Raw genomic sequence first — 72,089 nt, forward strand, 5'->3', positions numbered from 1 at the left:
ATATCATTCAATTTCAAATTGCAGACATCACTAGATAGACACGCAGTCCCAACATGAGAAATTTCTAGAGTATTACCATTAGCCACAGTGACTACTTCAATACTTGAGTATTCAGTCGGGTTGCCAAGATTGTTGAAGTCTGAGGTCATATGATTGGAGGAACCACTGTCAGCATACCAATTTGCATTAGTCATGTTTTCTTGTCTTGTCAGAAAGAGGTTACTTCCATAGGCCATGGCTAGGGCTGTTGGATGAGGCTGTATGTTCTTGGTCTGATTGTTGGGGAAGGGTTGTCCCTTGTTTTGGGGAGAATTGAGGACAAATTCTTGATTATACCTATTGAAGTAGTAAAATGCTATGTGCCCAATCTTCCCACAGACCTGACATATAGGTTTGTTGTTGTTCCTTCCCCTGCCTTGACCTCTACCATGGCCCCACCACCTTGTTGTCCTCCCCCAATAGACTGGTTGTTGTTGTTGGGCTTGTTATTTTGGTTGACATGTCTTGTATTTGTCATATTCACTGATGCATTATTGACTTGATTGAAACCTACCGTTGTCTTCTGGTTTGACTGATGTTCCAGCCTTTTTTCATACAGAAGAAGCTCCGATTGCATATCTAATCACGATATGTCTGCTTTCCCTTGGATTGTGGCCACGATGGCATTGTACTCTTCATCAAGTCCTAGCAGTACCTGCGAAATAAGAGCTCTCGGTGGCACTGGACTACCAGCATGCTCGAGATTATCAGCATTCATTTTCATAGTTTGAAGGTAATCTTCCATTTTCAAATTACCTTTTTTGGTTGTTTGAAATACATATCTCAGATAATCTTCTTCAGCCCTAGACTAAACACCAAACAGTTGTTGGATGCTGGTCCACAAATCCCTTGCACATTCCACCCCATCACTTGAATGGTGACCTCTGGTGTCATGGAGTTATATAGCTAGCCAAGGAGAAGTTGATCTACAACCATCCACGCTTCGTATTGAGGATTTACCTCATGTGTTGTCGACGAGCTGAAAGCTCCACTGCCAGGACTTCCTTCTGAGCTGAATGGAGCAGCTCCTGCTCTAGTCGTTCCAGTCGGCATACTCTCACCAACTGCAGATTACAAAAACATTGGGGGACATACCTTTTGTCCAGTCAGGTGTCCTTCAATTCGGTAACTCTGAAGGATTGGAAGCGTCAGGTTTTTCCATAGGAGGAAGTTGTTGCGATCGAGTTTGATAGAGGTTATCTGATTGAGAATTTGGTTTAAGGGTGGGCTGCTGAAGTTGGCTGTGCCGAGGGTGTTTCCCAGATTTCCTTGATTGACTTTGGTCATTATGAAGCTCTGATATCGAGTTAAGAATGGAAACCGAAGAGACTGTAGCCGGTTAGTGAGGAAGACGATGAGACAGCAGAAGATGAGAGGTTTTTGGCCAAAGATTGCCTTTCTGATTTTCTGATATATTCATTATACAGAGGTGTATACTTTATAAAATTGGAATCCCTAATTTTGGGATTTCAATGAAAAATGAATAAAATAATAGTTATACATGTGTTGTGATCTGATTTGTCCTTCTATAACTACAATATTCTTTCTGTTAATTGGTAAGGCTATAATTATAAGGACTTTTCTTGCTGACTGAGTTGTTGAGTGGCCTTCCCTTTGGTGATGTGGTTGGCTGTGTTGGCATCCTTAACACTAACATCTGCTTCAGATATGTACAATACTAACGGTGTTAGCATAAGTGTGGTTTTCGAGGTTGCAGAGTTCTAATCAGTGAGCTCTACTTTGTTATTTTTCTTTTGGTGAAACTGAACAAGCTCAACTAGATCAATCCAATACTTGAGACTAATCGAATGGGCAGATTCCAAAAAAAGTTTAGACCTAAGCCTTATCTTGGATAAACTCCCACAAAAATTTGAATTGGCATATGAATCCATCATGTTTACTTAATATGTAGTATTATTAAGTGAGGATAAATGTTTAAAAAGTTTACAAACATTAGTTTGGGTGGTTGGGAGAGAGAACTGGCATTACCACTTGGTGCGGTGAAAGAGTTACAATTATGGTAAGGGGCTGATTCAACAAAGAAGGAAAAAAGAAACAAAGAAAGAAAGAAAAAGAAAAGTTCAAAATGAGTGGGTATGGAAGATTGTATAAATTATTATTTATAATAATTTAGGAGAAAGTGAAGGGAGACTTGTCCACGTTAACACAGTCACGTGAGGGACCTTTAATATTAATATTGTTGTTTTCAAAACTTATTAGAGAAATATTGTTGTTTTGGGAGTTCGAGGCTAGAGGTCGAACGTTGAGAACTCGACTAATGTGGAGGTCGAATGTTGAGAACTCGACGAACAAAGAAAAACTTGGAAATAATACATAAGCCGAAACTTCAACCCTCGACAAAGGAAATCTCGCGAATCTCACTTAAGTTGTCAAAGGTTGAAGTTTCGACACACATACACCCTCGAGATTGCAGGTTTATTACTTTTCTTTTTCCCTCATAGAGGAAATAAAGTAATGAGATGGTATACTATATGTATCTGTGTACTCGAGCTGCTTCTAACAACCTATACATTTTGTTATCATTTTGAATTAGATGAAGGCTTGTGGGATTGACGTGAGGGGGTGGGGATGGCTATATTTCTGGGAGTGAACTCCAGGTGAATATGAAGCGCATGGATACAAGTTATGCCTTGGAATGAAAGACATTTCGAATTAGCTTTGTCTACGAACAAAATTTTGTATATTAGGTTGTCGAAGGTTACACACATGTCGAAACTTCAAAGCGATTAAGGAGATAAGTGGGCTGAAGCAGATTAAGGAGAGAGAGAGAGATTCAAAACGAGATAGTAGGAGAGAGCGAGATGTTGAACGAGATTTTAAGAGAGAGCGAGATTCAAAGCGAGAATGTTGAAGAAAGCGAGATTTAGTTTATATTGACTAATCTGACTAACATTGAACTTGGTAAAATGAATGGTTGAATAATTGAAAAATGAGATTATTCAGGAATACACATTGAATGCTAAGATTACGCATTGAGTTTCTGGTAGTAGATCCATAATTAAAAAAGTGTTTGTGATTGTTCCAGAAGAAATGAAAGCTAGTAATCATTAATGGAAAAATAACAACAATAACAGAGAGAGCGAGATATTTAGAGAGAGCGAGAGTGAGAGAGCGAGATCTTAGGAGAGAGCGAGAGCGAGATCTTAGAAGAGAGCGAAAGTGAGAGAGCGAGATTAGGAGAGAGCGATATTGAGAGAGAGCGAGAGTGAGAGAGCGAGATATTAGGAGAGAGCGAGATTAGGAGAGAGCGATACTGAGAGAGCGAGACCTTAGGAGAGAGCGAGAGTGAGAGAGCGAGATCTTAGGAGAGAGCGAGATTGAAAGAGCGAGATCTTAGAAGAGAGCGAGAGTCTTCACTTTATTTGAACTTTCCATAGAAATATATATAAAAAAAGAGAAAAAAGAGCTAATAATCATACTATAATTGAATAATCATTAGACTATAATTGAATATATTAGATTATTATACTATAATTGAATAATCATTAGACAATAAATTGAATATACTAGATTATTATACTATAATTGAATAATCATTAGACAACAAATTGAATATATTAGACTATTATACTACAATTGAATAATCATTAGACAACAAATTGAATATATTAGATTATTATAATGTAAAACTTTATTGATTACAAAAACAAAAAAAATTGAATATACAATAGATTATTATAAAAAAAAATTGAATATACAATAAATTATAATAAAAAAATTGAATATACAATAAAATGAATATATAATAAAAAAAATTATTTATTATTCAATCCCTAACTATCTGGAGCCCGTCTTAGTAACGAAGGACACTTTCTTCGATTATGCCCTAACTGGTTACAAAATCCACATCGTTGTCGAGTGGTTGGTTTTGTCCAATCCATCTCGTTGTGATAACATGAACTTTTCGGTCTACCAGGTCTTTTCAACAACGATGAATCAGAATGTAAGACAGGCATATTAGGGTGCATGATCCATTAATCTTCATGTGGTACAGATTGAAATTGAGGAGAGTAACATTTAGCATACGTTGACAATTTGTAGTAGTCCTCAATAAAATCTTCGTAGTTCATGTTAAAATATAAGCAAATGACCATAAAATGCGAGCATGGAATGCCAAATGCTTGCCACTTGTTACATGAACAGTACTGCTTAGTATGATGGCTTGTTCGAGATCACTAAGTCATTTTGTTCACTTGATGTTCCTGCCACTGTTAGCTAACCTCCATGATGCGGGGCGGTATTCGTGGGGTGGAGCATGCTTGGTATGGTTATATAGACAACTATGCAAATCAACAAGACTTGAGGTTCGAGAGATAGTTGGGCCTCTCATAATTTTGCAACTATGGGCTTGGGAGCGATTTCCAACAATGGCTCCACAGCTACATCATGTTAATGACGGTCAGTTAGTTGGACGAGCCTACGATTCTCAGTATGTTATTTTAATTCAATTTAATTTTTATATCACTAATCTAGTTAATTTAAATTCTAAATTATCAATTTAAAAATTTAGGTAGAAAGAATTTTTGTGTGACTAGGACAGCCACACATGTAGTTAACCAATATAGATACATGTTTGATCTGCTTCAACCTGCACAGGTACATTACACTAAACCTAATTGATTATTTTATTCACATTTTTATTGTATTTGTCTTTAATATTCTCTAATATAATATTTTGAGTTTCAGGTTATTTGAGAGTTGTACAAAATTATTGTGCATACTTTGCCTAATTTTTGTACGAATGGTCAAAACATATGGCGGACGATGAGTCCTCTCATATGTTTTCACATTGGTGAGTGGCATCTTCCTGACAGGGTGATGAGACAATTCAGTTTTTAACAAGATGTCCCATCGCCTTGTAATACTGAACCCATACTGCATGATATTGACCTAAGGATTGAAGATTGGTCCGAAAATGTTATACATTTGGTAGTTTGATGACACTATCGTGCAAGGTTTATTGCAGTGGGGGTTTCTCTTGAACAGTTTGACACAGATGTCACTTCCAGAATATATTCATTGGTATAATAATATCACAAGGTGCTACATCACTCGTCCGGGAGCAGCTGTGGCTCATCTGGTAAATGAATGAATATTATCTATTTTTTTTAATTTAAATTTATTTTAAATGTTGTCTAATTGTTTTATAATTCATAGAGATCGAACAACAGTAGACTCCGTGAGGTTGTGAATGATCCGAACCAGGTTCTTGCTATATGTAGTGACAACTAAAGCTATATGGAGGAAATTCATTATATGTACGATATACCTATTGTTCCTCCACCAGCTCCTAGACGTAGAGGACCTGTTCGGGAAGAGGATGAGTTTGATGAGGTTGCACATAATGTGGAAGAGTTGTCCTCTATGACGCAGATGTAGAGTCAAACTGATTATGTTATTCCGATGATGATGATGCCAGTATTTGATTCAGGACATTATGACTCAGAGGCTGGTCCTTCGTCTTCATGCGTGCATGGACATGGTCAGGGTCGTGGAGAGCATACTGAATATTTATATTATGAAGCGCCTGCAGAGGTACCAGAGCAACATCAAGAAGAACCCGAGCAACCTCAAGTTCGAAGTCGATGACGACAATGACAACCAGCTCGAAATCGACGACGTCCGCCTTGTGGGACACATTGATTTTTGTAATTATTTTTATATAAATGAGATATTTAATTTATATTTTTTTATTTTTATGAGTTATTATTATTTTTTAATTTATTCTTTTTAGAGTTTAAATAAAATAATTAAATATTTTTAGAAATTGTTTTTATAAAATTGAAAATTAAAAAAAATGATTAGAAAGAAGGTGAAATGTGTAATAATTAAAAAGAAAAAAAAAAAAGGAAAATTTGTACGGTATTCTCGCTCTCTATCAAAATCTCGCTATTTCACTCTCACTCTCGCTCTCGCTCAAAATCTCACTCTCGCTCTCTCTCATAATCTCGCTCTCGAATTTGATTGGGCAGTTCAGTGGCAAAAAGGAGATTCATTAGCTCGTTATTTAGTCAGACTTGCTGAGATGACAGAATCTGTAAAAATTATTCAACAAGCTTTGGAAGGAATTCCAGGGGGACCTTATGAAAATTTAGAAATACGATCTTTTGATAGAGGAAGGTCTCCGGAATGATAATTAAACAGACTCAATAATAATGTTAGGAAGGGCAAGGTCGATGGTTCAAAGTTCGACGTACAAATGAAAGGAAGGTCGATAGGTCGAATTTTGAACCCTCGACATATTTAAAAAAAAAAAAAAACAACAACAATATTTTTACAAATAGTTTAAAACAACAATATTTTCCTAAATAGTTTCTAAAAGGACAATACCTTTTAATTTTCCCTCACGTGAGTGGGCTTGGCGGACTTGACAAACTGCGTAGTGAAAAGGAAATATCTGTGAGATGAGGACATGAAAGGTATCCGAGTTTAACGAACTTCCAATCCGACGGCTCACTTTTTTGACAATTTTGCCCTTAAACAAATTCAATATTCAGTCAGTCGTGTCAATTTCTTTTCTTTTCTTTTTTTAATCTTTTTATTTCCTTTTCCATTTTTCTAACATACATGGGTGCATCTTGAATAAGAGATTAATTAATATAATAGGGTTATAATAATTCGTGTCTGTGTTCTAGGGGTATTCATGGGTTGGGTTGGGTTGGGTTGAGTTGGATTTGATTGAAAGACTTTTCAGACCCAACCCAATTGTTCGGGTGTAAATTTTTTCAACCTAAATAACCCTTATTAAAAACTGAACCAAACCCAACTCAACCATGAAATATTTGGGTTGAGTAGTTCGGGTTAATTGGGTCATTTATTTAAAATTTTGTTCTAAAAAGAAGCAAAATGGAAATAAATAAAAATCTAATTTAATTATTTTTATATATTAAATTGAGATTAACAACTCAGTTTCAATATATATAGTGAAAAAATTCTTTCTAAAGTGCAAAAAACTACTCTTAAGAGTTGTTGAAGAATAAATTATTCAAAAAAATATTGGAATTAAATAAAATTAAAATCAATATATGTATAAATAATTGTGTTATAAGTAATAAAAAATATGTTTTGTAAGATTAATAGTAAATTCGGGTTGGTTCGGGTTATATTAGGTGAACCCATGAACCAACTCAACCTATAAGATTTTCATTTATTTGAACTCAACCCAACCCAAACTGCATGGGTTAGGTTGGGTTGATCGATTTTTTCGGATCATCAGGTTTTTTGAACACCCTACTGGGGTGTATAATATTTTAGTTTGAATTATAATAGTATGTGCTTGACGTGTAAACTATTTTAGTTTGAGAAAGAAATAATAAACACTATAGCAAAGAAAATAAAAAAATAATGAGTGTAGAATAGTAAAACGGTAACAAATGAGAATTTTGAAATAATATTGACTGTAGCTAATTGGAGAATACAAAATAATATTTACTGTAGCAAGAAGTGGTTATTATACTCTTATGATATTCTTCACTCCAAACACACTCTATTAGTTTATCTTTTTATTTCTCTTTTTAACTTTCCAATTAAATTATAACTTTAACATTAATCATTTCAATCTCTAACATTACATATTTGATCGTAGTGGCCTAGTGGGTGTGGAAAAGATATAAATTGAAGGAGAACGTGGAAAATATAGTCACAATTTTTTAGTGTTACACAATTGAGTAGAGTTCAACGACTAAAATATTTTACCTTTAGATTATAAGGTCAAAATTTTGAATTATGACACCAATATTTTAGAACTCAAAAATAAAATATAAATAAATAATAATGCGTTGTTACAATTTTTGTCATGGATAAGCAAAATAGTTGAAGGCATACATGTCCACACAAAATAAAATATCCATAGATATGTCAATCTTTGTAAATGAGAAGCTTTGTCATTATTATTAAAGATTAATAGATATAAATCCGATATCTTTTATAAATGTACATAAAATTATAAAAAATGAAATAACATCTATTAATCTCAATATAAAAGTATAGTTATAAACCAGTAACAAGATGTATAATTTAAACTAAAAAGGAAAGTTTATAGATATATCTCTAAAATCAATTCTTTTTAATATATTTTGACTTTTTGTGCCGGTTTCTAGCCATTAGATTAGGATTTTTTATTGGCTAATTGCATAATTCAAGCCCAAAATAATAGAATATATAATAAGGATAAAATAATTGCGTTTATAGAACAAAAAATGGTAAAAGACTAAAAAACTCACGTCCAACCAACATGTTGCTCACTTCTTCCTGGTTTTCTCAAATTGAAAACTATCAATAATAGTTTTTAATTTGAGAAATATTAATACAATCGTGAAATATTAGCTTTCAATTTGCTATCAGTTATCATTGGTTATCATTGATATACTTTCATCAATTGGAATCAACCTTAAAATATAAACATTTAAGGCTATCAGTAGCTATCAATAGTAGACTTATAAGTAGTTATCAACTTTGAAAAATTAGGCTATAGCAGTGATGGAAAACTATTAGTGGCTATCACTGATAGACTTTCATAAATGACCGTCAACTTTGAAAGATAAACACGGTAGCCATCACTAATAATCTTTTATCATGGCTAGCACTGATAATAACTATCAGTCGTTATCACTGATAGACTTTCATAAATTGGAATCAACCTTGAAATGTTAACACTTAAGGCCATCAATAATAGACTTTTATAATTGGTTATTAACTTTGAAAGAAACTCAATATATAGATATCACCTAAGTTTTATCACCGACATCACTAATATCACTCATATCGTGGTTATCAGTGATAGCTTTTTCATTGATAACATCACTGATAAGATGCTAACAATGATCTAATTGATAGCATGTTATCAATGATCTCATTGATATCGTGCTATCAGTGATAGCTCTCTATCACCGATAACATGTTATTAATGGTAACTTTTATCACCAATAAGGTACTATCAGTAGTAGCTTCTATCATCAATAATGTGCTATCAGTGTTAGCTTCTATCACCAATAACATGCTATCAGTAGTGGCTTCTATCAACGATAACTATTGACCACTTTTTTGTCCTTTTCCTTGTCATTCTCAAATATTTGTACGGTCCCTTGTCTTTTCGATACCTCTCAAGGGTACTTCCATAAAAATAACAAAGTCCATCAATAATAGACTTCTATCATTGATAGATACTAACCAGTGATATGGTCTGTCACTAATAGACTTCTACTAGCAATATGGTCTACCACTGATAGACTATCAAAATGTTGCCATATTTGTAATTTTTTTTATATATTATACTCTATCTACTAATAATTTGGACTAAGTTGCTATAGTTGCAACTATCCTTAAACAATATTTTACACCCACACACTCACATAAATAAGTTCAATACAATCTTCCTAAAACTTTTGATCTTTTTAAAATATTTAATTAATTACTAAAATTTTCATTTACTCATTTTATTACTATATATATGGATAGATCTATGTTGGAACAAAATACTTCATCATAATTCTAAAGAGATCGGATCCTAAGCGGAAGCATGTGATCGCCTTACAATTTTGTTTTTGATTTTACATAAATAAAATACGGTATAAAAATAATAACATAATGAATAAACAATCAAGATTAGCTTGCATTTAATAGAAAAAATAGGGAAGAGCTAAAACTTACCTTTGTAGATTCCCAAATTCTTCACGATTCCCTCCGCATCTTCTCCGAAACATCTCTTGAATGACCAAGGGACACCATCGTAAGTGAAACCTTATTATTCTCTAGGATCCTAAGAATTGGATGTGTAATCTCCAAGACTTGGAAGAGGAAGAAGAAGTAGCAGAGAAATAAAGAGAGATTTTGAGAGAAATAGTAGGAGACTAGGATTCAGAATTCCCAATTCAACCATGTCACAAACATAGGCCATAAAGACCTATTTATAGAGATGAAGGATGACCATTTTCTCCTAGTCTTTCTTATTCCTACATTAATTCTAATTTAATTAAATAAATTTTATTTAATTAATTAGTCCAATAATTAAATAATCATATATATTAAATCAAATTTAATATAATTAATTAATTAATAAATAAAGAAGCATGTCTACTTCTTAAAAAGTAATTAATTGATTAATGAACCATTAATTAAATAATTAAACGACTATATTAAATCATATTTAATTTAGAATTAATTAACATATAATTACCACATATTTATATGTATACATCACTTTAATATTTGAATCTTATTCAAATATTTTTCTCTCTTAATTATAGATCACATCTATAATTAACCGTATTATATTAATCTCATCAATATGCAATTGATTTGAACAATTCAAACCATTCCGAGCTAACAAGGGAATCTTATGGGCCTATAGATTGAAGCTCCAATGATATAAAATTAATTAATTAAACTCTTTAATTAAATTAATCAATTTTCATTAACTACCGATCACTCCACTAAAGACTAATAACTGCATTATTCACACTGTAGATTTATTTTTGTATCCACGAATATAACCAATAACCAGTGAGTCGACCCTTCACAAATTGCTCATAACTATAGCTGGGTCAAAATACCCTTTTACCCTTGTTGTTATATCTAACTCCTTAAATACCACTGATCCCTCTAATGAACAAACAGTTTATAATCCAATTATAAACTAACACCTTTCGAGCCAGTGAGAGGTTATGGTCTCAATATTCAAGACCCAGAATCAGCTATTAAGGGAGCAATTTATCTACTTTTCCTAAGGTCGGAAAATGAGTGAATTTCATCTTGTGTATTTGTGTTCCCAGCTCCCTATTCGGACAAGTCCCCAAAATGGTAGGCTTATTGAGTTGGCTAACAAGGCCATTCTCACCCATACAAATCAAAGGATTGCCCTCATAGACAGAAGTTCATAACTCACTCAGGATTAAAGTCAAATCACCTATGGTCATCCTAGTGAAATATAAGTCTCTTCTAGTAATGGTGTTATATAGAAAGACTATTCATTTCGCAGTCTAGTCTTATACAAACTCTTTATATAGAATACCTCGCTCGCATGTCTCCACATGAACGATTAGGATCAGATCATTTTTAGTACTTTACAACAATGGTAACATCTACAAAACAGGTCATATTCGTGGTGTCACCAAGATAAGGTACCCAATCTTATCCATCTACTACAGACCATTTAGATTATTACTTAAACATGATCCACCTGTGTGTTTCTACATACATGTTTAAATTTCATAAAATAACTTTGGATCTAGATTATTGGATTGAATTAATGCAGTCTAAATATATATATAATACCTATTATTTTATTAGATGTATAATTTTTCTTTACAAACTACAAGGTATACTCGATTTAGGACATTAATTCCAAGGATCTCCCACTTGTCCTAAAACGAGCGGGATGTACCTTATCAAATACAATACAATGAATAAGTGGAGTATAAAGTATCAAATAATAAAATGAGATGTATAGTATTAAATAAAATACAATAAACTAGGGCATACAATATACCAAACAACATCTCCCACTTGCCCTAGATTAAGTGATTCATATCTCGTAGATCTATGCTCTCTAGGTGACTTTAAAAAACTTTAGCTATGAGAGTCTTTGTAAATGAATCAGCAAAGTTGTGCTCCGAGGAAATTTGTGTGACAATCACATTTTCTTGTTGCACAATCTCCCTAATGAGATGATACTTGCACTCTATATGCTTTCCATATATGTGACTACGAAGCTCCTTGGAGTTTGCCACTACACTACTGTTATCACAATAAAGGGTGACGGACAAAATCATGTTTGGAACACCTTCCAAATTTTCTAGAAAATTTCTAAGCCACACAACTTACATAGCAGCTTCACAAGCAGCTACGTATTCTGCCTCAATTGTGGAATCTACAATGCATCCTTGCTTGATGCTCTGTCATACTATTGCTCTTCCATTCACAGTGAACACTATTCTTGATGTGGATTTTCTGAAATCCTTATCAGTTTGAAAATCAGAGTCAGTGTATCTTGTAAGGATCAAATCTTTAGCATCATACACAAACATATAGTTTTTCATTCTCTAAAGATACTTGAGAATGACTTTGACCATTGTCTGGTGATCAAATCCTAGATTGGGCTGATATTTACTAATCATTCCCACTGCATAGTAGATATTGGACCTAGTACATAACATGACATACATAAGGCTACCTACCACATATGCATAACGAATCCGTCTTATCTCCTTTATCTCTTGAGGTATCTTAGGACACTATTCCTTAGACAGAACTCCATGCCTAAAAGGTAGTAAACCTTTCCTGGAATTATTCATCGAATACTTGACAAGAATTTTGTTAATATATGATGCTTGAGACAATGCTAGCGTTTTGTTCTTATGTTCCCTTATAATTTGGATCCCTAAAACATACTGAGTTTCACCCAAATCTTTCGTTTGGAATTGAACTAACCATTCCTTAATTTTGGTCAAAAAATCTACATAATTCTCAATTAATAGGATATCATCCACATACACACACCAAGATAGCTATTGAAATGTTAATGATCTTCTTGTAAACACAAGGTTCATAAAAAATTTGATTAAATCCACAGGTTTTGACTGTAGCATTAAACCTCATGTTCCAAGATTTAGATGCCTGTTTCAATCCATAGATAGACTGATTGAGTTTGTAAACTTTTTGCTCTTGACCTTGTACTATGAATCCTTTTGGTTGAGTCATGTAGATTATCTCTTCAAGAATACCAGTCAAAAAGGCAGTCTTGACATCGATTTTTCATATCTCATAGTCATAATATGTGGCAATAGACAAGAGAATCTTGATAGATTTTATCATAGAAAAAGGAGAGAAGGTTTATTCATAGTCCACTCCGTCAACCTAGGTATAACCCTTTGCTACTAATCTAGCATTGAAGGTTTACACCTTTCCATCTACATCTCTTTTTCACTTTTAGATCTACTTGCAACCTATAGCTTTTACCCTATCAAGTTGGTCTACAAGTTCTCAAGTAGAATTGGAGTACCTAGATTCAATTTCTAGATTCATGGCCTTAATCCATTCATCTTTGTCAACATCTTTAATTACCTTCTTGTAAGATAACAGATCCTCAACATCATCATTAATGATGTTTTGGGCTTCTGTTAAACCCACATAGCAAACAGGTAGGTTCACAATCCTTCCACTACGTCGAGAAAATCTCAACTTTTGAAATGGATTAGTTTGACTAGACGAACTGACATCAACAACTTTTGTTGATGTATTAGCCTCTTCAACAACTCTTGTTGAAGTTTCAATAGTATTTTCAAAAAATTTTCTTAAAACTATTTTGCTTTGTGCTTTCTAGTCCTTCATTTGGTCTTCCTCCAAAAATGTAGCGTTTGTCGATACAAACACTTTATTTTCATTTGGATCAAAGAAGTACCCACCTCTCGTTTCCTTAGGGTAGCCTACAAATAGGTATACTTTCGAACGAGATTCCAATTTTTTGGATTTGTCATAAGTACATGAGTTAGACATCCCCAAATTTTGAAGTGGCGTAAACTACCCTTACGGCTTCTCCACAACTTTAGAGGTATTTTAGAAACACTCTTTGATGGAATGTTGTTCAAATGTAAACAGTAGTCTTCACTGCAAATAGGTAAAGAATTTTCTTCTAAATATTGAAATCCAATGGTGCTACATATTACAAGTTTGCAATTTTGATCTCTTTTAAGACCTGTTTGTTTCACAAAAATTGTTATGGAATTTCATATAGATGTTTAATATCTATATTTGTTTCAGGGATTTTTTTTTTAAATATAGAAAAATATTTACAAATATTTACACTTTATACAAAAAAATTCCAAAAGGTACTATAAAGTATAAATATTTTTTTGGATTTTTCTATTTATAAGAATTTCCCTTTGTTTCACAAGATTTCATTTTTTAAAACCGAGGATATAGAGACTTATGCACTCTTGGAACTTTTTGTTATACCGTGTAAATATTTTTGGGATTTTTCTATTTATAAGAATTTCTCCTTTTTTTTTTTCACAGGATTTCATTTTTTAAAACACAGGATATTATTATCCAGAGACTTTAAAAACCTGTCAGCATGGATTTTTTAATACCCTCCATATTTGTGGGATTTTTTTACTTAGGAAATGAATAAGTTTGATTAAATAATAAATTAATATCGATTAATTATTACTATTAAATTTAATTAATTATTAAATATAAATATATTATTTATATTTAATAAATTTCAATTAAAACATTTCTCATATATCTGATGTTCTCTTGACGATTTAATATAAAATTTTACTATTAGTTATTAATGTTCTTATTAATATTTATTTACTTATTTTTATTAAATGAATAAAATAGTTTACATAATTTTTAATTAAAAAATATTCATTTATTGGTTTTTTAATTAATTAATTAATTAATTAATATAATATATTAATTAATTAAATTTAATTATGACTATAATACTTATTTTTCTATTGATTAAATAATTATTTAATTTTAGTTATATATGTAAAATTTGTAAATCAAACACATTTATTTAACTTCTAGATATTAATTATTTTATAAATCTAAACATTAATTAAATCAAATATTTAAAATTCAAATATTTAATATCCATATTCATGAAAGAGTATCTCCAAGTCAAACAACCCCTTAACGTTGTAATCTCCGTCAAAAAACTAATAATAAAAGAAATGAAGTCAAGTTTGTTAACATGGACATGAGTATTCTGTAAGCTTGAAAAAGATGGGTGTCGTGTGATCAGAATTCTGAGTGGATTACTCCGACACAACTATTTTTTAAAAAGGAAAAAAAACATTAAAAAAGAGCAGTCAAAGTCTTCATTATAATCAATTTTTTATCACGCACGAATAAATCAAGGCATACAAATCAAATTTAAAGATTATCAAGCAATTATTATTATGATGATGAAAAGATAAGTATTACTTGAAACTTTTTTTTTTCTTGAAAAACATAATAAACAACCCACCAACACTTAAAAAAAAAGGAGTTTCTGGTTTAAAATTTAATAGGTATCTAGAACTAAAAGATATTTAGAAATAAAATATCTGTAAACCATAAAAAATGATTGTGTTGGATTGTGAATGTAATGATCGTGGATAGAAAATGCTATAATAATTTATGAACAAAATTATGTTTATTTGTATATTTAATTTATGAAATTAAGCATGCCAATCTTATATAACTGTAATAGATTAATAAATAAAGAAATAAACATTGATAAAAATTAACTAATTAAGAATCAATAATAATTTCAATTATAAACCTTTGAAATTTGAGTAATTTATAATTAAACCAATTAATATATTTGTTGAACATCATATTAATTATAATCTGATATTTAATCATCTTTATAATTAATTAAGTTCAATATAAAACTACTAATTTATAATTAATTAATTGGTAATTTTAATTTTAACTAAATAATATAAAAAATATATTTGAATAAACGATATATTATATAAAAAATAAAAAATGAGATAAAAATATGATATGTTAATAAAAAATAATAATAAATAATATTAAAGAAAAATTGTATAAATATGTTAGATTAATAATGAATGAAATAATAAAAATTAATTGTAATAAATAATTAACTAATTTTACATAATCAATAATAATTATATGAATCATCAAATTAAAATTTAATTTCAATAGATAACCAAAATTAACTCATTCTAATTTACTAATTAAATATATGTAATAAGATATTGTGAGCTCATTTAATAATTCTTTATTGTAAAAGTGAGTTAAGTAAATCCTTTAATAGATTATTGCTGATATATATATATATATATATATTAATTCTGTTAAATTAATATTAATTAATTTATTAACCATATTCAAAATGAAAAACAAATAGAGAAGAAAAAAGAGAAAATCCACGATCTTACAAGGGAAAAGAAAATTCTTATTTTTGTAAAATGAGGATGCTTGAGAATTGCTTATTCTTAGACGAATTGTTAAAAACTATGAAACAAACATGGGTTTTTGATATCTATGTCAATTCACATGTAGAAAAATCTCCAACCAAACAATCAATGTAGAAAAATCTCAAACCAAACGATCCCTTCAAGTACTCCTCCTCAACTTTTTTTTTTTAATAGTGTGTAACTAACTTATTTATTTTGTTTCTCTTATAGTTCAATTGGTATAATGCTTGCATATCACATTCGAAGTCAAAAGTTCGATTCTTTCCTTTCTTATATTATATACAAAAAAATAAGGTACAAACCCTCATTCTTACAAGCCTTGGTTTGAGTCAATTTTTTAAAATTCATTTTAATTTTTTTTAAAAGTCATATCATACTAACATGCAAGTTGTTATCTTCTCTTTAACTTTTCTAGAAGTCAAATAAAGATGGGCAACAAAAATACTTTTGAATTTTAGTAAATTACTTTTAAAGCTAATAACATAAAAGGAACGTATAATTTTTAGGAATGAGAAATGAATCTAATTTTTATTTCAATTTTTACTCTTTTTTTCCTTTATATAAAATTTATTTATATTCGAAGGATCGTTGCAGACAATCATGTCCAAAGTATTAATAGATATAGTAAAATGTAAAAACATTTACAAATATAGTAAAATTTAGATTCGACTCTTAAAGTTTACTAATAATAAACTATATCGCTGATAGAAATTTATTAGCGATAGAGTTTATCACTAATAGAAGTCTATCACTGATAGATTTTGTTATATTTACAATATAAAAATGTTGTTATACACTTAATTATTAGCCATAAAAATGCTACCTATGCAATTACTCTTCATTAAAATTATAAGTTTGATCTATTTATATTTTCATCAGCTTCCATTTCTATTAAAAGATATCTATTTGATTTTTAAACTTTTAATTTTGTATCTAATAGTTTTTCAATTTTTTTTTTAATTTAATGACGAATAGATCTCTAACCTAATAGTCTTTTCTTTTCTTTTCTTTTTTTTCAGTTTAAGGACCTATAAAAAAAAAATTTAAAGTTGAGTAACTTATGAACAAATTGTAATTATAATTTTAAAAATGTAAGGACAAAATGTATCATTTATCCAATTTAATATAATAATATATGAACTAATACTCATTTTTATCACATTCAATAATTCTACCTAACCCTTGGACAAAAAATTATGGATCTGTCCCTGAATCAAATATATAAAGAAGAAGACATGACATGGTGGTATGGTATCCAACCATATTTCAAACACAATTTCTCGAACAAAATAAAATCTACCAACTGCCTAAAATTTACCATTTCTCAAATTAAAAAACAACGTTGAAAGTAACACATTTTTACCAATCATATTGAAACAATTCTAGCGAGGATGGAGCTCACCAATTGAAGTTGTTTCATTCGTAGAAGGTTGAAGTGATGTACTTTCAGAATCATTAGCCTGAGTTATTTACAACCAACGACTTGGGTTTGATAATGTTTTGGTTTCATCAATCTTTATTGGAAACGAAGTAGGCCCTCACAATATAACTCAATAGATAAGAGAAGAAGATTGTTCTCCTACTCACACAAGATGGAGAAACTAGAACTTGAATATTACTTTATTTTTTTGGCTTGCTTACAAATGACAAATCCTACGCATATTTATACTAGTAGGAAAATACATCAAAAGACATCAATGATAAATGCAAATACATGTGACTTTTCACCAATACATGAACATTTATCAATGTATATTGTAATTCATATATTCAACTATTCATGTATCTAATTAAATGTAATTAATGTACCTAGAATATAAGACTAGATTAATTCTATCATCCTCCCTAAATCTAGACTTGAGCAACTCCAAGATTTTCTCTGAACTTAGCAAATAAGTCAAACTTCAATGCCTTCGTAAAAATATCCACCACCTAATCGTGAGTCTTACAATGCTTCACCATCACTTCTCCATCTTTAACCAATTCTTTGATAAAATGATACTTGATTCTAATATGCTTGCTTCTTCCATGGAAGACTGGAGTTTTTGATAATGCAATGGCAGAACCATTATCACAATATAAAGTAGTCTGACTTCTTTGCATACACTTCAATTCATTCAACATCTATCTAAACCATAAAGCTTGATATCTAGTTGTAGATAAAGAGATGTATTCTGCTTCGGTGGTAGAAAGTGCAACAACGGATTGTTTCTTTGATGTCCATGAAAAAACACCCGAACCAATGTTAAAAACATAACGAGATGTGTTTTTATGATCATCAACATTACTACCCCAATCACTATCATAAAAACCAACTAACACTGATTCTGGAACTTTCTTGTAATAAATTTCAAAATTAATAGTGCCAAGAATGTAACAAAGCACTCGCTTACCCGCTTCCTAATGACTTCTTTATAGGCTTGACATGAATCTGCTTAACATACTTACAGCAAATAGAATCTCAGGTCTTGTTGCAGTCAAGTACATCAAGCTTCCAACTAAGCTTCGATATAAGCTTGGATCAACATTTTCTCTAATATCATTCTTGCTCAATTTCAAATTTGCATCCATAGGCGTGTTACAAGGAAAAGCATTTTCCTTTCTGATTTTTTCAGCAAATCATGAGCATACTTTTGTTGTGAGATGACAATCTCTCAATCTTTTTGATTGGCTTCAATTTCCAAAAGATAATGGATAAGACCCACATCACTCATCTCAAATTCTCTTTTCATGGAATTCTTAAAATCATCACACAACAGTTTATTATTTCCAGTAAAAAGCAAATCATCGACATATGATGAAACAATAAGAAATTTTCTATACTTATCTTCTTTGACATAGAGTGCATGCTCATATGGACACCTTCGGAAACATGTCCTTATAAAGAACTTGTCAATGCGACTATACCAAGCTCATGGAGCTTGCTTCAATCCATACAAGGTCTTTTTCAACTTGTACACTTTGTCTTTTTCTCCTTTTTTCACATAACCCAAAGGTTGTTCAACGAATATCTCTTCCTTCAAGTGTCCATTCAAAAAAGCGGATTCTACATCCATTTGATAAACTTTCCACTCATTTTGAGCCAAAGAAAAAAATCAATCGAACTGTCTCAATTCTTGTCATAGGAGCAAAGATCTCTTCATAATTCACACCATATTCCTGCTTGTAGCCTTTTACAACAAGTCTTGCCTTGTATTTTTCAACATCATCATTTGACTTAAGTTTTTTTCTGTGCACCCATTTTACTCCAAGAACTTGTCTGTTTATTGGAAGATCTATCAACTCCTATGTTTCATTTCTTTTTATTGCATCAATTTCTTGATCCATTGCAATCTTCCATTTTTCATCTTAGATCGCCTCATCAAAATTTTTAGGATCAACATCGGAAAATAATGCAAAATCAACAACATCATCATCAATTTTTCTAGTAGCATTATAAATTTCTTGAATATTTCTCATTCTCCCTGGTGACATATCATCATCACTTATGGAAGATGGCGATGCAGATGAAGATGACGCCATTGCCTGAATCTCTACTTGCTCTGAGTCTTGAGCATCTCCATTCCTGTCCATGCTAATATGATATGGACTTTCTGCTTCTCCAATGACATCCCAGTTCCAGGATTCATCTTCATTGAAAATCACATCCCGATTGATAATAATCTTTTTCGACAAAGGATTATACAAACGATAAGCTTTAGAATTTTCACTATAGCCTACCATAATACATTTTTCTGATTTATCATCTAATTTGCCCCTTAACTTATCTGGTATATGAGAATAAGCTATAATCCAAAAAACTCTCAAGTGACGAACACATGGTTTCTCACCACACATGCTTCATAAGGAGTCATACCTGGAACACATTTTGTAAGAGCTCGATTCAAATATAAGCAGTACATGCAACAACATCTCCCCAAAACTCATTTTGAATCTTTTTTGCTTTTAGCATACTTCTCGCCATCTCTATGATTGTTCTATTCTTTCTTTCTGCAACTCCATTCTGTTGTGGAGTCATTCGAGTTGTCTGTTAATGATGAATACCTTGTTCCTTGAAAAATTTATCAAAAACTATATATTCTTCACCACGGTCAGATCTAAAAGTTTTTATCTTATGACCACTTTGATTCTCAGCTGAAGCTTTGAAAGATTTAAAACATTCAAATGCTTCACTTTTTTCTTTCAAAAGATAAATCCATAACTTTTTACTGAAATCATCAATGAAGGTTATGAAATATCGATTACCTCTATTTGATATTGTACGCATGGGTCTAGAGATGTCCAAGGGGCGGGACGGGGCCGGGGATGCCATTCTTCATCCCCGTCCCCGTTCCCCATTTCATTCCCCATCCCCGTGAAATTCTCCACGGGGATCGGGGAGGGGATTCCCCGCAGGGAATTCGTGGGGATCGGGTTTCCCGTGGGGAATTTTTCCCCGTTACTTTTTTTTTTTAAATAAAGCCAATTATTTTAAATCATTAATATGAGAAAATTTTAATTAAATAATTAACTTTATCTTATTATCGTTAGTTTTAGATGACAATTTGAGTTTAAAGATAAATTACTCAAATTTTGGCCCAAAAAAGCTAATTAATTTTTTAGTAGAAAGAAATAAATATAAATCAAAATTTTCACATATTTAATCTAAATTTAAACATTCAATTTAAACATATTCATTATCTTTTCCAATAAATAATCAAATTTGAAATTTAAATGTAATATTTATATAAATAGATATATAAAAGTTAATTGGGGCGGGAACGGGGAACGAGGTGGGTTCGGGTCCCCGTCCTCGTTTAGCTCACGGAGAAAATTTTTTCCCCACTCCCTCCACCATGGTGCGGGGCCTGTCTCCATGGAAAAATTGGACATCTGTACATGGAACCACACAGATCTGTATGAATCAGCTCAAGAGATTTGGAGGCTCTCCAATCTTTACCCGTTAGAAATCTTGGTGATGTTTTGCAAGTATACACACTTCACAAATATCTATCTCATGGTTGATATTTTGAATGCCTCTCACCATATGATTTTTGCACAAATCTGATAGTGATCCGAAATTCAAGTGACCATATCGAAAATGCCAAAGCCAGGATGGATCCTCCAATATGCTGCTAAAGCAAGATATTTGACCATATGTAAATCTAAAAGGAAATATCTTATTAGCAGTCATCTTTACCTTGGCAATAAGAACACCAGTCTGATCTTTGATGGCACACACACCACCTTCAAATGAAGCTTTTAGACCTCGCTGAAGCAATTGGCCAATACTCAAAAGATTATGCTTCAGACCTGGAATATAGAATACACCGACAACTCGTTTTGTGCCTTTCTTCGTCTTAACGAGAACATCACCTCGGCCTATTGAAATCTGGTATTATCACCAATTTTCACTTCATTTTGGAGAGATTCATCCAAACCTATTCAGAATTCGTATTTAGCATATTTATTTATTTGTAGTTATTTACGATTATGACCTTAGGGTTTAGAGTAGTGTGTTATATAAACTTTCTAACCCTAGAGGTGCCGTTTGATGTAATTTTCTGAAAACGTTCTTCCTAATAATATTGTTTTCTCTCTACCCGTGGACGTAGCTAACACGCCGTTAGTGAACCACGTATATCTGTGTGTCGATCTTCTCTATCCCTACACTTCTTTTTGTGTTCTTTAATTGTCGATTTCGTAACAGTAACAAATATACTTCTATTTCTTGTCATGTGGTTACTATAACCACTATCAAGATACCTTGTAGACTCTATAACATCGTCTTGAGCACTACATGCAAGAAAATAGAACACCTTCATCATTTTTCTTCTCTTTATGCATCATGGTGGAATTTCCATCTCCATTTTTCGATGCCCAACAATCTTCTTAAAAATGACCATACATTTTGCAATTAAAACATTGAATGTGAGAAAAATTACCATGACCACTTCCTTGATTTCTGCCAAAGCCTTGTCCTCTTCCACATCCTCTTCCTCGAAATGAAGAAGAGTTTTCTTATTAATCTTCAGAATTCATACCATTTCTATTATCATAGTTTCTTCCACCTCCTTGTCTACCACGACCACCATGTCTTCCACGAGAACTGCCTCTGAATGAAATTTGCATCTAAAATGCTTCCTCGGGATTAATATCAAATTGCTTCAATCTAAGTTCATGGGATTGAAGAGAATCCATCAAGCTATTTACTGATAGGATAAATAAATCTTTTAATTCTTCAATTGCAACAACAATATGCTCAAATTTTCTTGGCATACTTCTAAGAATCTTTTCAACAACTCTGTCACTCAATTCTTCTCCATTTTTCCTTAAACTGTTGACAATCGCAAGAATACGATTGAAAAACTCTTCAACAGTTTCGGTCTCTTTCATCTTAATGTAATCAAATTCAGATCTGAGAGCCAAGAAAATAAAGTAATATTCACGAGCCAAGAATATTGGTTCAGAAGGCCTAGGAAAAGTGAGAGTAAAGCTACTTAGCATCAAAATTATCCAAGCCACAGTTAGACGATTTGTTGTATTCTCTTGAACATACAAGAGTCCAATATAAATGTACCTCATCATTTCAATTTTTGAACCAACATTCAATATTGGGTCAATGATATTTGAAGTAGTCCCTTCTCTCCAATTTTTCTATGCCTTCAAAAAAGAAGGAAAAAAATCCATAATGAATACTTAATGTACTAGATAAAAGTTTGGGTAGATTTTAGGTAGTCATAAACTTATAAAGCTAGAAAGATCTTCTACTTTTTCCTCTTTGCGAAAACAGTTATTTTTCCAACCACTCACGATAACAAAATCTCAAAACTAAACATATCTGATTTCACTACAAATTGTCCATACATTACATATTCTAGAGCCATATATCCACTGCAAAGGTAGTGATAATAGATTATTTAGATATATTATTGTAAAATAAAAATCTAAAGAAAAAAATAAACTTACTAAGTTCCCACAACTCTACTTGTATTGCCTTGAGTCTCATCTACTTCAAACAATCTTGTCATACCAAAATCTCCAATCTTTGGATTCATTTCAGCATCCAACAAAATATTACTAACTTTGAGATCACGATATATGATTCGAAGGTGGAAATCTTCGTGAAGATATAGAAGTCTTCGTGCAATGCCATTAATGATTTTGTACTATCTTTACCAATCTAATAGTTTTTGTTTTTCAATGTCTAATTGTCATCAATAGACATAAAATTAATTTTGGTCAATTATATGAAAGGATGACTTTTGCAATATGAAGTATGTATTAAAGTGAAGGGAATAAAGTAAATAAGACTCTACCAAATATGAATTGGTCCAGGCTAACATTTGGTATAAACTAATATATGAGAAGTCTTTCATTATTTTGCAAACAGAATCTCAATAGCGTAACTTCCGATGTTAAAGCTTGATCACCAACAGGACTTCGTTTTCGAATTCAGCATCTCCTTGTTGTGAATTATTTGCAAGCCTCTTCACTACAATATGTTGCTCATTAGATAGCTTACCCTGAAAATATAAAACGTCAACTTTCAGTTAGAATACTAGTTTACTCAAGCTTTACATCTTAATGATTCTACATCTCTTTAGTATTCACTTTGTAAACTGCTCTAAATCAACCTTGTCCAAGTTTTTTGTTTTCACTTGAGAAGTCATCTCATGCAATTTTAATAGTTTCAAAATCAAATTGAATGGTCTCTACCTTGTTAATTTCTTCAACAGAGTCTCCAACATCAACATCTGAGCGTAGATAATGAAAGAATAGTGTGATTGTGGGCTTGATTATGGGCTTTTTTTTTTCCTTATTTTATCGTTGGTTGTTTATTTGTTTTTCCCTACCAATTAGGTCCACCACGTGCTACTCAACGGCTTGAATGAATCCTGGTGAGGGCTCTTCTTCCTCAAAGGATGATGAACAACAAAACATTACCCCTCCTACTCCAATAGGTACGCCGGTGATTGTATCTTCTCCTACACTGCCTAGACCTCAGGTAGCCAGTGTTCCAAAATTTTCGTTTAATTCTCAATTTCGTATGCGATCTTCTTCACTCAGACCTCAAAAATTTCATCCTAATCCGTTCTTTAATTAACCACCAGTTTATTCCAATCTTCAACAACAGTTTCCTGTCCCTCATGTTTATCCTCCTCAGTTTATTCCCATATCTAACTTCCCCAATATTTTCCGAGCTCATTTGTTTCCTAAGCAGTTTTCCCCCAATCCTTATCTATTCTTACCTCAACCTCTTACTATTAAGTTGAATGATACCAACTTCTTGCTATGGAAAAAACAGTTGTTGAATGATATCCATGCCAACGGCCTTGAGGGTTTTTTTGAATGGTATGGTTCCTACCTCCCTAAGTTTCTGGATGCCAATAATTTGCAAATGAACCCGAAATTTCAAGCATGGGAAAGGTACAATAGCTTTATTATGTCTTAAATATATATTTTTTTTGTATGAAGAAAAGACGGGTGAAATTGTTAGTTTAGATTTTGCTACTGATATTTGGAATTTTTTGTGAAAATCTTATGATTCTAAAACTACTACTCTATTTGAAGTCTCAGTTACAACGGATTAGGAAAGATAGTTTGTCTGTTAGTCAATATTTGTCTCAAATTAAGGATGTTGCTGATAAATTTAGTGCTATTGGAGAACCTATTTCTTATCTGATTATCTTGCACATATATTAGATGGTTTAGGCAATGAGTATAATGCTTTTGTTATGTCTATACAAAATCATTCTGATAGTCCTTCTATTGAATTAGCCTATGAGGCCAAACTAAACGATGCCTTGCGTTCCCTATGTTGTGCATAGCCTATCGTTTAGCTACCGTGCCCATCGTGCCCATTCGTTTAGCATTGACGCCTATCGCTTAACGTCATCGCCCAGTGCGTGCATCTATCGCCCAATGCCCATCGCTTAGTATTCCCTATCGTGTAACACGTTTGCTCATCGTTTAGCACAGCACGGCTATTATCTAGCCCTATCATCCAGCTTCTACGCTTATCGTCTAGCACTTTTACTGATCGTGCAGTACTTTGCCTATCATATAACCCGATCGTCTAGCACGTCACTCCTCATCATTTAACGCCACATGCATCTTCACGATCGTCTAACACATCCACCTATCGCTTAACGTCATTGCCCAGCGCCGTCTATCGCCCAACGCCCATCGCTTAGTATTCCGTCTATCATGTAGCGCGTCTTCTCATCATTTAGCGTAGCATGGCTATCGTCTAGCGCTATCGTCCAGCTTCTACGCTTATCGTCTAGAGTTTTCACTGATCGTGCAGTACTTTGCCTATCGTATAACCAGATCATCTAGCGTGTCACTCCTCATCATTTAACGTCTCACGCATCTTCATGATTGTCTAACGCATCTTCACCATCCTAACCTTTCTCAAAGGTTTTTATTAACCTTCAATAAAAGGTGCATATTTTTTAAAGGACTTATCAAAGCCTCCGATAAATGTATGTCTTTCTCAAAGGTTTTTATTACCCTTCGATAAAAACTATATATTTCACAAAGGTTTTTTCAAAACCTTCAATAAATATATATCTTTTTCAAAGGTTTTTATTAACCTTCGATAAAAAGCATATATTTCTCAAAGATTTTTCCAATACCTTCAATAAATGTATATCTTTCTCAAAGGTTTTTATTAACCTTCAATAAAAGGTGCATATTTTTCAAATGACTTATCAAAGCCTCTGATAAATGTATGTCTTTCTCAAAGGTTTTTATTACCCTTCGATAAAAACTATATATTTCTCAAAGGTTTTTTCAAAACCTCCAATAAATATATATCTTTTTCAAAGATTTTTATTAACCTTTAATAAAAAAAAAAATACATATTTCTCAAAGGTTTTTCCAATACCTTCAATAAATGTATATCTTTCTCAAAGGTTTTAATTAAACTTCAATAAAAGGTGCATATTTTTCAAAGGACTTATCAAAGCCTCCGATAAATGTTTGTCTTTCTCAAAGATTTTTATTATCCTTCGATAAAAACTACATATTTCTCAAAAAAAATATTCAAAACCTCCAATAAATATATATCTTTTTCAAAGGTTTTTATTAACCTTCAATAAAAAGTACTTATTTCTCAAAGGTTTTTCCAATACCTTCAATAAATGTATATCTTTCTCAAAGGTTTTTTATAACCTCCGATAAAAGATTGTCGAAATAGCTCAATTTTCTTGTAGTGAAAGAATGCCCAATATTGATACACCTATTGAGATTGATGATACAATATCCACATATATTAGAAATGATTGTGAGAGTAGATGAGTTGATAAATAATGTACTAAACATGGTATGTTATTTATTATGGTTATATGTATTTAAATATTAAGATTATTTGTTTTTTGTGTGAGTAATTTTTTTTTTTGGCAGATTGACATGGAAAATTCAACAGGTAACAGCGAGAATGATAGAAATATGATCCCACAAAAAAATAGCAGAATAAGTATTCCACGTGGCCCAACTACTATGTCTGAGTTGGCACAAATAAGAACATCTGGGCAATGGTTGGCCATTGATTATAATAAACATGGACAATCAATTGGATTTGATGCAAAGAAGATGCAAAGTTATATAGGAGTTTGTGTTGACAATAAATACCTATAACATATAATTCTTGGAAAAAAGTTTCAAACCATCTAAAAGATAAACTTTTTCATTGTGCAGATGTCGTTTGATGTGGACTCTAAGTCCAAACATGGTATACTCATGTCTGCATCTAGGAAGTTTCAGACTTTCAAGACCACATTGACTCAAAAGTTCATACTTCTATTTAAGAATAAACCCTCGGTCTTGCAATTTCTTCCCCAACAATATTCTCATATAGAGCAAGATCAGTGGATATCGTTTGTTAATGAACGATTGAGTGAAGAATGGGATGTAAGTCATTCTAAGTAAATATCAATATTATCATTTTTTTATAGGTAACTTCAACTAGAATTGTTGTACAGGAAATAAGTTGTCTTCAAAAAGAAAGAAGGTCGAAATGTGTATATAATCATCACATTTCTCGGAAGGGTTATGTGAATCTTTCCCAAGAATTAGTAAGTTTTTCGACTTAAATTAAATATTTTATTCTAATATGTTTATGCTAATTAAATATGTATATGTAGAATATATCGAGTGATCATTCTTATCGAGCGACTTTATGAAAAGAAGCACGAAAAGGAAAAAATAATGAATACTTTGATGAAGCCACTCGAGAATGTGCCAATCGAATTGTAAGTTTATATTGTGCGAAGTTGAAGATGGCATATATATAATGTCTAAAACTTGTGATGATATAGATACTGTGTGAAAATTGTAATATGTTTTACAGGATAAATTAGCCAAAGTCTATGAAGGTGAAGATGTTTGGACCAAAACTTTGGGTACAGATGAACATTGGGGATGTGTTAGAGGAGTGGGTGATTTTATTTTCCATTCCCAATATTTCAAATTAGTAAAACCAAAGTCCTCAATGAGCCAAGAAATTGAAGGAGACTCTAATGAAAAAAATGTTCGACATGGTAAATTGTCAAGAGAAAAAGTTAATGGCAGACAATATCATCAGTCCAAATAATCTGTTGGAAGTGTCACACTAAGTGCATCTGAAGAAGAAGATACTAAGAAGATGCCTAAAGAAGATTTGGACATAATTTATTTGTTGTGACTTTTAAATTTTAATCATATTGTGCTTAACCATGCATGACATTAGTTCTTTTAAATTTGTTAAGGGGACACCATGTCACTTGGCTATAGGAACTGTAGATAATATTGTTGCAGTAGCCATAGCATTTGATGATGATGTGTCATGCTTAATTGTTAAAGTTCTTATTGACATTATCATTGGAGAAGATTTACCAATACCGATTCCTGTGAAGGAAAAAACAGAGTCCTTAAATCAAGCAATGGACAACTTTGTAACATGGTCTCGTGAACTTGTAGTTATAGTCGACGAGAAAAAAGTATGCCTCTTTTTCAGTATATGAGTTTGGTTATTTATTATTTTTCGTACATTGAATTTTTGTAACTTTGATTATGGTAAGACCATTCAATAATTAAGAGCTTCGGCCACTCCTCCAAATATACTGACGTCAATGGTACCATCAAACTCTTGAACGGACATGCCATGCATAACATGAACGATGTAGACATGATCCGTATCAATTTGAACGAGCATATATTTGGAAGAGACAAATTTGTTTATTTATGCCGCGATGATCTGATCCAATATTACAATATGGTTGAAATAGGTTACATATGTATTTTGACATACATTACGTAAGCATTACTCATCTAGATTCACTCATATATATTTTTTGTTTCATGTTTAAATAATAACTTTTACTTTATTTAGGTATCTTTGGAATGAATGTGGTCGTGACATTCCGAAGAAATTTTTTATAATTGATCAAGCAAGAATATCGCCACATGTGAAGTCTCAAGATATTCGATCCAGAAATTTAGTCAACCAACTAGAATTGGCTAATTTGGACCAATTAGTCCTTATTCCATATAACACAGGATAAGTAAATACAAGTTCTTTAGTTATTTTTAATTTGCATTATATGTGTACTAATATTTCAAAAATGTTGTTTATTATAGTTATCGTTGATATTGATTGTAATCAATCTACAAGAAAATTGTGTTTATGTTTTGGACTATATTCGAAATAAGGTTCAAGAGGATTTTCATGGAGTTATAAATATGTAAATGTAATTGAACTTTCTTAGCTCTTAATTGAAGTATTTATGTTTAACTAATGTTTTCAAACTATCTAGTGGATTGAAAATATGACAAGCCAAGCACAATCTCCAACACCATCGGTCTTCTCCGAAATGGAAACCTGTAAAAGTAAATTTGCATTCATTTTTTTTAACAATTTATGTTCATTCTAACATAAGAATAATTGTTTTCAACTTCTTTATATGCAGTGCTCCCATCAATTAGATTCTGTAGGATGCGGGTATGTGCAAAAGTATATACACAAAATAGTGCATAATCCTACTACTCCCATTACTAGCCTCGTACGTAAATTATTTATTTTTTATATAGTAGCTTTAATTTAATAAATGATGTAAACATCTCTTTTTTTTTTTTTTTTTTGGTAGTTCAATACAAAAAGTGCATATACCCAAGGAGAGATTGATGTAATTCAAACCCAATGGGCAAGTTTTGTTGGCCGATTTATTGTAAGGATGTACTTCTTGTTTTTTTGTCTAACTAGAATGTAAATGCTAGCTTAGAATGAATGCAAATTTATCTAATCATGATTTGTTTATTGGAAGATTTATGTATAATTTTTCTGTTTATGGGGTATATGGTGTAATTATTCATGGAAGTACTAATTGATATTTGTGAATGAGAGAAATGATTATTATAAAGGTGGTTGATAATTATAATTATTGTTCTATGAAAGTGTGTTATCGATATACAAATGTTGGTGATTAGTGTGTTTATTTCATATTTGATGAGTATATAGAATGGATTGGAAATATTTATTCTTGTTTCTGAATAAATTATTATAGAAGTGTACTTCATTGCAAGTAACTTTGTATTTAGTTTTGTGATAGAGTGTATTGTTTTGTCTATTGTTATATTTCAAGTTTGAGTTAAGTGAATTCATAGGTGGAATGCAAATTTTTTTATATCTTTTATATTTTTTTTAATAAACTAAGATTAAAGACAACCGATAGTAAAGGGCATTAATTACACTATCTTTAATGTCGGTGTCAATCAACATTAAAGCCAAGAATTCTTGTAATGTGATCATCAAGCAATCCAATGGCTCCAAATTATCCTGGATAAATGTGAAGGATCCAGTGACTCCAATTTATCCTGGATAGATGTGAAAGATCTAAAAGTCACAAATTGTCCTTGGACTATGTGGAAGATTCAATAGTCCAAAATTGTCTCCAAAACTTCTTGAATAATAAAGAAATTTTTTGATAATTATCCAATATCTATTACGGTGAAGGAATTGCTAAGAAATTTCTAGAGTCTTTCTCTCATGATATTTATTTACAATTTTCAAGATAAACTTGGAAATATTAATATTTACATTTAAGTTATTTATTTAGATCGTTCAAGAAACTTTTAGATTCTGTTAAAAAACAACTTCTAGATATAGTTTGTATTATCTTCTATTTTAACTAACTACTCTTTAAATGACTAGAACAAGAAATACAAAATCACATCAGAGAAGGAATAGGAATAATAGATGATATTCAACAATATTATCACACCTATCGATGCTCCATTGAACGGTAGAAATGCAAACAAATAACCCCGTCTAATGTTGAATCTATACTCTCAAAATAATTAACTTTCATAATACCATATGTTTCCTACATTCTTTGTGGACAATCTAACCATAATCGAAATGTCATTCTTTGAAAGTTGAAGAGACGAGCTTCCAAAATGACTAGTCCTATCTAACATGCACATTATGTTGGATTCATAGCTACTACTACGCATGAAGAATGTGTTGGAAATGACTTTGGGTCTTTGATCCACAGCAAAAAAGCAAATTGAACCAAGAAAGAGGTAGTAACTTATACCCCATTGGAAGATTTTGATTTGACAAAGAGGTTTATATATCAAAGTTTGTAAGTGAGTTCCTCAATAATGGTTGTAGTAGAAGTAGAAACTTTCCCTACATGTGTGAAAAAGAATTAATATTGTTTTAAAATGAATTTCTAAAATTAATTAACAGATATGAATTAATAATTGTTTCCTTTCCTTCTTTTTTTCTTCATAAGCTTTCAAAATATTTGTGCTTAGAAGAGAGAATACGTGTATCTTCTTCCTCTCTTCTCTTTGTTTTGATCTCTATTTTCTGGGTATTTTTCATCAACTCCATTCTTTTCTCCAATGAACACACACTTGAGTTGGGAGGTTCTATTAACATTGGAGAGCAACCGATACAAACGATTTAGGACTCGTTTGGATTGACTCGAGAAAAAAATGTTTTTCAAAAAATTCATTTTTTATTTAAAGGGTTTAAATTGACAAAAAAATTGTTGAAAATACTCTTTAAAAGTTATTTTGAATAGTTGTCAAACGCTCCAATTTTTTCTAAAACAACATAATTTTTAAATTAAACACTTGAAAATGCATTCCAAACACACCTTTAATATCAAAGTCATGCGAATTTTCGATTGACATTTGGTTCTAATAGAATGCATAGGGACAGTGAGAGAACTACTTAGTATCAAAAGCACCAAAGCAGTTGGTGGTCTATTTACTACATTTTCTTGATTAGCAATAGATGACGATTGTCAAAATAATTAGATAAGAGAAAAACAACCAAAATAGTGAAAACTATACATGTGATTCACATAACTGAAGCCAACATTTCAAATAAAAGGATAAACTAATATCATCCAACAAGATCTCGAATGCATCCCTGGTCTGTGATAATATAGTCCATTCACTTCTACGTTTTTTTGAATAGACGAGAATAAAATCTAACAGAAAATTTGGATCATGATGAATTCAGTGTAGGCACATATTTGTAGGCAGAGTGGAAATACAAGGCATAAACCGTGAATCGGTTGAGCAGCACAATGAAAAGAGTTGGTATAAACCAACCAGACAAACCCAGAAGCAAACCACAAACCTCCTCACTTAATACCGAGGAGAACCAAGAAGGCACAACAAAAGAATATCTATCATCTTCTTCAGAGGAGGAAGAAGAGAAACTAACAAAAAAAAAGGCCTCAAAATGTATGCACATAAACCAGACTTGAAACACAAAACAAACTAGAACAAAACCTAGCACTCTGTTTCAATTGATTTTTATTTTCCGTGTGTCCAAGCCAGATTAGTTTAATAGACCCTACGATGAAATCCTCCCCAAAGCTCATAACATAGTAAAATGAACAACCCTCCCTTCTACTCATCCAAAATTAAGTTTGACAAATAAAATAATCGACTGCTAAAAAATTAGGACAACAATATACTGGTGATATCTGCCATTGCATCATTCTGTGATACGAGAAAAAGAAAAATCAAATTGATAAATCCATCACATTATAGCATAGGATAATCTATCTTTATGCAAGAAGTTTCATATGTAAGAGTTGCTAGGTACCATCTCGAATAAGTCACATCAAAGGCTTAGTTGAAACAAATAATAAAGAAAATGACTCACAAGATTAAAAAATATGAGCAAACTGTTATTTATTTACCAACCTAAATGCAACATTTCCAAACTAATATGATTTGGACCAGCTTGCTTTAACATCTAAAAGCAAAAATGATTGGTATCTCTTTCCAATCAAGATTCCAATTTAAACAATAAAAAGATTAGACAAGAGTTTCTCATAACAGTGAGTAACTGAGACTTCTTTAAAAGAAAGTAAACGTTGCAAGTAGTCTTAATTAATAATACAATACACGATATTTTATTTCAGAATATGTTATTAAATACTGAATAATTAAAAAGCATAAAATAGGGATACACTTGCAAACATTGTTATTGAACTAAAGGGATCCTCATCGGTAAATAAGACATATCACATAACCTTAGCAGTAACTTTTTTTTTCCTGAGCAAACTTAGCAGTAACTTGATACAAGATTTTGTATCATCAATTATTGGCATGGGCTGTAATAACAGTTGTTGCTATCTTCAGGTAAATACAAATTACATCTATCATTAACATTTTCAAAACATGTAAGAAACATAAAAGCATCATCAAGGAGAAAAATAAAAAGGGGGAGATGAGGTATCCCCACAAAAACAACTTCCAGGAATTAGAAAAAGGGCCCAACTAGTATAAATTGGGGTTAGGTTTAGGATATACTTACAAAAGAATTTAGAAGTAGAAGACCAAGTTGAAGCAAAAAGAGTAATCAAATTCCAAAAAAGAAAAAAAAAAACCATTGCTAGTTTCTTGATCACGAAAGATTCTAGAGTTTCTTTCAAACCTCAACCTCCTAACAAAGGCAAAGATTCAATTAGGTCAAAGGATTTTTGCCTGAATATTTAACCGAGGACCTTAGTGTAGAAGGGGGGCATTTGAAGCTTTCTTGGGCTAACACTAATGCATTTTGAACAAGGTGTTAGTCTCCCCAACAATCATCAGCAAAGGGACACCATTGCATTTTGCACAATCCCTTTGATGCCAACAATCTCAGTTCAACATTGCATGACACAGTGACCTTAAATTATCATCCATAGACAATGTTGATCATATCAGAATTTTCTTTAAAGCTCATATTCAACTGAAAATTTAGGACTTTTTCTATGAGCCAAAAGTGAAAGCAGAGAGTTCACAGTCAATAATATGTCAACTAAGAAGTCCTTTTATAATTTAAAACAATCCCATTGATTAGTCTGTGCTCGAGATTGGCTTTATACAACATCAAAAGGGAGAGAAACGTACCTCATGATAGATGTCAAGGAGATGCTCCTTGTTCGCCGCAATAGATAAGACATAAAACAAGATAAAAGAATATATGAAATTTAAGTTTGAGATGAGACAACTGGGGGAAATAAAATATTCCTAGGATGGGAGATCTCGAGAGACGTAAAAGAGGTAAAATCCATATATGTAAAAGATCATGCAAGGGATTGAGCCAAAATTCAAAATACCATAATAATACCTCAACATTTTAAGCAATCAGCAGCAAATACTTCCAAGTGGTAGTGAAGACGAACACCATTATAATGTGGCACGGATTCACTCGCAGCATGATTCAAATATGGAGATTTATGGTATACAGGTTGAATCAACTGAAACTTAACATTATGAATATTGATTTTAAGAGTGCTGTAACAAATTACCACCTAATAATGTACTAATACTCACTGCATAAACTCCCCCACCCCCCCAAAAAATAAAAATAATAATACTAATAAAAGTCCTACCATCCTTCAACTCTTTCCTGCCAAAATGTTGGGGAGAGAATTAAAATTGGAGGAGTCAATCTGATGAACGTGCAAATGTCTCTCAGTTTCAACATCTTGATTCGTCAATATCTTCACCCTCTTAGTCTTGGGGTCATACAGTATTAAAAGGAATCCAGCAAGAAGACACAATATCTTCCCATCTTCACAAACTTTGATGGGTTGGAGCTGAGATACTCCCCAAGGTTGGTCATGCTCAGGATGACGCAAATTTTCTGGTCTAGATAAAACAAATGCTTTAATCCATGACAAATTTTCTTCCATCTTCCACACCTGGTAAATGTTGTCGACGGTGCCAGTGTAAGTAGTTAGATAGAGGGTACCATCAAAAACTCCAAAGAAAAAATGACCACCGCCATAGTGGGGACATGAAATTTTCTCCAGTTTCTCATTTTCTATATCCAAACGGTAAATGGCATTATTAGAATCGCGTGGTTGCAGCTCGTCTACAGTCCAGTAGAGGCCTCCATTGAAATAAACGCCATGGTCTTCAACGACAAGAGAAGGCAAAACCCCAACAGGGGTCCATTCGCGAGTAGTGCCAAATGCAAAAATCTCTACAGAGGTAGTGGATTCATCACGTAGAAAGGAGGTTCTCGCTATTTTGTACTGCTTTGTTTCAGGACTGAATCCTAATCCGTAGCTATAGGGTCTACCACAACAACAATGTGTTTTCGATTTCTCGGCAGGAAATTTGAAGTACTCATTTGTCATGGGATTTAATATGCAAAGAACATAAGATATAGGTGATCCTGATTTTCTTTTCGAGATAAGAAGGGAGAGGAGTCCATTGCAGGAATTGATAATAGAGATGGAACTGGTGAAAAATTTAGGATGGAAGGTAAATGAGACAACACTACTCATTCCTTCCAAATATTTAAGATTGAAGTCCATACAATAGAGATTGCGAGAGGGACAATCATAGGCAAGCGAGAGGCTGGAAATTAAGAGTGGCGGATCAAACTTACAAGTTAAAACCAGATTGTTCCATGCTTTACATACGAGCCTGCAACTGGGCAAATTGAATAAAGGGACTTTCGAGAGTATTACCTGAATGATATTATCAGGTGGAAGCTCCGAATCTGATGATTTCCTAATCTCACTGTTCCGCTTCTTCTCCATCCCCGACCAGCTGCCAATGAACCAAAGATGGGAATGGGGTTGGCGTGGCGGAGTGCGGCTGTGACGAAGATGGAAGAGGGAATTAATAGAGGAATTGGAGATTTCAGATTTTCTTGGTTTTTTGGGGGAATTTTTTTTTTTTAGTACCTCGACTTTGGACCTAGTCATTATTTCGTCTCTAAATTTTAAAATAGTACACATTTAATTTTTTTAAATTTTGAATTTGATTTTAATTTAGTCTCTAAATTTTAAAATGTTACAATTTTAGTCTTGAAATTTAAATTTTATTTCAATTTGATACTTAGATTTCAAGATTTTATCTTTTTAATATCAATTTTTTATTAAATAATCACTTTCGACATTGAAGTCAACATCTCTTAATTAAATTTAAATAATTATGAAGTGAAATTTTGAATTTGATTTTAAAAGTGATAAAAAATGTAAAACTTAATTCATTATAATTATTTTAAATTTATTAACATACATTAACAAGAAAGACCAGAAATAAGTATTTAATGAAAAATCGATGTTGAAAGTGTAAATCTGAAATTAGATATCAACTTGAAATAAAGCTCAAATATCAAGAAAAAAAATTGTAACATTATAAAATCTAAGGAAAAAAAAATATTTTTCTTAATTCATATTTTTATTATTTTGATTATAAAGAACAAACAAAAACGTAAATCATCATATCTATATTTATATTTACTTGCATATCTTTATCTAAATGCATTTTCATTTTTTATATATATATATAATTTTAAGATGTTAACCAATTATCATGTTTTTTTTTTGTTTTTCTGTTTAGGGTGTTCACTATTTAGTTCGATTCGATTTGGATTTAAGACTCAAACCAAATCGAATTGTAAAATTTTAAAATTTTATTATATGAATCGAACCGAACCATGCGGTTCAATTTTGCAGTTTTGCTGTTCTTTCCTTTTTTTTTTTCCTCCCTCTTTTTTTTATAAATTTCTATAATTCAAAATTTCCTTCTAATATTTTTTTCCTTTTTTTTTACAACCCTTTCTAAATATAATTTTGCATTTAAATCCAATCAAACAATGAATTTAAATTAATTATTGTATTCAAAATATATTTTTGTTTTTTGAAAACCAATTTTGAAATTCCAAGACATAACAAAAATTAATAAGTTTATAGTTAAATAATAACAATTACAATTAGCAAGTATTAGGTACTACTAGTATATTAGACTATTGCACTAATTCAACAACAACAACAAACGTAAAAATTCAAAAGTCCAAATATAAGTATTACAAACATAAAACTCCTTGTTCTACAAACAATAACATAAAAGTTTTAAAGTCCAAATGATAACCTTCGAAGTTTTAAGTTACATTACTAATTCAACAACAATAATAAACTAAAAATTTCCAAAGTCCAAATATGAGTACTACAAACATAAAACTTCTTGTTCTACAAATAATAACATAAAAGTTCCAAAGTCCAAACGACAACCTTGGAAGTTTTAAGTTACATTACTAGTTCAACAACAGCAATAAACTTAAAAATTCCAAAGTCCAAAAATAAGTACTACAAACATAAAACTTATTGTTCTATAAACAATAACATAAAAGTTCCAAAGTACACTTCAAACAACCACCTTCAAAGTTTTAAGCCACATAAAAGAAAACTTGTTCAAGCCACCTTCTCCTTCCCGTTCTTCTCATTCTCATTCTTCTCCTTGGTTTTTGCCCTAAACCTGCTCTGAAGCCTAAAAAATTATAAACTTGTTAACATAATAATCATATAAATAATATACTTTAAGTCTAGAAAGAATGTTTAAAGATACGAACATTCTTCAATAATTATAATATCCTCCAAATATCTTTGAAGATCAATGCTAATTTCTTTTGAACATAACCAATTTTGTGTACATACAAGTACCTCAATTGTAGATGGAGCTAACGTTGAACGAAAATGATCAATTATTCTCCCATTAGTATTGAATGCAGACTCATACGCAATTGTGGATACTGGAATTGCTAAAAGATCTCATACAATTTTGCTAAGAACTTTATATCTAAAAAAATTTCCTTTCCACCAATCTAAGATATCAAAGTTCTCAACTAATATCAACTTCTATATCCACACTTGTGGGTATCATCTTCTTCCATATCTTCAAAATCAAAAAAAAAAAAAAAAACCTCTACTTTGAGTGTTTTGAAGTATCTATTACGTAAAGCTTGAAACAGCGGTTTCAACGCAATTTGAATCATTCGAATCAGAGTTCAAACGTATAAGATATGACTTAAACAAGTTTAACGGAAAAAAAATCTCGAGCAAATGGTGTGGCAAAATTTTTCTCATTAAAGTGAACCAATTGAAAGGTGTCACTTGGAGCAAATGAGAAATGTCACATGACTTTTAAAAAGAAAATGAATTTAATATTATTTTATATTTGTGTCTACTAGTTTTGGACACTTGGTGGATATTTATTATTTTGTTGAGTTTTAAAAGAAATGATATTATTATATTATTTTTCGTTTGTGTTAACACCTAGTTGAGTTTAAATCTCCAGTATTCAATATTCTTTTACCAACATTCAATGACCCAAATTGAATTTGGTTTTCACCTCTTCCCTCTCTTTTTACACTCTCCATCTTTTTCAAAACTAAAAATAACAATTTTCATAATTTTCAATCATCTCCATATAGTTTCCATTGTTGCCCTCTTTAAGCTTTAATTTTCTTTTTTCATCTTCTTCTTGAGAGAGTTATTTTATGGTGTGAGAACTGATTTGTTGTGAACTAAAATTTGTAAATTCACTCTTTTAAAGAGTTTGTCAAGTTGTTCTTCATTTCCAAACCATTGTAAGGATTGTTCTTGATCCCAAAAAAAATGGTTGTAAGGATTTGATCCTGAACCGAGGAAAAGATTGAGTTTGTTCTTGCGTCAGAAAAAAAGAACGTTGTAGCAGTTCGACCTTAAGTCGTGGAAAGAGTTAAATACTTCTACCCAAGAGAAGCTTGGGAAATGGATGTAGGTCGGATTACCAGTGTCAATTTCTCTATCCATCTCCTATTTAATTTTTCAATAAATTTGTTAATAGATTTCATCACATAGAATTAATTGTTGCAATTTTTCCTTGAACTTGTTTATGTCAATTTATTGATCTTTTTGAAGTGAATGCATTTACATAAAAATCTTGATAAGTTAGCAAAAGTTTATTAATTTGCTTAATTGGGCCCACTTTAAGAAAAAGTTTTAATTAGTTTTAATAAACTCTATCCACCCTTAGGGTTGCCATACCGATCTTATAATTAGTATAGAGTGAGGTCGCTCTTGTTATTAATCAAACTTTTTTATCAAAAAAATTTTCATTTGAAATCTATTGGATGAGTTATCTACTCAAACAATTGGTATTAAAGAGGTTACTTTTTTGATAAAATTATATTTCAAATATTATTATGGGACTTGAGTATCTTCTTAATATTTTGAAAAACTATTTGAAAAGCTTGATTGCTAAAGATATGGAAACTTTAGATCATTGTGTTGATAGACCTCCATTTTTTATGGTAGTAGAAATTATGATGTTTGGAGAAATAGAAGGATAGAATTTATGTTTACTATGGATTTCAAGATTTTGTATGTTTGTGAGAATGAGTTGTCTAAATTGCAATTGAAGAATGAGTTGTTTACTTTTAATTCTAAAGCCATAAATATCATATATTGTGCATTAGATGGAAAAGTATATAAAAAATTTTACATTTTGAACATACATACGACATTTGAAATTTTCTTGATTATATGTATAGTGTAGAAAATTCTCTTTGTACTGCTAATGATTCATTTGATGCGAAGGAGAATATAATTCTCAAAATCAAGGCAAGATCTATAAAGTAGAGAAAGAAAAAGGTAATAAATCCTCTTATGCTCGATGGCCAATTCAGATAACAACTCTGAAGATGAAAGTGATGAAAAATAGGTAATTCAAAAATCTCACTTATGAAGAATTATATGATGCATTTGAAAGCATGTAATGTGATCTTGAAAATGTTAGCTCTAAATATTTAAAATTATCAAAAAAATATAAGGTCTTGATTATTGAGAATAAAAGTTTGATGGATGAAAATGCTTGCTTGAAAAATGGAGCTAATGATATGTTGTTGCATAATAATGTTGATGCTTGTTATGGTGAGAAAAAAATATTGAATGATAGAAATAAGCTTCTTGAAAATGAGAATGATGAACTCAAGCCTTTATCATGTGAATTGAAAATTGAATTGAATGATTTGAGAAATAAAAATGAGAAAAATAATCTCTCTTTAAAACTAAAAAATGAAATTGTTAGTTTGAAAAATTGAATTATTGAATTAGAAATTAATAATACTTCTCTAAAAAAATATAAATTTTCTCTCGTATAAAATTAAATTTCTTGAGTATGATGTTTTTGATAGAAATGAATTTATTAAAACTCTAAGTGAAAAAGAGTCAAATCTTGTGAATGAGCTTGAATGTGCTAAAGAAAGTATAAAGAAATTGACTAGTGATACACAAAAATTGGATAAAATTGTTGAGATAGATAAATCTTTTAATGATAAAAGGGGATTGTGTTATGTGAATGAAAATGATTCATCTAGTTCGAAGAGTACTACTTTTATTAAAGTCACCCCTTATTGGTTTCAAGATGCTTCATCTAATATCTCTAATTTTGTTGAATCTAAATTAGTGCCAAAGCATGAAAAAGTTAGAAGCATTCATAGAAAATCAAAATTCATGCAATATCAAAATGTGCTCATAATGTGAATTTTGTGAATAAGCACGAAAAAACTAGATCCTTGCATGAAAAATCAAAGTTTGTGCTCAAATATTGCTTTGCTAAATCTAAATGTATGTATAACGGTAAATTTATGCGTAGACATGTAAATGCTAGAGATGTGCATGTGAAAACAAAACTTGTGCCTTCATGTCGTTATTATTGAGTTAAAGGTCACATTAACCAAATTGTTTTAAATTGAAAAATGCTCCAAGTAAGAATTTCTTTGAGAAAATTATTGTGAAAAATCAATTGGTTAAAAATAAATTCTGCCTAATGTTGTATTTTATTCTTGTGGCAAAATTGGCTATAAATATCATATTTATTATTTGTCAAAAATGAATTCTAGTGATTTTGGAACTAATTTGAAATGAGTTTCAAAGCCCTTGCCCACTAACCATGGAGGACCCATGAAATGGGTACCAAAATCTTTTGGTTGAGATTTGTAGGTATGATTCAAGAAGCAATTGTTGCTTGGAATTCAAATGAGGAATTAATTTAAATTGGAGCAACTAGTATGGCTTGCCTGAATCCGACAAAATAAAATAACTTATTTGGTAACCTTTATTTTTTTTATTCTTGAGATAATTATTCTTTTAGTATATTTATGGAAATTATATCTCTTGAATAGTTTTGAATGGTTAGAATTTGAGTTCTTAGTTATATTGGCTATTAGATTGAATACCCATGAGAAATGATTAAATATCTATTTTTGGCATTTATCGATATTGCCTATTATTTGGCTTTTTGTTCAGTTATATGCTTGTTGTAACCTTGTATTTTTTTTTTCTTAAAAAGTTTAGAGCAAAAGGATAATGAGTTTGATATGTATTGTTTTCTCTTCTACGAAATTATTAAATTCTTATTAAATGCTTTTTTTAGCATGAGACTTATGCATATTCTATGGCTTACCTTATTGAATGAAAATTAATTGTAAGCATGTTATGAAGGAAATCGAACTCGAGATTTTCATGAGCAGCGGAAATAAGATCATTCCAAATTACAATCATGAATGAACATTACGTTTACAGTCGTACACAAAACATGCGGTTATGCAATTGATACAAAAATTACAGCATGAACAACTACAAAAGAACGAGGAGAAAACTCTACGAACATTTGTAGACTCTTCTCCATGCTCCTTACTCACGAACACTCGAACACAGCAATCTCAAATGCTCGAATAACACGACCGCTCCACAGCACGAACACTGTGCACTGTAACTCCGCGATCGCCTCGGTCACGAACACCCCAACAGCACGAACGGCCTCCACAGAACCTCAACGGTCGAGTTGAGTAAGACACCACCAAGAAGGTTTCCTTGGTATTCTCGGTGTGAAAATCCAGAGGGTGGGCTCTGTTCGGACATGGTATGAGACAGACGAAGGAGGAAGTACCAATTGTGTACACGATAGGGAAAGTGAGAGATGACGGAGACCTATCGTATAGGTCGATGCCCAATCGTTTAGCTAAAGCTAAGCGATCGTCTAGCAAAAGCTAAGCGATCGTTTAGCTCATCGCATAGCTTAGTGTCTGTCGCCTACAGACACTACACAATTGTTTACTTTAAGCAAGCTGTCCTTTAGTAAATACTGCACGATCGTTTAGCTCGCCCAAGTTGTCGTTTATAAAACTATATTTACTTGACAATAGCTGTGAGTTTCTTTTTGCCGAGAGAAATCTCAAAACTAATTTTTTGACAAAAACTTACTAAAATTAGGAAAACCATTTTTCTTTTATCTCACGGTTACCAAGAAAATCCAATAACCACCCACTTAATTGGTTATTAAAGAAAAAGAATTAATTATCCAATAATTAATATTATTATAAATATAAATGATAACCAACTTATCATACTATATTTAAAACCTATAGTTTTAATATTTCATCTCATGAAACATATAAGCCATAGTTCTTTTTCTATTCCATGGTGCTTAATGTAAATCTCATTTACATCAATCCTCCACTAGATGTATCTCATACATCATACCGATTATATCATATATAATAAAAATACCTCTTGTCAATTTGAACATTTCAAATCAACACCAAGAAATGATTCTCAACTGAATCCATTGAGCTACCAAGGGGACCTTATGGACCTGTAGCTCGAAGCTCCAATGGTACGTGAATAACTGACTAAACTCTTTAGTCACGAGATCTACCATCTGTTAACTGCCAGGCATTCCACTAAAGACTGACAGCTAAACTCTCCTTACCACAGATATTTATGTGTCCATCTTAACCAATTTGCAATGCGATAACTCTTCACAGATCGCTCGTAAGTATAATTGGGCCAATAATCATTACGCCCCTGTAGTTACATCTGTCTCCTTAAGTACCACTAATCTCTCTAATGAACATAAGTCATAGTCCTACTATGACTGAGTCTTCTCTTCCAAAGAGAAGCTGTGGCCACTATGTTCAAGCCCCGGAATCAGCCCTTAAGGGAGCAATCTCTCTACTTATTCCTACTTTGAGAAAGAAGTGAATTCCATCTTGTAGATTGAGTTCCCATCTCCCAGATCAGACAAGTCCCCAAAAAGGTAAGCATGTTGAGTTGGCAATCTGGCCACTCTCACCCATACTAATCAAAGACCGCCCTCAAAGGCAGAAGTTCCCAAAACACTCAGGATTGAGGTTGTGTCACCTATGGTCGTTTAGGTGAGATGCAAGTCTCTAGTATAAATGGCGTTATATACAGAGGCTAGTCATCTCGTGGTCTAGGTCTTATACAAACTTTTTGTATAGGACACCCCCGCTCGCATGTCTCAGGTGTTTTGTGATAAAGACATTTTTATGCGATACTACGTCTAAATATATGCGTTGATAGTGCTATGCTCGTAGTATGCAATGAAGTAGTGCGTGTCACAAGTTTCTTTGCGCTGAAACCAAGTATAATTCCAACGCAAGTTTCTCAGAATGATCCGAGGTCGAACACAGGGATTGTTTTCGTTAATGCAATATTTATGTGATACATGCGACCAATTTTAACAATGAATAAAGAATGTTGGTTTATACAGAAATATAAATTGCAATGAAATAAAAATGCATTGATAAGTAAAGTCCTAAGCTACTATGATACTTGATACAAGATACATGATACATGATACTGAGGTCGAGAACTGACTGTGAAGTTGTACAAAGAATTGATGTATGCGATGACAAGTCTTATGAATGAAGCAGAAAGAGAAAGAGTAAATAGTAAAAACATTGCAAGTTTGTCAACATTAAAGACGTAACTAAGGCTCCACTTTCCCTTGGCGTAAACCTCTCGGTGATCAGCCATGTTCCCATATCTCTATGGTGAAACAGAGATGAATGTGATGAACGCAAGGTTGTTTCCATCTCTGGAAATACTTCTCGCTTTAGTTAACGCATTCTTCCAACCTTCTCTCGATTGGCGGAATATCATCTTCACTTCTGCTCTCACAGGTGAAGATGCCATCGAGCATGCTTTAGCTAAACTTAATTGATTTCTTAACACAAATTAACTCACTTGCTTAATTCTCGTTATTTACCCAGAGGATTAATAACACATCATGGAAAAAGTGAACGATAAAAGTATGGAAAGAGACAGAGAGATGATAATGGTGATGATGATAACATTTAATTCTAAAATTAAGCATTTAATACATGTCGTGAATGAGGGATTAAAGAAGATGAATACAGAAGATGATATAGAGGATAGAAACAAATACAGAAAGAGTGTCAACGTCTTGACACAGATCTCAATTGGAGATTGGGCTTGCCGGCGTGTGGAAGTGGGGGAGAGGAAAGCTTCCCTCTCAGTCTTGCTATCTCGATACAATTGACCTTCGCTAAGAGCTTCAGCTATGAAAATTGGAAGGATTCTCTGCTCGGAGACTCACCGCTCAGCCTTGTCTCGTGGTTCTCCCGGATCTACTCTGTAAGTCGCTTCAGACCAGCCTCTCTTTCAGAATCAGTATATGCACGTCTCTATGTATACATGTATATTTAGTGAATTTGAAGAAGCTATTTATAGACAAGACCTTGGCTCTTTGAATTTGTGGTCCCTACTATATAGTTATGGTAGTTCCTGAAATGGCGGGATGAAAAATTCCTTCTGTTACGCAATCAACCCGTCAGAAATGCTTAACTGAAAGTTGTACACGTGTCAGAATCTCCCGCAAATGCGTTGCTCTTTGCATCTTCGATTTATCGCCGCATGCGGTGTTGTTTTTTTATTACCGCATGCGGTTGAAATTGCATTGATCGCTAAAGCTCTTGATCAATTGTCGCATGTGTCGTCATTGTGTTGATCATCTTTTCGTTCTTGATTGATGGGCGCAATGCGACGTAGATGCGTTGTTCATTTCATCTTTGAGCCATGAACGCATGCGGTGACTGATTTCCTGCAAAACAGAAACTGAAACATTCTATTCTACCATCGCAATGGTGTTAGTAGGTGTATTGACAACATTTCATAATTTTTGCATTTCTTAGCTAATTTGTATACTATCGACGCAACATTCCTTTCTTTTAGCCGCAATATCTAAATAACACAGTATAAATAACTTGTATTTCTATAATTTATTATTCGTCTCCTCACATCTTTTCGATATCTTCTCCAAGTTGGCGAGACAGACTCCGTACGTGTGCCCATATATAGAGAAGTCGTCCATGAATATTTCTACAGAGTCTTCAAGATATTCTGAAAAGATGGCCATCATACACCTTTGGAAAGTGCTTGGCGCATTGTAGAGGCCGAACGACATGCAGCAAAAAGAAAAAGTTCCATACAGGCAGGTGAATGTGGTCTTGTCTTGATCTTCGGGGGCAATCATAATCTGATTATAACCGACATACCCATCCAAAAAGCAGTAGAAGTCACTTCCAGCTAGACAATCCAACATTTGGTCAATGAATGGTAAAGGGAAATGATCTTTCTTCATTGCCGCATTCAGCTTGTAGTAGTCCATGCAAATATGTCATCCGGTGACGATTCTTTACGGTATCAGCTCGTTATTTTCATTGGGGACTACCATCATCCCACCTTTTTTGGCACGCATTGCACGGGACTGACCCACGTGTTGTCTACTATCGAATAGATGATGCCCGCATCCAACCACTTGATTATCTCCTTCTTTACAACCTCTTTCATCGCAAGGTTGAGTCTGCGCTGATGTTCGATTGATCCTTTGTGGTTTTCTTCGAGAAGAATTTGATGCATATAGTATGTGGGGCTAATTCCTCGAATGTCTGCGAGCGTCCAGCCAATCGCTCTCACATATTTTCTCAGAATGCTCAGCAGCGCATTCTCTTGGTCTTCATTAAGCTCAGAGGAAATAATTACCGATAGTTTTTCATTCTGCCCCAGAAACGAATACTTTAGGTGGTTAGGCAGGGTCTTCAGCTCTATTATTGGTGGTTGTTTTTCTTTCTTTATTTGCTGTCGGTTCTTCTTCTTGGGATTCGATCATCTCATCTTCCTTGTTTGTTTTTTCTATGATCGCATTGCATGCAACAATGGATGCGATCGCATCCTCATCTTCGTTTTCATCGTTAGGCTTTTCTTCTTCATTCAAACTCTTTTCGTCGCCAGATTCATTCAGATCTTCTTGATCAGGATACTTCATGGCACGGATAATGTCAAATTTGAGCTTCTGTCCATTTACGCTCAAGATGATCTCTCCTTTGTGCACATCAATCTGAGCACGACCTATTGATAAAAATGATCGCCCCAAGATGATGGGCACATTCTTGTCGGCTTTGTAGTCCAAGATGATGAAGTCGGCTGGTAATATAAGTTTGTCGATTGTGACCAGCACGTCCTTCACCTTCCCCTCTGGATGCACCAGAGATCTATCGGCTAATTGGAGAGTCACTGTCATGAGCGCAAGTTGCCCCACATTCAGCTGCTTAAAAATTGATAGAGACATCAAGTTGATGCTGGTTCCAAGATCACACAATACTTGCCCGATGTACAATCCTCCAATGGAGCAAGGTATAGTAAAACTCCCAGGATCGTTCATCTTCGGTGGGATTATAGATTTTGAGCTTTGCGTCAAAGCCACCGTGGCAAACTTACCAGTGCCTCTCTTCTTGGTCACCATATCCTTTAGAAACTTCGATATGCGGGCATCTCCTCATCGCTTCAGTAAACAGAATATTAATATGCAATTGTTTTAACATAGTCATGAAGCGTTGGTACTGTACCTCGTCATTCTTCTTCTTTCTGAGTCACTGTGGGAAAGGTGGCAACTGTACTCTCACGATCCCCTGTTCTTTTGGCTCTGAGGTGGACGTAATCTCTGGCTCTATTGCTTCTTTTTCTTCTTCTTCTTCTCAAGTCACGCAATTTCAGGTTCCAGTGCAATTGGAGCAGTCCGGCTAGGCTCTTTCTTCTCCCCTTCTATAGTCTTTCCACTCCGCAATGTCACAACTTGACATTGCTCTTTACCTGTTCCTCCTGGGTTGCGTGGGAGTTCCGTTGAACTCGGTAGGGCCCCTTACGGTCTGTTCTTGAGCTTGCTTGCAATCTGGCCCATCTGTAGTTCCAGGTTGCGGATAGACGTCGCTGGTTTTGAAGCACAGTTTCGTTCTTCTCGATATATTGCTTCAACAAACTTTCCAAGGAGGAAGATTGTGGTGGCTGCAAACTACTGGCTTGATTACTTGTCTGACCGTTATTTTGCGGGAAAAATTCGGGTGGCCCTTCTTTTTGCGCCACTGATTGGAAATTTTATTGCTGATTTTTCCACGCAAAGTTAGAGTGGTTTCTCCACCCAGGGTTGTAGATGTTAAAGAATGGATTATTCTTCACAAAATAAATAGACTGTGGGTTTTGCAGACATTCCTCCATTGCCTATCCTTCACCGTAAGTCGCACACCTTGCGGCAGTCTGATTGATTACGTTCACTTGCCCATTATGCGGTGTTGGGCTGTTGATTGCGATTCCTTGTATCAAGTTCATCATCGTAGTCATCTGACTCTGAAGTGATGCAATAACACCATTATTTGCATCATTATCCTTTATTCTCAATCTTTGAGCGCTCTCTCTCCAGTCCTCGTGATTTTTAGAGATGCGATCGAGGATGTTCTTAGTCTTATCATATGTTTTGTCTAGCAGACCTCCAGCGGCAGCGGTCTGCAAAGCAGGGTTTAATCCGTGATAAAAGATCTCCACAGCCTGGTAATCCGTTGTGTGGATAGTCCCTTACCAGCCTCTTAAACCTCGCCCAAGAATCACTGAGCGATTCGTCCATGTCCTGTTCAAAATTGGTTATTAATTTCCTTCTCCTGAAATTCTCAGTTGATGGGAAATATTTCTTCATAAACTTCTCTACTATTTGTTCCCAGGAAGTGATCACACAGAGAAAATGGAAACAAAGTTAGTCAAACTTCTTCGGTAGAGATATTCGGGAACACAAAAGTGTTGCAGATTTCTATGAAGCTCTGGAGGTGAGTGTGCGGGTCCTTGCCACACTGTCTTGTCCAACAATCTGGATCATCTGCAGCATCACCAGTTTCATTTCGAATCGGGATCCATCAAGGGCAGGCCTCATGATTCCTAGAGAGAAATCGTAGAGATTTGGCAATGCATAGTCTCGAATGAGCCTATTACGATAGTTTGCCAGTAGGATTGGATTCGCCATACATTGTTTTCATTTGGTGCTCCGTTTTCAGGCTGCTCCGCCATGTCATCTTTATCTGGTTGTTGTTGTTGCCAGTTATCTCTCAATCTTCGTTGAAACGTTCTCTCAATCTCTGGGTCGTAATTTTCCAAAGATTGAGAACTGCAAAGAAATCAGAAAAATTATCGTTAGCACACTTAATTGCCGAAGTCCCCGACAACGACGCCAAAAACTTGATGCGTTATTTTATGCGGTGAAATTAATGAAGTGAAATGCGGTGATGGGAATGTATTGTGCAACAAGTTTTCTCAGCAAAATCCAAGTATAAATCTTACTGAGTTTTCTAGCAAGTCCAGGGTCGAACTCAGGGACTAAGGAAAATGATATGTGGTGATAATTTTCAAGAAGACTTTATGATAACCATTAAATCAAAGAGTTATTTTTGGGTTGTTGTTTCCGGTATAAAATAAATGTATGCGGCGGAGTTAAGACGAGAGTTGATAATACAGAAGATGCGATAAATATGCAGGGAACGGGTTGAGAAGGGGTTCAGCTAACACTTCCTACGATTGCGTTCATGTTATGTGATCATGCAACACACATACAATAGCAAATCATCTCTCAACGCAAATGCTACAACTTCTAAGTTTAGAATGCATGTGATATATGCGATAAGTCTATAAGACCTACACATAAGCCTCTATTCTTGTTTATGTGATGACAATTGACATTGACACATACAAGGCGACCACATAATATCATAACCTATCTCTAGGGTGCATGCGATGCATGTTGGCAAACAAAGCTTATTTCTAAGTTCCTATCTCTCGCTTATGCAGATCTAATCTCGCTCTCTCGAGTCTAGATTCTAACCTAGCTCTTTCAAGTCTTAGGTTCTTTCTTTAGACTCTCTCTCAAGTAGCTCTAAAGGGATATTGAGCACAGCATAAGACAAGATAATCGCATGCAATGAAGATCCTAGGTTATGTTAGCTTAGTTCTTCTCAACCCATTCGATAAATTTAGCTATTCATGCGTACTTTTAAGAGAGTGAACAGATGTAGATAAGCAAGTTCCATTTTATAGATATAGAGTTGAAATACAAAATAACAATGCGAAATGAGAATAAGAGCTTGATAGCAATCTCTTGCTCCCCAAGGCTTTTACATTGTTCTTTTCTACTTTGTTCAAAAGATAGTCTCGCTCTCACGAGAGTCGGCCCTCTCTGCTTTTCCACACCTCTGGGTTCTCTCTCGAGCTGACCAGAGTGATCTTCCAGTGTCTCTTCCCTTCTATCACTCCACCTTCTAAGTAAAAAGGAAAATTAAAACAAGGTGACTTCTATCTAAGGGAAAATTATCTAACTATTCGAACTCCTTTACTGAAGGTCACCTTTGGTATTTATAGAGCTTCGAGGTGAAAGGTGTTTTCTCTCTTATTATTGCACTGATGGGATGACATTAATTCTCTATCTGATGCACCGAATATTTGTCACCGAAAAGTTGAGTGTACTTGCTAAAGTAGTTCGTTAGCGGCTTGTCAACTTAATTCGGACTCGATCGTCATCAACTTTCTATCCCATCGTGATTTATTATGCTTTTCACCTAGATGCGTCCACCAAGTTGCGTCGGTTCTATGCGGCAATCCTTCTTGAGCAAATATTTGCGAGCGCAAATCACCGCAAAGCCTTGCGGTAACGCTACGCTCGACCGTTGATTTCTTGTGATCGCATTTTCCGCCTTGTATCAATGCTTATTCTGCATAAAAATACATAAATTAACTGTCATGCGATGGACGCATGCGACCGCAATATTATGAACTTAATACTTTTTGGATGCAATTTTATATATTTTATCAACGCAAACCTTCATTGTTTAATAACTTAACACTATAATAACGTGCATTTCTACCTGTTATCACCGTCCAGTGATCAAATCCTGGATTGGACTGATACCGACTGACAATCCTTATTGCAAAGCAAATATCGAGTCTGGTACACAACATTGCATACATCAAGCTTCCTACAGCAGAAGCATAGGGAATCCATCTCATCTCCTCAACCTCTTGAGGTGTCTTAGGACATTGATCCTTAGACAAAACGATTCCATGCCTGAAGGGTAATAAACCCCTCTTGGAATCCTGCATTCTGTATTTGATCAACATTTAATCAATGTACGATGCCTGAGACAGGGCTAACCGTTTATTCTTGCGATCTTGAATAATCTGGATCCCGAAAATATACTGTGCCTCACCCAAATCTTTCAGTTGGAACTGGGAAGCTAGCCAACGCTTAATGTCAGTCAGATACCCTACATCATTCCCAATGAATAGGATATCATCCACATATAGTACCAGGAAAGCTACTGAGTTGTTGATGATCTTCTTGTAAACACAAGGTTCATCAACGTTTTGATCAAAGCCAAACGACTTGACAACAGTGTCAAATCTGATGTTCCAAGATCTAGATGCTTGTTTCAGCCCATAAATGGACCTATTAAGCTTGCAAACTCTTTGCTCTTGATTTAGAACTACGAACCCGTCTGGTTGAGTCATATAGATGATCTCCTCAAGATTACCATTAAGAAAGGCAATCTTGACGTCTTTTTTCCATACTTCATAATCATAAAATGTGGCTATGGATAAGAGAATCCGAATAGACTTAAGCATGACAACAGGTGACAAAGTTTCCTCACAGTCAACTCTCTCAACCTGGGTATAACCCTTTGCCACGAGTCTAGCCTTAAAGGTTTGCACCTTTCCATATACACCTCTCTTTCGCTTATAGATCCACTTACACCCAATAGGTCTTACCCCTTCAGGTGGATCAACAAGCTCCCAGACATTATTGAAGTACATAGACTTCATTTCCTGGTTCATGGCCTTAACCCATTTATCTTTGTCCACATCCTCCATTACTTTCTTCATAATGATGTTATGAGCTTCAGTCAAACCCATGTAGCGATGAGTGGGTTCATAACCCTCCTACTACGTTGAGGCAGTCTCAACTCTTGAGCTGGTTGACTAGACATTCTGACCTCAACAACTCTTGTTGATCTGTCAGCCTATTTAACAACTCTTGTTGAACCCTCAACAGTCTCAGTCTCACTTGAGATCTCATGTAAAACGAGCTTACTTCGTGGCTTATGATCCCTCATATGGTCTTCTTCCAAGAAGATAGCATTTGTAGAAATAAACACTATGTTCTCACTCGGATCATAGAAGTATCCACCTCTCGTTTCCTTAGGGTAGCCCACAAAGCGGCAAACCTTCGAACGCAGTTCCAACTTCTTTGGGTTAGTCACTAGCACATGTGCCGGACAGCCCCAAATCCTGAAGTGGCATAAACTACCTTTACGGCCTCTCTATAACTCAAAAGGTGTTTCAGAAATACTTTTCGAGGGAACGTTGTTCAGGATATAACATGCAGTCTCCACTACATAACCCCAAAACGAGTCTGGAAAATGAGCATAACTCATCATAGATCGAACCATATCCAACAAGATCCTGTTTCTCCTTTCTGATACACCATTCTGCTGAGGTGTACCAGGAGCCGAGAGTTATGATGCAATCCCATGTTCTATCATATAGTTCTGGAATTGGAGGTCCATATACTCTCCACCACGATCAGATCGTAATGTTTTTATCTTCTTACCTAACAAGTTTCCAACTTCAGCTTTATACTCCTTGAACTTTTCAAGAGCTTCAGACTTACATTGCATTAGGAAGAGATACCCAAACCTTGAATAATCATCTATGAAAGAGATGAAATATTCATACCCACTTCGAGCTCTTACATTCATTGGACCACAGAGATCTGAATGTACAAGCTCCAAGGCTTCCTTGACTCTATAACCTTTTCCAATAAAAGGTCATTTGGTCATCTTGCCTTCAAGAAATGATTCACATACCGACAAGGAGTTTTCTTCTAAACTCTTTAGAAGTCCACTTTTCACGAACTTCTCAATCCTATTGAGGTTGATGTGACCTAACCTCAGATGCCAAAGATGGGCATTTTCCTTAGGAGAAACCTTTGGTCTTTTAGCTGTTGTTGCCGTACTAAACATTTCAGTGTTAAACAAGGCTTTTATGACTAATGGCCTTAGTACATATAAGTTATTTTCCATTGAACCATCTTCATTCCATTCTTGAAAATAAACAATTTATTCTCAGAAAAGGAGACAGTGTAGCCTTGTTCAATGAGACAAGAAACCGAGATTAAGTTCCTCTTAATATGAGGAACTATAAAAACATCATCCAGTAACAGATAACGTTTCTTGTCAACAAATAACTTCAGTCTGCCTATAGCAACAGCTGAAACAACTTCACAGTACCGACTCGAAGAGTCATCTTTCCCTATGGCAACATTTGCCAAGAACTGAATCCTTGGTAAGAGGAACTGACATGATTGGTAGCACCTCAATCAAGGATCCAAGTAGAATCATCATTCTCTACCAGACACGTCTCCAAGACCAATAAATCATATTTACTGTCTTATCTCCTCTTTTGGAGAGTAATGGGATGGAGGTCATTTGCCACGAAATTCGTTTCACATGATTCTTTCCACTGTAAATACTCAGTTATTTTAAAAGCTTTAAACGGAAATACTAACGAGTTGGTAAAAATAAAAACACATTAACCTACGTTAGATTTTGAGCAAATACCCATTGTAAAACAAAACAACATACAATAAGATTGTAACATGAACTCCGTGTGACATTCAATTTCGCAATGATGCTTCAAAGGTTTAGGACAAAAGCCGCCGAAGGGAGGTCAGTTATCCCTCCTCTGAACTGAGAAGTTCTCAACCAGTCCTTAATACCAGAACAACTCTTGCTTCTATAACGACTAGCCATCATTGATTTGGCCAAGAGATTATTAACTTACTTAACAATCTCCCATAAGTGTGACCCACCATTTTAAGCCCTAGAGGTCCGTCCCAAAAGGACAATCCGAAGGGAAAAAATCCAATTGGGGCAAAACCTAAAGCGACCCTATCCATTTTTGGAGTTCACCTTGATATTGACCAATTGCACAAAACCCATCCGAAGGGGGACGCTCTCAGGGCACCACGAGTGAGTACAGAATGATCTCACGGTGTGAACCAATGACAGAGACTATAGGACGTGTTGACACACACCCTTCACCCACTTACTATAAACACTCTCTCCATCCACCTTGATATTGACTCATGCAAACACCATTCGAAGGGGGATGCTCATGGGGCACCACGAGGCCAAGCATGATCTCATGGTGTGAACATACAGGAAGAAACGTGAGTGGAATCATAGACATATCAGATATGCCTCTTCCTCCTACTGAGTATTTTATAACCTAATGTTTAGCTTACTTAGAAAAAACACGACTAAGGATTTTAACCAAGTGACTTTTAGGTTTTCCCAAGAGTAACTTTTACCTTGGATAGTGAACAACTTTTGATCATCATCCATTAAATTCTTTAACGGAATCTTTGACCAAATCGTCACATGCTTAATGAAAATCTATCTAATTCACTTTTCCAGGTTGGTTCCCAGGTAAGGGTGTTACGTTTCCGTCAACTTAAGAACTCCAGCCTAGCCAGAACCCGCCTTAGACAAAAGGTCCCTTATAGATAGGTTTACAAAAAATTTAATCTTTTATCAACCAATTTAATCCTATTAAACTGATTTTAAAAGATTAATCTAGGTTACTAAAATCTTTAGAACCACTTGAACTTAGGTCTATCTCAATCCAATTTTAATACCCTTTTAAAAAACTTGAGTTCACCATAAGTCCGCATGCAACTCTAAATTATTCATTTTAGGTCTAATTTCCTTTATAACACTTATAAACGGAAACAACCAAAATGCTAAGCTAACACATGCAAGGCATTCATAACGCTTATAAACAACCTAAGTGTCATACTCAATGCATTGTCCATTCATTGCTACTTCTTTTATATAACACTTATACAAAACAACAACAAAACAAGCAAAATATGCTTCCATTCACCCTTAGACTATAACACTTATAATAAAAAGATGATACATGATAATGGTCACTGCATGCAAAATATAACTCTTATATTCCGTGATGCATGCACATGCTTTCAAGTAATTTCCTCATGCTTGATTATAACATTTATAATACATGATGCATGAATAATTGCACAACCTAAGGTGGGTTTTGAACTAAATGTCAAACACTTTGGCATATAAACACCATACATCACATGTACAATAACCAATGTTGATGAACCAGGTAAAATTTCCTTAAAACCACAAAAATAAAGCTAACTAACAAAGACAAGGAGTCTCCAGTTCAAACAAGCAAACCGGGTCTTGAACCGCTTGGACAAAATATCGCGTCTCCAACCATTGTGTACTAAATTCCCCACGATCGCCTACACAATAAAAAAAACGCTTCGTTCTATCGTTCACCAGCGCTCCCAGAGCTAAACGAATGTTTCGCATTTACTACACGATCGTTTAGAAAAATCTAAATGATCGTTTAGCTATTACTACATGATTGTGTACCTTTACTAAGCGATGAAGCTTAAGGTACACGACCGTTTAGCTAGTGCCTCCGTATTGCATACGTAATGGGGGGAAATTAGAAGTCAATTTTACTCGACAACCAAAATCCCGTGGACGCGGTATGCGATGCATGTTCCTAAGATATGCGTTGATAGTCATGCGTCGATGGTCATGCGTTGGACTGATAATGCGTTAATGAATGTATGCGATGACCATGCGTCATGCCCTAAGTTTTCTTGCACTCACGCTAAGTATAATGCGAACGCAAGTTTCTCAGGTAATCCAAGGTCGAACATAGAGACTTGTAGCTATATATATGTGGTAATGTGCATGTGGTGGTTTGAATAAAAGAATGGAAGGGATGTTGCTAAGTTAATCCTACTCCTACTCCTATCTAACAGACAACGCAATGAGAATATGCATGAAAGGTAGAGATACGAAAAACCTTGACATGAAATAAATGTGTGGGAAAATAGATAAAATGCAGAGATGTTTTCATTGCAACCCTTAAGAGTGACCGCAAGGGCAACCCTAGTCAACGTAAGCCAATGCGATCATATTACACTCATGCACGAAAAATCATTTTCCAATGCAAATGCGATGCTCCTAAGTCTAGGACGCATGTGTTAAATGCAAAAGTGTCCATAGAGCTTATTCCTAAGTCTCTACTCTTTTCCTATGCGATGATGCAAAATGCATATAATGCTACGGTGACCGCACACAATCGTATCCTATCTCTAGGATGCATGCGATGGGTTAATAGCAAACAATGCTTATTCCTAAGCTCCTATCTCTTGTATTATGTGTTCTAATTTGACTCTCCCAAGCCTAGATTCTGACTTGACCTTCCCAAGTCTACATCCTGTCCTTAGACTACCCTCCCGAGTATCCCTAATGGACGAATGAAGCATACATAATACAAGACAATAGCATGAACTTGGTTGACGCAAGATTGTTACTATCCCTAGTGAACAATGCATACATTGCTTAATGCGTCCAACCACTTACCCTCCCGGGCAGTTGATTGTTCTAACTTTACTTATAGACAAGCAATGCATTAGCTTATAGACAAGCGTTGCAGCAGCTTCACACTAAGAAAATAAGATTACTCACACACTCACTTAACTCACACCTCTCGGTGGGTTACTACATGCTTCATATCCTTAATCCACATGACTAAGTATATGCGATACCGAAGCAATCCCACTAAGTGTTGCAATGAAAGTAAAGATGCTAAGCACAGAAGATGGAGATGGAGTCGAAGGAACAGAGAAATGCATTGAAAACAAATTGTATTAATTCCTTAATTCCAAGATGTCATACAATACAATATAAGAAAGAAAGGAAAAGGAAATGACTGGCTGGAAGCAAAGATTTGCTCCCAGCGGATGTGCGTCAAGGCTGCCGGTGGTGCCATGGATGGGCGGAGGAGCTGACTCTCTCGAGATCTAGCTCCGGTCGTCACTCGAAATGGACGAAGGAGGTGAAGAACTCTCAACCATCTTCTCACATGTTTATCTGGATCACAAGGATCCGCCCTAGGCGAACCTCAGGCGAAAACCTTGGATAACTTGAATTTTTGCTCATCAGCTTCTATTTATAGAGCTTGGGTTACCGACAGCATTAATTGGACTGCTCTGAGTCTGACATTCGATGTGTTATTCCTTTCTGAACCTCTGCCACTAACGGCGTGGTAAGTGAAATGTCAACATCATCTTTTGATTTTTCTCGAGGTAGATGCATTGATGCGTTCATTCCACCTACCTTGCGTTGATCCCATTAGAATGCATTGTCGCGTAGCCACAATCATTCAACGGCCGCATTCGCTTAATACCGCAACTCTACATGATGACTGCAATCACTTTACGAGCACAACTCCTATGTGATGGACGCATACGACTGATTATCGCAACATCCATGCGTTGATCGATGCGTTTACCTTTGCGATGGAGTGTTTCTCCACATGCGGTCGTCTATGCGGTGGTCCGGTTTCTGCGTTTGTATTCATTTCTTGCATTAGTTACAAAAATAGAACATTGAATGCATAATTAACGCAAAATAACGGGTCAGTTGAGATTCATCATGCTGATCGACGCAAGCTTACTTTCTCATGAATTTCTATCATGATTGCCGCATATTCCACCTAACAACCTTTATAATTCTAAGTAAAAGGCCTAGGATGACATGCATTTCTGCATGTCATCAATACGCAAGATCATATAGGTAGTAAATAAACGATGAAGCTTGCTAACTACACGATCGTCTAGCGCGGGCCTTTTACTTAACGACGAGCATCGCATGCTCTCACTACGATTGTCTACCTCCAGTACCTACACGATTGGGCAACCAACGCTATGAGATAGAGTAAACGATTTACCCTATTTCATAGGATTAGCTAAATGATCGTTTAGAAAATACTACACAATCTTCTAGAAAAATCTAAATGATCGCTTAGTTAAATCCCAACGACCGTTTACTTGAGGCTACACGATACGACCAACGTTTGGTCTTCTTCTTTGTTGAGATCTGCATCTTCATGCTCCAAAGCTTCATCATGAACAACTCGACGAACTCAAACTTTTTTAATTACAGACTTGATTGCAAAGTTAATTTTTCCCAAAAACACAGGGGCCTTTACAAATTAACACTTTGTTATACCGAAAGCTTTAACAAAAGACAATTAAACCCGAAACATTCATCAACTCAACCACAAATGCAGAAAATGATTAACCATAAATACAGAAACCCACCGCGACTGTAAAATGAGTTCAAAACATAGATGTAATTTGGAATATCAGAGAACCTGGCTCTGATACCAATTGAAGAAAATCAAACTCAAGATTTTCATGAGCAGCGAAAATAAGATCATTCCAAATTACAATCATGAATGAACATTACATTTACAGTTGTACACAAAACATGCGGTTATGCAATTAATATAGAAATTACAGCATGAACAACTACAAAAGAACAAGGATAAAGCTCTACGAACATTTGTAGACTCGTCTCCATGCTCCTTTCTCACAAACGCTCGAACATAGCAACCTCAAACACTCGAACAACACGACCACTCCACAGCACGAACACGACGCACTGGAACTCCACGATCGCCTCGGTCACGAACTCCCCAACAACAAGAACGGCCTCTATAGAACCTCGATGGCGTTGAGTTGAGTATGACACCACCTAAAAGATTACCTTGGTATTTTTCAGCGTGAGAATCTAGAGGGTGGGCTCTGTTCGGACTTGGTATAAGGCAGACGAAGGAGGAAACACCAATCGTGTACATGATTAGGTAAGTGGAAGATGGTGGAGACCTATCGTATAGGTTGATTCCCAATCGTTTAGCTAAAGCTAAGCAATCATCTAGCAAAAGTTAAGCGATCGTTTAGCTCATCGCATAGTTCAGTGTCTGTCGCCTACAGACACTACATAATCGTTTACTTTGGGCAAGTTGTCGTTTAGTAAATATTGCACGATAATTTAGCTCGCCCAAGTTGTCGTTTAGTAAAACTATATTTACTTGACAACCGCCGTGAGTTTCTTTTTGCCGAGAGAAATCTCAAAACTAATTTTTTGACAAAAACTTACTAAAATTAGGAAAATCATTTTCCTTTTTTTTCACGGTTACCATGAAAATCCAATAACTACCCACTTAATTTGTTATTAAAGAAAAAGAATTAATTATCCAATAATTAATATTATTATAAATATAAATGATAACCAACTTATCATACTATATTTATATCCTATAGTTTTAATATTTCATCTCATGAAACATATAAACCGTAGTTCTTTTTCTATTCCATGGTACTTAATGTAAATCTCATTTACATCAATCCTCCACTAGATGTATCTCATACATCATATCGATTATATCATATATAATCAAAATACCTCTTGTCAATTTGAACATTTCAAATCAACACCAAGAACTAATCTTCAACTAATCAATTGAGCTACCAAGGGAACCTTATAAACCTGTAGCTCGAAGCTCCAACGGTACGTGAATAACTGACTAAACTCTTTAGTCACGGGATCCACCATCCGTTAACTGCCAGGCACTCCACTAAAGACCGACAGCTGAACTCTCCGTACCACAGATATATTATGTGTCCATCTTAACCAATCAACAGTGCGACAACCCTTCACAGATCGCTCGTAAGTACAGTTGGGCCAATAACCATTATGCCCCTGTAGTTACATCTGTCTCCTTAAGTACCACTGATTCCTCTAATGAACATAAATCATAGTCCTACTATGACCGAGTCTTCTCTTCCAAAGAGAAGCTGTGGCTACTATGTTCAAGCCCCAGAATCAGCCCTTAAGGGAGCAATCTCTCTACTTATTCCTGCTTCGAAAAAGGAGTGAATTCCATCTTGTGGATTGAGTTCCCAGCTCCCAGATCAGACAAGTCCCCAAAAAGGTAGGCATGTTGAGTTGGCAATCTGGCTACTCTCACCCATACTAATCAAAGGACCGCCCTCAAAGGCAGGAGTTCCCAAAACACTCAAGATTGAGGTCGCGTTACCTTTGATCGTTCAGGATAGATGCAAGTTTCTAGTATCAACGACGTTATATATAGAGTCTAGTCATCTCGTGGTCCAGGTCTTATACAAACTCTTTGTATAGGACATCCTCACTCACACGTCTCCACATGAATGGTTAGGATCTACCATCTATAGTAGTTTATAACACTTGCAAACCTCTACAAAGTGGGTCGTATCTGTAGTGTCACCAGGATCAGGTATTCTACCTTAATCTTTATAGTACAGACCTATTTGGTTTATCACTTAAGGCATGATTCACTTGTATATCACATATACATGCTTAAGTTCACATAAGATAATCAATGAGCTTTGTTTATTGGATATGAGTAAATGCCAGAATTAAATAACACTTATTCATCAAATAATGTGTATCTTTACAAAACAACGAGACTCTGGGAAAATTAGGATACCAATCCCAACATGTTATATGTCCTATTTTGAAAAGAGTGTGATATTGCAATGTTGTTTGGAAGGATTATTAAATTCTTTTTCATAAGGAAAGTATTTGAATTGATTACTTTCTTGATCCCAATTAGTATTTTGTTCAAGGTTAGTATAAATATATTTGTTATGCTCATGCTTATATTTGATTGATAATGCTCCCTTTGTGACATAATAGGTCATAATGTTGATTTTCTATTATTTGATATCATTTGTTTTTCAACAATTGGTGTTTATGTTATCATATTTGATATTTTAGTATTTCAATACTTTGAATTACTTGAATGATTTTATACTCTTGGTTTTAGTTGATATTTCTTATTAGAAGGAGAGTGTTTGGTTTTAGGGGGAGTTATATACTTGTATATATGAATTTCATCTTTGAATTAAATTATTTCCTATATTGTTATATTGTTTTGTACTCCTCTTATGCTTATTATTATTTATTCCTTTTAGGGGGAGTTTTGTATTTGGAGTAAAAATCATGTTTTGAAAATTTATTTGATATTTCTACCCTCAAATTGAATTATGTGCTAAATGTCTTTTTGTCCCTTCTTAAGGGAGAGTATTCAATTCATTTCAAAAGAGGGAGAAATTTGTGAAATTCATCTTAATATTTATATGATGCCTCTAGAATTTACGATATTGTTGCTTATTTTAGAAGGCATGTTGATAGGAGAAGAAATATATAAATTATGTGTTAATGTTTATTAAGAGAACTTTCATGTCATTGTTTATTCTTTTTAATTATCTTTTTTTGGTTGATTCCAAAAGGGGGAGAGGTAGTAGGAAAAATGAAAGCTTGTTATTAATGAAATATTTATTATTCTCATGTGAATTGAAATTATGTATGTGTGTTGATTGTGATTCAAGTTCATATTTTATATCACACACCTCTTTGGATTTTTTTTTTACTTGTTTGTCATCATAAAAAAAGGGAGATTATTGGCTTTTTGATCCTTATTCTCAGAATAATTAATTTTAATTAATTAATATTTTGATGACAACAAATCTGATTTTATTCATTAATAATTTGAGTGTCTTGAAGTATCTATTATGTAGAGCTTAGAACAACGATTTCAAAGTAATTTGAATCACTCAAATCGGAGTTCAGACGAAGAAGATATGACTGAAACAAGTTTTATGAAAAAATCTCCCGCTAATGACGTGACAAAATTTGTCTCATCAAAATGGACTAATTGAAAGGTGCCACACGAAGCAATGGAGAAACGACACATAATGGACTTTTGATTTTTTGTTTGCTTTTAAAAAGAAAATAAATTTAATATTATTTTATGTTTGTGTCTTATGACTAGTTTTGGACACATGGTGGACATTTATTTTTTTGTTAGATTTTAAAAGAAATGATTTTAAAAGAAATATATTATATATTTTTTGTTTGTGTCTAACAACTAGTTGAGTTTAAATCTCCACCATTCAATTTTCTTTTACCTGTTGGGTTTTATTTCCTAAAACTCATGGTTTGTAAACAATTAAACTTATTCTGTTATCAATAAAGATGTTATTGAGGTTTATTCATTAAAGTTGTTATTGAATGTATTCATTGCTCATTTCATTTTAGAAAGAACCTAAATCCAATAAAATAAGAACCATTTGCTATTTACATGAGTACTTGGACTTTATGTGAAGACATAAAAGTGGATCAAGTTTGACTAGATAACCAAAGCGGTCTATAGTATACGGATAAGATTAGGTACCTTATTATGGAAATACTATCGGATGCAAACCACTTTGTATTTAGTACAAATGATGTGATCCTGAATCGTTCAGGTGGTGACATGCGAGTGGTGGTGTTCTGTGCAAAGAGTTTATATAAGATCGGACCAAGAAATAAGTCACTCTTACTTTATAACGCTGTTTATTATATAAGACTAACTATTTCAAAGCGATGACCTAGGTAACTTGACCTTAATCCTGAGTTAACTATGGACTTCTGTTTATTCATAATTATCCTTAGATTTGCATAGGTGAGGGTTGGCCTAACAACGTCGGCTCAATAAACCCCCCATTTCAGGGTTAAGACTGGGTAGATAGCTGGTGACATAGAGTGCAAGATGAAATTCACTCTTACCCACTTTTTGGGATAGTAGAGAAGTTATTCCCTTAAGTGTTGACTCCGGGTCTTAAACAAGGGGTTCTACCCTCTCATTGGCCCGAGAGGGACTTGGTTTGATGATTGGATCACAAACCAATTGTTCATTAGATGATTAGTGGGACTTAAGGAGCAAGATGTAGGTAAAACAACTTTTGATCCATTCGTTATTACGAACAATCTTTGAAGGCTTGACTTTACCGATTATGGTTATATCGAGTAGACAAAAATATATTTACATTGAGGGAGTGCAACTATTAGGCTATAGTGAAATGACTCGGTAGTTAATGAATATTGATTAATTCAGTTAAAGAATTTAGCTAATTAATCTCGGATCATTGGAGCCTATTATCTATAGGTCCATTAGGTGCCATTACTAGCTCACAAACAGATTAAACCTTAGAATATAGTGATGAGAAAATTTGAAACGTTCAAATTCAAACTAATAGAATTGTTAATTATATGTGATATAATTAAACATTTAATTATTGAATTAAACAAAATTGGGGAATTGGAAAATATTTAAATATGAATCACATAAATAGGGATTCATGATTGTGGAATTGGTGGTTTAATAATTTAATACTTGATATTATATAATTTTAATTAATTAAATTGTTTAATTAGTTTTTTGAAATTAACTTTATTTATTTAAAATAAGTTAGTATGAAATTTATTTAAATGGTTTTTTATTTTATTTAATCAATTAAGTAAATTGTTTTTAAAATTATTGATTTTAAGAAAATAAAAAAAGAAATTGGATAGTGGGACTATCCCACAAAATCAACTTTTTTAGACACCAAAAATTCCACTATTAGATGTTGGTTTTGTTATCAATTTTAGGTGCACATAGTTTGCATGTATGATTGAACAAAAAGGAAAATTTTCAAGTGCTCTAAGTAGTTGATGCAGATCTAGAATTTTAGAGAAGAAAGAGTTCTTCATCTATTTCAACATAAAACTTTCTATCTCCAAAAATTCCCTAAAATTACTTTTCATTTTGGATTTCATCATCCAATCTAAGGGCCAAGAGGATAGTAGGAAAGATCAACTGATAATCTACAACTTATTGGAGAGTAAAATTCAAGCTGAAATTGAAGGATTGAAGAGTTCTTCAAAGGTAATCTCAGAAACCCTATTTTAATTTATTATGAACATGTTTGCTTGGTTGCTAAAATTGATAGAATTAGAGTGCTTAAGATCTTAATTGCTTCCACATGTTAAATGTCAACATCAATAACTAGTATCAGAGCATGATTTAAGTACTCAATTCATGTTAATTTTAGCTTGGTGGGTATTTTTCATAAGTTGTATGAAAGTAGTTGCTGATATGGATAATTTCAATTTTGGCATTAGATTTCTCTTCAATTTAGTGATAAGGATTGTAATTGGCTCTTTGTTTATGGGCTTTAATGTGTGCTTAAGTATATGTAAATTTGTTAGAGTCAATAGAGTTGCAATTAGGTTGTAACTGAAGAAAGAAGGAAGCAAGCTCAATAGTAAAAAATAGTTTTTTGAAGCTACTGCCTCGTAGCATTGCAATGCTGCCCTTGAGTGTTGTAACGCTGTTCATCAGACATCCCAGACCTGGTTTGTGACCTGATGACCCGTCTCGTGAGCTTTGCATCTCATGAAGTTTGAACCAGACGTCTCATGCACTCTAGCTGTCTCGTGAAGTTTCAGTCATCTCGTGAAGTTGCACTTCAGTCGTTCTGTGAAGCTCCAATCATCATGTGCCAGCTGCTCCGTCTGATCGCCCACTTGGCTGAAGATGGCTCAATCTGTCCAGATGGCCTAGACTGATCCGGTTCGACATGTTTGACCAATTTTGGCCGATTTTTGGAGTTTTGGAGTTGGTTCAAGAGTTTTTCAAGTGCTTCGAGTCATTTGGTGTAGTCCTGTGGTTGTTTAAAGTTGTTTACCAATTATTATTATAATAGTTTAGGCTTTTGCTTGCTTAAGATGCCAAAAATGGTCCTTATCAATGTACATTTAATTATTTATGCATTGTGAATATATGTTATAATTAAATAAGTCTTGTATATGTATATAGTATGCCATGTAGATTTAAAACATAGGAAGCATGTAACATGCATTGAAAGTATGTTATAAATGGTAATAATATACAGTGTTATGGAATGTAGAACGTGCAACGGAAGTAATCAAAATCAATAAGCACTCTAATTAAACTTAATTTGAGTTCTAAAATCATGTAAAACATATTTTCATAGAATAGGGTTTCAAAATGACAAACCTTTGAAGAATCCTCCAAAATCCAGCTGCTCTCTTCGAATTTTCAGCTTCAAACACTCAGTGAAACACCAACAGATCTTCTGTACTATCCTCAGTCTTGAATTTGAGTAGTGGAACTCAAGATTGAATTGAATTGCGAAGGGAAAAGATGTGAGTTTTAGAGAAGAAGAAGAAATCTGTAGCAAATCATAATTTCCAACAAAATCCATCCCTCATCAATGAAAATTAGAGAGTTTTATGTAACTCTTACATATAAGCAACAATGAGGACTACAATTGATACTTCAATTGCAACAAATTAATGGTCTAGGTGTTTGGATTAAGAAGATGACAACTCACAATCCAAAATTGTGGAAAAATCCACTAACTTTATCCAATCTTTCAATTTTCATTTTGATTTTAATTAATCCAAAAATTAATTAATTTGAAAAATCAAAATTCAATTACACAAATTGATCATTAAAAAAAATGGAAAGTAATCTGATTTTTAATTAATTAAATAATAATTTAATATTAAATGTTAAATTAATCAAATACCTAATTCATACATGAATCCTATTCATATAATTAATATTTAAATATTATGAACTCTCCAAGTTTATTTAAATTCGATAAATTAAACATTAATTATATCGAATATAATTATACAAACGCTAATTGCAATTTGAATACTTCAAATTGAAAATCTAAATTCAATTTGAACACTTCTAATTGAAATTCAATTTGAACACTTATAATTGAAATAATTTCAAACTCACTCAATACACTAATCCAAGGTGTTCATGTTTTACGAGCTAGTAGAGGGACTTTATGGACCTACAGATCATGAGCTCCAACGATTTGAGGTTAATTGGCTAAAACTTTTTAGATCGAATTAATCAATATTCGTTAACTACCGAGTCACACCACTATAGCTTGATAGTTGCACTCTCCTCATTGAAGATATATTTATGTCCACTTGATTTACCCATAATTAGTAAGTCAACCTTTCACAGGTTATTCGTAATAATGGTTTGGTCAATATGTTGTTTTTCCCCCGAAATTATATCTTTCTCCTTAAGTTTCATTGATCCTCTAATGAACAAATGGTTTGTGATTCAATCATTAAATCGAATCCCTCTCGGGCTAATGAGAGGCTGGGGCCCCTTGTTCAAGACCTAGATTCATCATTTAAGAGAACAACCTTCCTCCTATCCCTAAATCGGGTAGGTGTGAATTCCATCTTGCACCCTATGTCCCCAGCTATCTACCCGGTCTTACCCCTGAAATGGGAGGCTTATTGAGCTGATGCTATTTAGCCAACCCTCACCTATGAAAATCTTATGATAATTCTGAATAAACAGGAGTTCATAGTTAGCTTAGGATTAAGATCGAATTACCTAGGTCATCAAAGCAAAATAGTCAGTCTTAAACAGTAAACAACATTATAAAGTAAGAGTGATTTATTTCTTGGTTCGATCTTACGCCTACTCATTGCATAGGTGATAACGGGTAGAAATGCACGTTATTACAATGCAAAGATATAAAACAATGTGAGAATGCAACGATAAAAATATGCAAAATCGTGTCCAAAAGCATTAAGTTGAGAATATTGCGATCGCATGCGCCCATCACATTAAAATAGCTAATTTACTTATTTTGTGCAGGAAAACGCCTTGGCGCAAAGCAAATTGCGATCTAAGGAATTCGGCGCCCGAGACATTAGAAGATTACGACCGTAAAGCTATGCGATCGTATGCGCTCGTGAAGATCTTCTCAAGAAGGTGGCCGCATAAAGACGACGCATCAAGGTGAAAGAATAATAAATCATGATGGGATGAAAAGTTGATGACGATCGAATTCGAATTTAGTTGACAAGCCGTTAACGATACACTGTAGCAAGTACATTCAACTTTTCGGTGACCATTAACCGGCGCGAATTAATGACCGCCCATCATTGCAATCATTTGAGATAAAATTTCTTCACCTTAAAGCTCTATATATACCGAAGGCCACCACTGTGAAAGGAGTTCAGAGTTCTACACAGTTCAATATATACACAATTTGCAATATACATAGAAGTTAGATCATAGATAGCCATTAGTCTGTAATTCTTATACTAAGAAGACAGAGGTGAGCAAAGAGCAGAAGACGCCGAGAAATCACTCCTGGGTAGCTCGAAAGACTGCTGGGAGGCACTGCAAAAGAAGAAAAGGCCGACATTTGCGAAAGCAAGAACATTTTTTTGGGTAGAGTAGAGTAAAAAAACAATGTAAAAGCCTCGGGAAGCAAGACATTGCTACCGGGCTTCTTATCCCTACTTTTCATTATGTTTTGTATTCTAACTTTAGTTATAAAATGAAATTTTCATCTCAACATCTGTTCAATCTCTTCACATTTCGTATGAGTAGCTAAATTTCTGAATGGGTTGAAAAGCACTTAGCTAGCATGACCTAAGATCTTCATTTTATGCGATCATTTTGTCTTATGTAGGCGTCCTTCACCCTTTAGAGATACTTGAGAGAGTAGTCTAAAGAAAGAACCTAGACTTGAGAGAGTCAGGTTAGAATCTAGGCTTGATAGAACCGCATAAGCAAGAGATAAAGACTTAGAGATAAGTTATGTTTGCTATCATGCATCGCATGCACCCTAGAAATAGGATATGATAGTATGCGGTCACCTTGTGTATGTGTGTATCATTCATCATCGGATAGACAAGAATAGAGGCTTAAACATAAGTTCTATCGACATTATCATATACATCGCATGCGTCCGAGACTTAGGAACTATTGCATTTGCATTGAGAGATGACATACTGTTGTATGTGTGTAGCATGATCGCATAACTTGAACGCAATCTTAGGAAGTGTTAGCTAAATCCCTTCTCAACCCGTTCCTCACATACTCATTGTAACTTTCGCTGTCATTAACTCGTTACTCAATTCCGCCGCATAAGATTTATACTTTAAACAATACACCAACCAAACTTATTTGATTTTGTCATTGCAAAGGAATCAAAATTTACCGTAGCATATTGTCTCAGTAGTCCCTGTGTTAGACCCTGGACTTACCAGGCAACCTAGTAGGATTTATACTTGGATTTTACTAGGAAAACTTGCATGTGTAACGCATACACCACCATCGCAATATACACCATTATTTCATCACATTCACAATGCATCAAGTTTTTGGCACCGTTGTCGGGACTACGGCAGTACATATTGCGCTAACAGTAAATTTTTTATTTTCTTTGCAGCTTTCAACCTCTGTCACTGCCTCTCCTTTGGTAAAGGAAGAAGCGGGCTTCGTATGAGCAAAGGACAAGTTCCTGAGCCCAACTACGACCCAGAGATTGAAAGAACGTTTAGAAGAAAAAGAAGAAACAACCGCTGACAACAACAAGAGAGAAATCCTAACATGGCCGAGCAACCGGAAGACAAAGCACCAAACACAAATAATATCATGGCGAACCCCATTCTCCTGGCGAACGACCACAATAGACATTTAAAATCCATTACAAATATAAGAGGCAAGCTCACCTAGGATTAACAAATAACAACTTGTTTTAATAGTTAAAATAGGTCGTTATCTTGTAAAACTTAGGTTACAAACTCACCTGGGCTAAAATCTTGTCGAAGGTTGGAGGTACTTAAGTTGACATTTTATGGAACACCTGTTACCTGGGGATTTTAGCCGATTCTTGAGCGTTGTTAACCTAGTTTTACGAGCATGCATGAGTGATATGAGGTAATAAAATGGTTTATCACTTAGACATTGTAGGTTAAATCCAAATATAAACTTTATATTTCGATAATCACCTAGACTTAGGTTATTTATTAACTGAAATATACGTAAGCAAATATTTTCACAAAATAAATAGAACAATTCAGTGGGAGATTAATAACATATACGATATGTTGTTCCTAGCTCTCACGTCCCTAAGAGTTCACACACGTGAGATTCATGCTTGGCTTTGTGTCACCCTAGGAGTGACCTTCATTCGCAAAGTATTTAAATGGGTCAATAGCAAGGTGAATAGGAGAAGTAGTCCATAGTAAGTGGGTGAAGGATGTATGTCAACATATCCTGCGATATCTTCCATTAGTTTGGAACATGAGATTCCTATGTTACGTCTGCTTGTCGTTTTTAGGGGACATAAGCTAGTCATTTTTTGCTGGTTATCCCCTCAGAGGGTTGTAACATGGGATTCAGACCAACTCAAACTTCAAAAATGGATAGGATCTCTTAGGTCCATTCCCAGCCTTGACTCTCTAATTCATATAATTAATAGCATAGGTCGGGATGAGTGCACAACATTACATACATTAAGCTCCCTACTTCTGATGTATATGAAATCTGTTTCATAACCTCAACCTCTTAAGGGGTCTTAGGACATTTTTTCTTAGACAGATGAATTCCATGTCTGAAAGGTAACATTCCTTTCTTGGAATTTTGCATTTTATATCTAGACAACATCTTGTCTATATAAGATACCTGAGATAATGCTAAAGTTTTGTTCTTGTGATTCTGAACTATTTGGATCTCAAGAACATACTGTACTTCTCCCAAATTTCATTTGGAATTGTGTGGTAAGCCATCTCTTGATGCCAGCCAAAAATTCTACCTCATTGCCTATGAGTAAAATATCATCAACATACAGAACTAGAAAAGCGACAGTTTTGTTGATAATCTTCTTGTAAACAAAAGGTTCGTCAACATTCTGTTCAAAGCCATAAGATTTGATCGTAGAATCAAATCGCATATTCCAGGATCGAGATGCTTGTTTCAACCCATAAATGGATCTATTAAGCTTGAAAACTTTTTGCTCTTGACCCTGTTCTATAAACCCTTATGGTTGAGACATATAGATACTTTCTTTAAGATAGCCATTGAGAAGGTTGTTTTGACATCCATTTTCCAGATTTCAGAATCATAAAATATAGCTATGGAAAAGAGTATTCTAATAGTTTCTTCATAGTCTACCCCCTCTCTTTGGGTAAACCCTTTTGCCATAAGCCTAGCCTTATAGGTCTGTACCTTACCATCTTGGTCTTGTTTTCTCTTGTAGATCAACTTACAACCGAAGGGTTTTACCCCTTCTGGTTGATCTACAAGATCTTAGACTGAATTGAAGTATATTGACTACATTTCAAGGTCCACGGCTTTAATCCACTAGTCCTTATCCACATCTTCCATTGCTTGTTTAAAAGTTAATGGGCCCTCTAACCATCATCTAGTATGATGACTTGAGTTTAAGTTAAACTCATTTACCGTTCAGGCTGTTGCACAACCCTTTCACTATGTCGAGACATTCTTAACTATTGAGAAGGATGTGAAGTACCAGTTTCATCAATCTCAGTAAGCCGCTCAAACTGCGACTTCGACAATTGCTTCGTTGCGGACATAATTGTGGTCTTTACTAGCCAAGAAGCTAACTAACCTCTAATAGCACTTGCTCACAATCGCAGACTTTTGTGTATGGGACAGGTGATTGTGCGGCACTTGCTCTAATCTGGCGAGCAAGTCAGCCGTGTAAAAATCGAAAGTCGCAGACAACATCGGTATATGATATAGCCTTGACTCATGTTTTGAGAGAAAATGGTTTTATAAAACGTGAGAGGGGAAAAACATTAAAAACATCATTAAAGATTGCATTGAAGACTGACAGTTGCAAGGAAGCTTTGATTGGAAAGAGTACATCAATACATGGTTGGGGAGTTTACTAGTGGGTCTCCCTTATAATGCATTATGAGCAATTTATAAAATGCCTAGCTTACATATCAAAAGTGGCGAGCGGTCACTCGCATGAAAAAAAAAACTTGAAATAAAAAACAACTTACTAAACTAATTATAAGACTCAAATATGGGATGATTGAGGATGGTTTGGAAATGCGGCCATGGGCTAACATTATCCTAGACGAGCATGCCCAAGACACTAGTGAAGGCATCTCAATAACATCATCATTTTCGTTCACACTAGAATGGTTGTTACTCTGGCTATTATTATTGCTATTGGTCAAGCTCATGCTCATGAACATGGTACCTATTGCCTACAATATATACAACATAAGTAAATGTTTTGAGTTTAAATAAAACTTTATCTTCAAACTTCAATTAAAATTGAAAAAGAGAGGCTATGATATTGAAATTCAAGAATACACCTCAAGATACAAGCATCTGATTATTAGAGATCTGAAGAAGATCGGAATCGTCAGATGATTACAAACGAAGAATAGAAGATGATGGACAATAGCTGGACGATGCTGGATAAGGTAGATACAGATGAGACCGAGAGAAAGTTGATGACGAGTGAGAGATAGATAGATTTTATGAGTGAGTGAAAGATTTTAGGGGCTCAGGGCGAAGGTTGGAGGGTCGACTGCCGAGGGAGGCGACCGGTCAACAGAGGGAGATTAAGAGTTGAGAGAGACGAATGACACAACACAGTAATGGGTCACTCTCACCAGTCACTGACTCACTCATTCATGGACGGAATGAGAGGAGACAAGAATGAAGATTCACCTTTAGAAATGAAAGTGACAGAATAAGAGGAGGGAGACAACTCAGAGTCTAGAACGAGAGGAGATGAGGTTACGAGAGGAAAGGAGAATCTAAGAAGTGGGGAGCGATGACTTAGCAAAAGTTAACCCGAAAAAATAATAAATTATATATATATATTAAAAACTAATTGGTTCGGTTCAATTTTAATTCGGTTTTGAACCAAACAACATAATTCAATATGAAAATTTTACTAAACCGAATCGAACTGTAGGATTCAATTTTTAGTCTATTTTGGTTTGATTTTGCAATCAGTTCGATTTTCACGATTTGAATGACCACTCTTAGTCAGGTTGAATTTTCATTTTTACACTACTACAAAAATAGTAATTTCTTGACGTTTTTTAAATGTCAAGAACCACTTTTCTTGACGTTTTAAAAAACGTCAAGGAAGTCAGTGTCAAGAATGTCAATTTTCTTGATGTTTTAAAAACATCAAGAAAAGTGACACTTAACATTTATAAAACGTCAAGAAACACCGACACTTAACATGTTTGAAATGTCAAGAATATGAGCGTTCTTGACAAGGAAACAATGTCAAGAAATATTTTTAACTTGACAATGAAAAAACGTCAAGATATATCATACTTGACATGTTAGAAATATCAAGAATATGAGAGTTCTTGACCTGTTAAACATATCAAGAATATCTATAATCTTGACAAGAAAAAAACATCAAGAAATTAACTTGTGATTTTTTAGAAAAATCTGTAATGTTGACGTTTTTACCTATAATTGCTCCTGTATTTTGATCCAACAACCACATTTGATATATATATATGACATACATTCATCAATCAAATAAAAAATACATGCATTTAAGTCTTATATATCAACCAAATTTCCACCAATATCTTTTTATAAAAACTTCACTTCTTTAACATTGTCAATATTTCAACCTCATAAAGTATTTCTATGTTAAAAGAATATGGAAATCCCCATATGAACAATTCCAACATTATAGTCAACCCCATATGAAAAATTTCAAAAGTATATTAACTATCAACCCCCATATGAACACATTTCCTATTGTACAATCAATAACCACATCCCCTATAAGAAAAATTAAAAAAAATTACACCTATCAATCCTGTATGAAGTAATCCTAGCCAAATCTCGCTCACTATGCTCATGTCTCCACAAGAATCACGTAGCCCACCTTGAACTCGTCGCTTTGAGCACCTACATCAATGAAATAATATACCAAAGCTACAAGATATAGATTGAAACAACTCAAAATTACTAAACTTAAACATCACAGCCTACAAAGTCCTAAAACTTAAAGAACAAGCAAGAGTGGTATAAAGAACATGCACAAAAGATCTAGAAAGATGAACCCACACAAATGTAGTCCTTGTGTCCTATAATCCATTCCTGTATCAAATGTCACAAATTTACACAAAACCCAAGGATGCTTCAACAGGTAAACAATTTTAGATATAAATGCAATGTGAGTATTATTCTTTCCAAATTGATCTGAATAGATATATAGAAGTTAACACTTGAAACCCAAGTACACACCTCGTATACATCATCTGGTACTAGATAACCATGTCCTCTATAACAACAAACAAGAGAAGGCGTCAAGATATAAACTAATTAGTTTATAACAAGAAACGAAGGTAATGAGGTTTACTTGTAGTACTCTAAATTAACTTATCATATCTTTTTCCCTAGGCATCATAATTTTCTAACATGATCTGATTTAATTGAGTTGAAAATTCTTCTTATCCATTCTATTTTCAGGATTTGGCTAGCATTATACCAAAGGATACCCTTCTTTGGAAGTTGAAGCTGCTCAAATCAGTGGTTGCTTTTGTTAATTTTTGTCTCCATGCTATTAATGGCGAAGATATAAAGGAACGTTTATATTCACTATTTTATGTAATCTAAATACCCTGTTATGTAATGTAAATAAGGCCTGGTTATGTAACCTAAATACCCTGTTATTTCATAATGTTTTATCTCCGTCCTTTCCCATTTTACCCTCTTCCAAGTCACATTCACCATTTTCAAAATGCTTCATCTCTATTTACTACCTACATGAGGGCCAACAAGCAAAAATAATGATAAATATGGATCTAACTTTAATTTTATACATTACTAGGGCAAAAATAATAAAACTATTTAAGACAGAAAGAATGAATAAATCTTGGCTCCAGAGAAATGCTTAATATAAAGAACAGAAAATAACGAATCTCTACTTATCTTTTCTTTCAATCTTCATCTATTTCTATGAAAATCAACGAAAACATCATTTTATAATCAAATCACA

At 33.9% G+C, this 72,089-nt stretch overlaps 2 protein-coding genes across 4 annotated transcripts; one reads left to right on the top strand and one right to left on the bottom strand.

Annotated features, from left to right (window-relative positions):
* The first annotated feature begins 23,847 nt into the window (after window positions 1-23,847).
* Window positions 23,848-28,582, top strand: LOC120074653 (uncharacterized). Of its 3 annotated transcripts, XR_016528334.1 has the most exons (6): window positions 23,848-24,407; window positions 26,388-26,409; window positions 26,682-26,894; window positions 26,966-27,058; window positions 27,128-27,235; window positions 27,334-28,582. XR_016528334.1 is itself a non-coding variant. In XM_039027844.2 (5 exons), the coding sequence occupies exons 1-5, from the start codon at window positions 24,379-24,381 to the stop codon at window positions 27,164-27,166; spliced, it is 396 nt and encodes a 131-aa protein (XP_038883772.1). In that variant the 5' UTR covers window positions 23,848-24,378; the 3' UTR covers window positions 27,167-28,582. The 3 variants fall into 3 exon arrangements, 1 of the variants encoding a protein (XP_038883772.1); XR_016528335.1 differs by lacking the exon at window positions 26,388-26,409; XM_039027844.2 differs by having other exon boundaries at window positions 27,128-28,582.
* Window positions 28,583-33,721: 5,139 nt separating this feature from the next.
* LOC120074652 (F-box protein At3g07870-like) lies at window positions 33,722-35,160 on the bottom strand. The gene has a single exon (XM_039027843.2). It carries the CDS (start codon window positions 35,030-35,032, stop codon window positions 33,878-33,880), a length of 1,155 nt encoding a protein of 384 aa, XP_038883771.1. The 5' UTR covers window positions 35,033-35,160; the 3' UTR covers window positions 33,722-33,877.
* Between the last annotated feature and the right edge of the window lie 36,929 nt (window positions 35,161-72,089).

The sequence above is a fragment of the Benincasa hispida genome, chromosome 3 (genome assembly GCF_027475165.1).
Source record: "Benincasa hispida cultivar pf3 chromosome 3, pf3_genome.v1.1, whole genome shotgun sequence".
Classification (NCBI taxonomy): domain Eukaryota; kingdom Viridiplantae; phylum Streptophyta; class Magnoliopsida; order Cucurbitales; family Cucurbitaceae; genus Benincasa; species Benincasa hispida.

Excerpts from the sequence above, each read along its gene's own strand:
- LOC120074653 (XM_039027844.2), top strand. The coding sequence starts at position 24,379 with ATGAACCCGAAATTTCAAGCATGGGAAAG. Across the intron at positions 26,410-26,681 it reads TGACATGGAAAATTCAACAG|ATGTCGTTTGATGTGGACTC; the intron begins GTAACAGCGAGA and ends TTCATTGTGCAG. Across the intron at positions 27,059-27,127 it reads TGAATCTTTCCCAAGAATTA|AATATATCGAGTGATCATTC; the intron begins GTAAGTTTTTCG and ends ATGTATATGTAG.
- LOC120074652 (XM_039027843.2), bottom strand. The coding sequence starts at position 35,032 with ATGGAGAAGAAGCGGAACAGTGAGATTAGGAAATCATCAGATTCGGAG.